We start from the raw sequence: 64,410 nt of genomic DNA on the forward strand, positions 1-64,410 counted from the left end.
GACTCCAGGGTATTACTCTGACATAATAAAATAATTGGCTGTAATGGGAAATGCTGAAGGAGATTATGCCAAAAGGACTGTCAAGATCACATAATAAATACTCCAGGAAAAAAAAGGAAAATACTCCTTTAATGCCTTCACATGATCAGAACTGTAGGTATTTCTGTTTAAAGATGTAAACATACATTTTCCAAAAGAAGCTTTCATTGTGTTCCTTTAAAAAAAAATCCTTTCCTTTAAACCAATAAAAATATTGGAAGGTGTACTAGGTCATAGAAGTAAAATAAAACAATCTGTCCTGCTCTTGTTTGACTTGATATAAAATGCAAGAAGAAATCTTAACTTTTAAATGCTGTCCCAACATCATGATTTCCAAGCAGTTTACACTGAAGATGTAATATGTTGGTGCTCTGAGCAACAGAAGACCAGGGGTACAGGTACACTAGTGATCCTTTTCTAAGGAAAAATTAGCCCTTAGCTTTTAGTAACAATCTACATTTTCCCATGTTATTTATAGCAATGTTTCTAGTTCTGAGTCACACATGCTGAGAAATGTGAATGAAGTCATCACTGGTTTTTTTGTTGTTTTCTGTAAACAGAAGTGACCTGGGACCTCTCGTACAAATGGTGCTGCGCATGTATCTGAATCCGTGAAACAAATATCATGATGATTAAAAGAAGCTACAAAAATAAGGCTATGACTACAAAATAAAGAGCTGCCCCAACTTATTCTCATGGATTTTAAACTTTCATTTTGGAAAAGCAGCCCTAGCAGGACCTTTGTTGCAATCAAGTGACAGCATAAACCAGAATAAATCTAGAAACAAACAGGGCTTAAATCATAACACTTCTGTGTGCGTAAGTAGCAGAGACGCTCCACCTATACCTACATTTGGCCCCAGTTGCCACAGTATTTGGGTATATTGGGAGATTTAGCCTTTTGGAAGCTGCAACCATTTTCTGCCAATTTATGCTATACTGCTATACTTTTAATGAGGTCATTTACTGGAGGGCTTTGGACCAAAATCCAGAGCATTCCCAGATTGGCATGGATTGCCAAGAACAATTGGAGATAAAAATAGAGCAGATGACTCTTTCACACAGGGAAAACTGAAATCTGTAAACTCATTTTTAATTATAAGGTCCTAGATCTGGGAGATGTGTGATATATTCCAAATCTAATTAATGCTTAGCTTTTTTTTCCCTGATTTATTCATTCTTGAACAGATTTCTAATATTACTCTGTGCTATTAAATATAGTGGGCCTGATTCTCACGAACAATAGGTTTCTGTCCCCTTCTGACAGCTCAAGGAGCCCTGAAAGTGAGCAAAACTGGCAAGAGAAAGTTACACTCCTTTTTCATGCTCCTATACTTTCGGAACAAGGCCTGAGTCCATTATAAGTGAGAATAAAGGTAGCTTTGTTTCTTAAAAGGGAACGGATGTATTCCTTGCACAGGAGCACTTCTATGTCTTTAGCACAGCTTTGGCTTTTGCATTGGTTTAGCTACAGCAAGCTGGGCAGATAAACAGTACCTACAAAGAGAACCACTTGAAGACTATGTTTATCATTCTAGCTTAGCTAGCATCTGCCAGCAGCCAAAGTATCCTAAAAGATTTCTAACTCCTCCAAGAGAGGAGCTGTATCCTTGTTCCATTATTTTATTTCTGTGCTAGTAGCAATGGTCTGAAATATGAAGGTCACTGACTCGCCAAAAATTCACGCTTCAGTGTGACTATTCATGTTATGCTGGTTCAAGTGTATATCCACAACCTCATAAATGAGGGTTACTCTTGAGACAAAATTAGACCCTCCTGACTACTTATACGACTCTCCAGATTCTCATTTAATTTACATGGAGTAAAGTGAGCTTAAGCTCGAGCTTTGAGGTTAATGGTGTATTCCCTAAGTTCGGTTCAGTCACTATCAGCGTCATCACTGTTATAACCACAGACTTTGAGGCTTTGTCTTATTGAGCATCTATTCATATATCCTGAGATTTTCTTGAAGGGGAGCTTGAATTCAGCTAGCAGATTTAAATTGGCATCTAATTTGATGCCAAGATAATACGTGTCTCTACCCAGCATCAAGACAGGGAGCCGAATACTACTGAACTCACTTTTCAGAGGCATGCACAAGTTTGGATGTTAATCAGTTAATTCAGTACCTAAAAATTCCTCTCAAATTGATTGAATTAGCGTGTTTCCAAACTTAAATAATTAATTTGTTTTATGCCTTGCTTATTAACCAGCTCTGCTCCATTGTGGCCTGCTATAATCTTCAGTAAGGGAAACAAAATTGGAGGAAGAAGAAAACTGGGAAGAAAAATAATGATGAGAGCTGTATGCTGTTCTCTGTTAGCACAGAGGGTTGATGGACCATCCATAGCTGTTTAAATAGACAGTGTCAATAGAAGGATTGGCTCTGGTGCCTGTGCATCATTTACTGGTAGAAAGTAAATCTTCGCTGTTGCTTGCAATGCAATGCCTAAGACAAAGTGCTGTATCATAATGGGGAATTAGAGCCAAACTATGAAAAGCCTTGTTGCCCGCAACTAATCTGCACGACGATAGTATTTTAAAAAATGGATAAATGCTACCTGAGCAGGGGGGGGAAATTGCAATATCAGAGAAGGCACAGCATATTTTCCCATCAGCAACAGAGGATATATCTCACAGTATTCAATACATTGGCTGTTGTAATCATATTCAGTACAGCATGTCATTGTTTTATGTGTTTGATTTACTGTTATCTTTAATTAGCAGCAATTCTGTCTTTTTGAACATTAAATGAGTTTGGTTTAAGAATTCTAATTGTAAAAGTCTCTCAAATTAACAGAATGGAAAAAAATACGTTCATAATGAACTAATTTTTTTAGATTACAATAAGCTATTACAGGGAACAGAACAAATGTGTGCAGGAAAATGATTAAAATGTGCGGAGTTCTCCACGCTGTACCACGTTCCCCTGCCTTCCCCATTTTGGATAGACACACTTCTGGGCTCTTTCAAGCCCAGAACTTTCCTTTCCTACAGCCACAGTCAGTTTGTTTCAATGGAGACACTTCCAGAGCCTCAGCCACCCAGTCAGGGGAAGAATACGAGGACATTGACTCAGACTTTAGATCATCATTTTCAAAGGCTAGAGTGACTGGAAGATTTTCCGCCACTTAATATAGCATTGAGTGTAACCTTCCAGAAGAAATTTCACTCTCCCACAGCCTTGTCTTGAATCTCCCGTCAAAGGAAATGGGCTTATATATTGCTAAAATATCTTGAGCAGCTTTTGACACTTCAAAGCATCAGTGTGCTCAGCACAACGTGGACTAGCTAACACTTCCAAAGCGACTGTACACTGAGGATCACACTGCTTTAGAGACAGACAAAATTCTTCCAAAACAGATGTCAAAACTCACACAGCAACCGATCTCTCAGACAGTTCTGCTGTGTACTCTGACTGTCGTCTTTCTTAAACCTGCCACAGGGCAACGATCAGCATACTTGCCATTCAATACATGTATTTGCAGCTCTTTCATGATATATTACAAAACTACCTCTGCGAAGCCAAAAGGACACGTGAATGTAATTTATTTTTCCACAAAGCATTTGCTGTGTTCTTCGAAAGGTTAACCTGCCTTACTAAACTGTACAAACATTATTTCACTTTTATTGACACTCTTTTCAGACCATGAAATGACTTGAGTTTTAATCTATTTTTTTTTATACTGAAAGGAACAGACTAATTTAATAAGCTCCACACACAGAGGTATTATTTCAAAAACACGTTTTCCAAAGCTCTTTCTTGAAGTTGCAAGGAGGGAAAGGAAAATGGTGTGTCACAAAGAAGAGGTTATTGTTAAGATAAATACAGTTATATTTACTGGGCTGATATTAGATTTTTTTTTTTATTCCAAGGTACGCCTAGAGACTGTGGCACAGCTTTCATGCAGGAAATGCTCCATGCTACTTGGGTTGCGAATAGTAGCATTATATTGTTTGGTTACCTTTTCTTAGGGGAAAAAAAAAAAATTACTATTAAAAAAAAAAAAGAAAATTCTGAAAGAATTATTTCGTCTCAGCACAAAATTCTTTTCCCAGCTGTACTGCATTTGCATTGCCCACTTCACTTCTCATGGTGTGAGAAAGCAGCAAGTGGAGTACCTCACAGGGCTGGCTGCTCACTGGGGTGGTAGCAAGCGTTGTAGCCTCCAGTCTGGTGCTGCATAAAAGGAAAGTGTAGGCAGCAATTTGGTCACTTCATTTTGCCATATAATTTCCAGAACGAATTTTCCATACTGTGCTTAGGGGGGAATAAAGAGTCTCAACACACCTGAGCATCTCTACGGGCCCAACTGCAGAAGCTGATAAAACACCGTATCGTGGTGAGCAGCATCCCCAGCCGAACAAGCCGGATGGTGGAGCGGGGCTGGGGGGGCTGGGTGCACAGCAGCCTCCTGCGTTCAGCAGCTGTGGGCCCCATGAGATGGTTCCCCAAAGGCTGTGTCCTCTCAGGAGAACAGGACGTGCACCCAATGCAACCTCGCAGTGGCCATTCTTGTGCCAAACCAGAGCAGTGGGCTGGGACTTCCTCCCATGGGAGACTGTGAATCTGTGGGGCACTGCTCTGGACCAGGATGCTCCGAACTCTGAAACAATAAAAATATTGCAGAAGTGTGGGGCATCATGATCCTGCTGATAGCAACTTGTCTCTACTGATGATTCCACCCTGTATTTTCCTGGTGAGGGGATAACTCAGGGACGACATGCCACAAATGCGGTTTCCAATTTCAGTAACGTATTTGAACATGTGTTTAAGTAACACTGCTTTGCTCTGTGGAAGTGGATTTGACTATGTCTGCAGGCTCTTGAGTTTCATAGTTCATGAAATTTCTTCACTGTATTGGGTTTGTGTGGCAATGTTTTGGTAGCAGAGGGGCTACAGGGGTGGCTTCTGTGAGAAGCTGCTAGAAGCTTCCCCTATGTTCAACAGAGCCAATGCCAGCTGGCTCCAAGACGGACCTGCTGCTGGCCAAGGCTGAGCCCATCAGCAACAGTGGTAGCGCCTCTGGGATAACATATTTAAGAAGGGGAAAAAGTTACTGCACAGCAGCAATTGCAGCTGGAGAGCGGAGTGAGAATATGTGAGAGAAACAGCTCTGCAGACACCAAGGTCCGTGAAGAAGGAGGGGGAGGAGGTGCTCCAGGCGCCGGAGCAGACATTCCCCTGCAGCCCGTGGGGAAGACCATGGTGAGGCAGGCTGTCCCCCTGCAGCCCATGGAGGTCCATGGTGGAGCAGATATCCACCTGCAGCCCGTGGAGGACGCCACGCCACAGCAGGTGGATGCCCGAAGGAGGCTGTGACCCTGTGGGAAGCCCACGCTGGAGCAGGCTCCTGGCAGGACCTGTGGAGAGAGAGGAGCCCACGCTGGAGCAGGTTTGCTGGCAGGACTTGTGACCCCGTGGAGGACCCATGCTGGAGCAGTTCGTGAAGAACTGTAGCCCATGGGAAGGACTTGCATTGGAGAAGTTCATGGAGGACTGTCTCCCGTGGGAGGGACCCCATGCTGGAGCAGAGGAAGAGTGTGAGGAGTCCTCCCCCTGCGGAGGAAGGAGCAGCAGAAATAATGTGTGATGAAATGACCGCAACCTCCATTCCCTGTCCCCCTGTGCTGCTGGGAGGGAGGAGGTAGAGAAAATCAGGAATGAAGTTAAGCCCGGGAAGAAGGGAGGGGTGGGGGGGAAGGTGTTTTTAAGATTTGGTTTTATTTCTCCTTACCCTACTCCGATTTGACTGGTAATAAATTAATTTTTTTCACAAGTTGAGTCTGTTTTGCCCGTGACGGTAATTGGTGAGTGATCTCCCTGTCCTTATCTCGACCCACAAGCCTTTCATCATATTTTCTCTCCCCTGTCCAGCTGAGGAGGTGAGTGATAGAGCAGCTTTGGTGGGCACCTGGCATCCAGCCAGGGTCAACCCACCACATTCACACAGCAATTAAGGAACTCATACAGATTATATAGGCTATATAGATTAGGAAAATAATGGCACACAGCGTTAGCTAGCTGTTGCCTGGTACTTAAAAGGAAAAAAAATCAGCAGTTCAGACTGCTCTACTGTGAGCCTATAGAGAATCCAACTTGTAAAAACGTGTTGGAAAGTCTCTTGAACATCAGACTGGTCAGACTGACCAGAATAATAACTTCAATCTAGATTAAAAAACCTTCTAAGTACAACTAAGGAAACAAGGATTTTGTTCTTGACAGAACAGTCCTGTCAATGCTGAAACCTGCAGCCCCTTTGTTTTTTCCTCCCACCTTTTGGGCTGAGTATTTGGGCATTACTAATCCTCAAATTGACAGCAGCAAACGATCTTTATGATAAGAGGAAAGATTGCCCCGGGGTAGCTGCCTGTCAAAGGTTTCTGCTATGGAGTCTGTGCCAAAGTGATCAGCACTGGTGAGGCCACAGCTGGAGTGCTGGCTCCAGTTCTGGGCTCCCCAGTACAAGAGACATAGTCATACTGGACAGAGTCCAGCAAAGGGCCATGAAGATGATGAAGGGACTGGAGCATCTCTCCTGTCAGGAAAGGCTGAGAGATCTGGGACTGTTCAACCTAGAGAAGAGACGGCTCAGGGGGATCTTATCAATGCCTATAAATACCTGAAAGGAGGGTGCAGAGAGGATGGAGCCAGGCTTTTTTCAGTGGTGCCCAGTGACAGGGCCAGAGGCAATGGGCACAACCTGAAACACAGGAGGTTCCCTCTGAACATCAGGAAACACCTTTTCACTGTGAGGGTGACCAAGCACTGGCACAGGTTACTCAGGGAGGTTGCGGAGTCTCCAGCCTTGGAGATATTCAAAAGCCGTGGTGCTGAGCAGACAGGTCTAGGTGGCCCTGCTTGAGCAGGGAGGTTGGACCAGAAGACCTCCAGAAGTCATACCCAAAGTTTCTAGACTGGTCTTGTTTTTTGGTCCTGTGCAAATTTTTACATGCTGCTTAAATTTTATATTAAAATGCAGCCAGTGACTACTGAGGTATCAGTTGTAAGAACCATACTCCAGATCAGCATTCAGCTTGGGCCTACAAACAGGGAAATTTGTGTCTTTCAGTCAGCATAGCTTTAATTGACTCATATTGTAAAAAAAAGAAAAAAAAGGCACAAAAAAAGGCAAGAGCCCATTTTTTTACATCTAGCTACTCTGTTGATTTATGGTGCTTCATTAACATCCATAGCTTCAAGTGTCATGACAGAAGATCAAGTAAAATATATATTTCATAATGCTATATGTTACCTGAAATAAGCTTCCTTGCTAATGTTTAGTCAAGCCAGTATACACCATCCACAAGATCTGTCTTGACGGATGGTAGGAAACACCACACATCCTAGGAGAAAAATGGAGCCCTATGTATAGTGCATGCATCTAACTGAATGCTGTGTTGAATATGAGGAAAATAGTATTTTCTAACAACTACTTTACTGACTTGTTACATTTTTAGGGCCAGGCTCTTTTAAAAAGAATTGCTATAACTAAAACTATCCTATAAATTTGATATGAGATGTTTCTGGAACTGTAAACAAAGCTAAAACTTTCCCACTGTCATAAAAAGCAAGTTTCTATTTTATTTTTTTAACATCATAACTGAAGGTTTCTTCTGCAGCCTTTGACAGGTATTTTGTATACTGTCTCTTTCTGCAACTAATTAAGAATTCTTTTTAAAACTTGCTGCGCATATTTTCTGATATATTGGCATGCTGTGTTTTCCTTATTTGAAATCTTTCATACTCCCAAGCACAGACATTAGACCACACAGTCGTCTTTTCCTCTTTCATTAGTTTAAACCTGTTGTGGATGGCTCAGGGCTCCATTTTTTCCCAAGAGTATATTCTTCGCACTTTCTGAAAGCCAGACCCATGTGTGAAATGTCAAAACCCCAACGCACTTGGACATCTTGGGCTCTCTCACAAAACTTTAATGCTCCATAGAAGTAGCTTCCTAAACACTAGACAAAATGATATTTCTTCCCAAGTGGGACAGCACTGAAAATACACGGAAGAATATACACAAATATGAGAGCACAATGTACTCAAACATAAAAGCATAATGACAGTTTTAACTCTTCAGCTGATGAGTGTTGATAACATTGGGTTATGAGCACGTAACTCAGGAGATGCATATCAGATGGTTGCGGTAATTCCTGTTACCTTTCCAATTAGGTTAAGAGTATTTGCAGTAAGCCACTGTAGCTGGAAGAAGCATGAGATGCAGAAGAGGTGAAGAGCTAGCAGCTCCGAGGCCATATCAAGCAAAGAGGAACAGGGGTGGGGAAGAGGAGCTATCATATAAACTGATTTACAGAAGTCCTTTTAAGTTTTGGATAACTGAGTATTTCAAAACATTATTTATATTGGATTCTGTGATACGAATCAAGGTAGACCTGTATGATACTAAAACTGAAAAACTTTTTATATTCTGTTGTTCAGTAGCAAAAAATAATGGAATTGTACTAAGATACCAAATATATTCAATGTAGAGATTGATTTTTTTAAAGTAATGACTAGGACATTTCGCTAAACCTGAATTTTGAAACTATTATTTTTTTAAAATTAAGGGAGAAATAAACATTTATAATCTCTGTAAAACATACCTTTTATGATGCACTGCCTCACTTTTCTACAAAGTCAAAAATTATAATGTTGTACAAGCTCTGCAGGTCATATTAGTTCTACTTTTTCAGAATCTGCAAATTTTCTTCTAAGGCTTCTTTCATTAGTTCCTGACACCCAAAGACTAAGCAAAGACTTTCTTAAGTAGCAAATAAAACAATTTAGAGATTTAATGGACTGTCACTTGGAAGGAAAGTTATCTAAATACAGGCAGCAATTGGGTTTCACGGTAACCATTCTGCTTTCAGCGCTTCCCATTACCCTAACCTTTTGCACTGCAGTTAAAATACATTAACAAGAATGTGAACATGGCTAAAGTGATAATTTAACCTGGCAAGATTCAGGGCCATGTAAAGTAAATTTTATTAAAATGTCCTGTTAAGACAGACAGAAGTAATTTGGTCCCTTCCTCCCCTGTTGTATTCAGCTGGGTCTGAACAGCAGCCATTCAATTCTCATAGGAGCTTACATTACCAATAAAGAGAAAAAGAATGGCACAAACTGCAGTCAGGAATTTGACTTCCTTGCCTGTAAAGGGAATGGCCATTTGTTCTCTACTTAAAATACATGGTAGTAATATGAGAAATATTCCTCTTTTACTGTTGCAAGCAGTTCATGAGAACTAGTGAAGGAAATTTCTGTTTACCTTTTCTCTTCAGAAATCAAATGAGATGTGTGAAATTTAGCAAGAGAATGTTAAAGCTTCATTGTAAATTCAGTATATTTTTAGAGATGTGCTATCTGCTTTAAATACTTTCTAATTTGGATCTGAGCAAACAAAATCTGCTAGCTGAGATAAATACCTATGTAGGATGGAGAAGATTTTGGCTGGGATATATGCAATCATCCATATAAAAAAAAACTTTAATAAAGCACTGAAAATCTTTGTGGTGCTTTATCAACACATAAGAAAATATAATCTTTAGGACTCAAATTTTCACTTAGGTTTCACAGATCAGAATAAAAATATTCCTCCCTTGGAAAGTTGTGGATTTGGACACGGATCCTCCCCACTGTGACCGTCTTCCCCTGCAAAACGCAGTGTGGTACGGAAGTCCCCAGCGAGGGCAGAGGCAGGCTACTCAGTGCAACATTCAGATAGAGCCAGCGTGGGCATCTCTGCACCTGCAGCAAACACTGCCCCCAAAAACCTAGAAAGGGGTTCAGGTGCCTCGCCATGAATGCCCAAAGCCATCGTATTGCCCGTAGGCTGTCCTCCTCAGCTGCCTCTCCAGCAGAGTACAGGATTCCTGCAGGTACCACGTCATGCCTACCTGCCCTGCACAGATGATTTGGGAACCATTGGGCACCTGAAAAGGCTCTGGCCATCTGTGCTTAGGCAGCTGAATCTCATCCCAAGCCTTCACTGCATTCATAGGAGCGAGTATCTAAATGTCTTCAAATATCTAGGCCTCAGTGTCTAAAATTTGGCGGTGGCACCAAAATCATTATGCAACACCATCCTGCGAATGGTAAGGGTATTCTGACAGCTATTTTGAAATCCATTGTAAAAAACATCTCATCAAATTTGCATGTTCTTAAGCTGGTTCTGTTAAAACTCTAAAGGTCCCTTCTTGGCTTTACTGTAACCATTTTAGCTCATGTTAAATGCTGTATATTTGGCTACAGAAAAAGATTTTAAAGATTCATTAGAACACATTAAACACTACACTCTAACAGTGCTTCCTTTCTCTTGGGCTAGGCAAGCACTAAGCATTTTTGGGAGTCCTACCACGCCACTGCAGGAAGACAGCTTCTCTAGGGCTTCCAGACTTGTGTTACAGGTCGGGGAGAGAAAAAGAGCCAGCAATATGTGCTCCCATCCATTCAGCCAACTCAATCTGCTGTGCAAAGGGGTGAGCGATGAGCCTCCTTTTCCCTTCTCCTCCCAACAGAGCCTGCCCTCCCCAGGCAGCACCCCACTTTCTAAATCACAGCCCTGGTGGGGTGGGGATCCCCACGTCCCGGTCTCTGAACTCAGGGTCATTCCCACTCTTCTGTGATTGCCCAGGGGAAAACAGCCCTCCAAAATCAGAACTTGCCTGCTCTCAGCTGCATACCACAGCTGAGAAAAGTGGAGTCAGCTTCCTTAAGACCTCCCCTTCTGGTTCAATGAATCTTGCCCTGCTGTGAGTCACCTCATATGCCTCCCTCAGGTACCTAGCCTCTAAAGAAGTCAGAGTCCAGCCTTTGCTCCTGTACTAATCCTTTCTTTGGGCTGGCTGGAAGCAGCTTTTTGCTCAGCGAATGGCTTTAAATCATCTCCCTCAGTCCTTGGATTTCATTGTGGTCAGCATGTGTCTAGAATGAAGAATTGCAGCATACCAGTTATAAGCACCCAAGGCTTTTATTAGTTATGGTCCTAAGAGCCTAATTCCATGGTTTAATCATTAGATAGGTCTTCCTGCTAGAGATCAAACTTCAAAGTCAGTCTTAGGTCTAGTTAACATTGTTTGTTTAATAAACGTTCCCCCATACCAAACCATGTACTGTCAAAAGGTTAGTGATCATCCACCACACCGCTTGCCTTTTGCACCTCTGGAGTCAATTGGCTTTAGATAAAATCATAGTCGAGAAATGTTTTTTCCATTAGTTAGGAAAAAACCTCACCTACTGGAAGTTACAAGTCTTCAGTAGGATGTAACAAATAACTGAATGAAACTTGTCTCAGTTGTGAATGAAACTAATCTCATTCATCTCAGAAAGCTCTGTGGCAGCAACACTGAGACTATGAGTCTTGTAAAAAGTGCCTTTTCCTTAACTGATTTTACATAATTATAATAGCCTTCCCCTACATTTTTGGGAGGAATACCAGAGCTCGATGGTGGTAATATTTAATGCAGACCCTTTCTTCTATGTGAGTTTGGGACACGTGGAGCTTCTATGTTTTGGGTACAAGAGCCACATAGAAGCTGAGCATTTCTCTCATTTTCTGAAATGTCTAAGTTAAGGATAAAGGAATGCTGCTGTGGGACAATACAAACAGGAAAGCTTCAGCCACCTGATATACAAAGACCAGATTTTCAAGAGATATTTGAAGTGACCAGGCAGTGTTGGAAAAACTCTGTCCTTACAGAGTTCAGTCTCAGACTCTTGGCAGCCAATATTCCTCACAATAGGAGGGAGATCTGCCAAGGAATTTTGGATCAGGTCTCTACACTTATTCTAGGCTTTGAAACATGTTTTGCAACCCATGGAGGAAAAAATAGGGAGAAATTAAAACCGTGAGTCAGAACCATCCCTAGAAGGTGTAAATTAAAGGGTTAGAAGACATCTCACTTTTAAATATTATTCACATTCAATAGAGAAAAGCAGCCCCTTGATGTTGCACTGACTTTCTGATTTAGAGCTCAGTAATTAAAAGCAGCTATTTTTAAAATGGATGTTTGTTAATCCAAGATGCTGTTACTTTGCATTTCATTCCAGGCAGCACTTTTATAAGTTTGCTCATAAAAAGCACCCCAAAAGGACCAGTTTTAAACCGAAAATCCTGTGAATATTTGTCTACTGGATTTAAGACATGATGAATTTAAGAAGCTTAGGAAAATGCCAGCAAAAGTCCACCAACTTTGTAGCACCGCAACTGATGCGATATAAATTGGAAATAATTTCTTTCAGAAGAGAGGGCTTGCATTGGAAATTGTGCACTTTCATTGGGGCTCCAAAGGGAGCACGAAAAAAGTTGTGACTCTGCCTTGTTCGATCCCTCCATGGCTGATCATCCCAGGGGAGGGAACTGGGCGCTCTGCATTGACTGGAGGAGGAAAATCCCTAGGCCCTAAATTTTTGTCTGATTAGATAAATATAAATGGTTATTAAGGTTAGATTTCAAACTCGATGGTGTTTCTTTCTCACTGAAAGGCAGCAGTGACAGCTAGGTAGTTCAGATCAGCTGTGAGGAAAAGCAGCCTGAATAGCATTAGGGTAGATTAGCTGCCATTAGCTGCCCATTAGCTGGGCAGAAAAGATCCTGGAGTTAAAAGTTAAAGTTGGGTATGTGAGATTTTGAGTGTCTGATTATGAGATTTTAAAAGAAGACTTGATCCCTGTCTGCTGATAATGTTTTTAACTTTAGTCTTAATTTCATTTTTTCCTGCTTTACTCCACTTCTTTGTAAGTTCCACTTTCTTCTATTCTTCTTCCTGTAGAACTGAGCTCTAATATTTTTAAACCTTCCTCTACTAGAAAGAAGGTTGAAAATGAGAGTATGAATAGTGATATTCAAGTCACCAGGTACCTAGTTAATGGGTCTTGCTCAAATGTTCATTCTTACACCTATCTCTAGACCTGGAGTCTGAAGAAAATATCCACCTCCTCTGAATACATCAACAAAGGGGTGTTGGAGATCTCTTTTCACTGAGTGTGGAGCACAGCCCAGTTTCTAACCAAAGCTGTTAGGACAATAACAAGTTTCCTTCCATGGAATGGGTCTAGGAGACATACTTGACCCTAGACTTTTCTTGGCAGCATAGCCTTATTTGCAGGTTTTTATTCCCGAGTTTGTTATAGACTGCTGAGAAGTTCTGGAGTGTGAGACATCAAGGGCTGCATCGCCCTCCCTGTGTGAACCTAGAGACTGTGCCTAAGATGGCATGGGACAGCCCCCAGGAGCAGGTCCCTCAGCCCCATTTAATTTGCCAATGCAGAATCCAAACTTGCATGTCTTGTAAATCCAGAGTTTCCCAGGGAGAAACCTCTGAGACCAGAGGATGCCAGGCTGGAACTTAAGTGACATTACTCTGCAAGTGTATTTGCCAAATGAAACATGAATGTAGGAGCATCATTACATTTGGTCTGAGAACTTCAGTAGGCAAGCAGGACTTCATCCAGATAAATTATTATAGTTTGAATATTTCCATTCTTGTGAGTTTGTATTTGTCAATCTTTGACAAATATCTTAGCTCATTTGTCAATAAAAATGAGAGAAGTGTAAGTTCAGAAGCATGTCAACACCTTCTGTTTTGTCATCAACTGTGATAAGGTTAACCTGGAATATTTTTGAATTTATTTGGTAAAGAAGAAAAATGACATCTGTTTTGTAACCTCACATCTTCCTACACTTTCTGACAGCATGCAGCATTTTCACTGAACTGTAAGATTTGCTCGTGAAAGCTGAGCTAATCAGAGGTGGCTACCCAAAGTTCAGTCAATAAATAGCTTGGCTTTCTAGCTTGCAACAATATAAAGGGAGATCAATAGGAACTATGAAGATTATTTCTCCGTTTCCTTCTGCTTCACGTTAAGCTGGCCATGAAGGACAGGCTGCTTCCCTTCTATCAGTTTCTTGTCCTTAGCTATTATGCTGCACCTGTTCAGTGGATAGAGAGAAGTGTATGTGAATACTAGCCTCTGAATATTTGCATTTAAGTAATACATTCCTAAACAATACCTGTTTGTAGCCTTTGTATATTTACTATCAAATCAGAACATTTAATAAAAAAATTATGTAACTTCAGTCCATGACATCCATGGATTTTTTCTTACTGTTTTTACAGAACTGGCTCAGTTATGAATATGTAGACCAAATCCCTGTCCTGAAAAATTCCCATCAATACTAAAAGCACACTTTTGTTCTGAAAACAAGTGCATAGTTTCTACCTTAACAAGATAAAGCACAGCTTCAGTAATGTCAGCCTACATGGAGCTTGTGAAACATCCATTATGTCAGATTACTTTCTGGAGAAGGGTTTAGTAAATGGCTGTATCGAAATAGTGAGGAAGTGTCCAGTTTGAATTGAATATCAATGTGAAGATTAAGCATTGACCAATGTGAAGTGAAGGATATTTCTGAGACAAAATGGAAGAAGCAAAAGCCAGTAAAAAGAAATGCATTTACATACTTAATATAGGCTGTATAGAGAAAAGGCAAGGAGAAGGATCCAAGCGAACCAAGTCAGTTTTAAGTGTTTACATAAAGGCCAATTATCAGCAAAACCAGTGTCTATTGATGTTGGGATTTTTTTCAGCATTGATTTAAGTGAGTGTATACTTTAGATCTGTATCTCATCTGCAATCAGAGTTATTTGTGACCAGACATTTAATGCAATTTTAAACAGAGGACTAAGATACAGACCAGAATCTGGAAGAAAATATTTAATATCCATAAAGAATTAAAGATATTTTGTCAGGTTGGCTGAAATTCCAGGAAAGAATCTAGGGAAATAAGCCAAAATACTCTTGGAACAATTCTCTTTGAATATTCATTGAGGACAGAGAAGGTCTGAGAACAGGCAAAGTTCAGAAAGTATATCTGAAAAAGAAATTTGAGGAACAAACCAGAAAGCTTGACTTCAATACCCAGGAAGAATAAGTTGAAAGTGTCATGAAATGGTGGGGTCTTTTTGTCTTGGTTATCTGCCCTCAGTGCTGAAGAAGTCTGTCATTGCAGCTAAACTTGATGTTAGCTAATAATTTGGGGTAGTGGGTAATGCCACAATCCAACATTTCTGTTAATAAATTCCATCTCAGAGTAGCAACAAATGCCAACTTGGTGCACTCTGAAAAGAGCATCACAAACTCTGCACCTTTGAAAACCGGGGGTACTGACTGAAATCTGTAAAATGAATTTCAGTGCATGAAACTGCAGAGGAGCGAGATAGGAAATGAAAAACAAACACATGGCAGGAACCATGCAGCTGAATAGCACTACTGCAGAAGCTGAACTAGCTCGTATAGTTGATCATGAACTGCATACATGCCGATGTTTTGATGCTATTTCAACAAAAGCAAACTGAATTTTTGTATGTTGTAACCTGAGCATCATACCTAAGACATAGGAAGCAAGTTTGGTTTTTTTTTTCACCTCATGTGGTGTCTAGGGTCAGCAGCCAGGGCCCAATGTCCAGTTCTGGATACCACAAGGTGCAGACAGAATTACAAGGAGGAAAAAAAAAAAACCCAGGGAGAATCAGTTTAAAACACCTGAAGTGGAAAGGATGAAGGAACTAGACCTAGCTGAGAAGGACGAGAGAGAAGAGAATATCCAAGCATGTAAAAGTTTTGCTGTAAAGATGATAGTCAGCAAACGTTCTGCATGCTCTTTAGGACTCTGACGAGAAATAATCAGCCCTGGTGTTCAGCAAAGATTTAAAGCAGATATCAAGAAACAGTCTGGGTTTGGTCAGTGGAGGTTTGACATTTTCCAAGGATGGAGGCTGCTCAGCCCCTCTGGGCAGCTTATTCCAGAGCTTAACCACTGGGATTTACCTGGGCTGCAGCACGGCCTCTTGCCCTGTCATTATGTACTGCTAAGTCTATCCTCATCCCCTCTGTAATCACCCCCATAGGTGTAGACAGCAATTTAATCTCCTTTGCCCTTTGCTTTTTAAGGCTGAACAAGCCAGTTCCTTCTCTCCTGTGTCTTGTGCTCTAGCCCCTAGATGTCTTTGTGACATGCTCCAGCATGTCCATGTATTTCTTGTACTGGGGAGCCCCAAACTGGACATAGCTCTCCAGATGTGGTCTCACAAGTGCCAAGAGGAAAGGAAGAAGCACTTTGCCTCTTCTCTGTCCTGTAATACATGTATGCGGATGGTTCCCATTGCCATAAAAGTATGTTGCTGACTCATGTTAAACTTGCCTGTCAGGATTCCCAGGTCCCATCCTGCAGATCTGCTCCACAGCCAGTCAGCCCCAAAGCATGTGTGGGGTTATCCCATCCCAGATGCAGGACTGCATGGTTGTCTTTGTTGAGCATCATGAGGTTGCTGTCAGCCCACTGCTTCAGCTTGCTGAAGGTGTCCTCAGCTTAATAGTCCTGCCCTTCAGTCTTTCAGCTGCTTCCCCCCAAATTTCATATCACTCACCAGTTTGCTAAGAGCGTACTCCATCCCCTCATCCAGATGACCAATAAAGACATTAAACAGTAGGACCCCTGAGGAATACTACTTCTGTATGGCTGCCAGGACTTCCAACTACTGACCACTACTGTGTTAGTCCAAAAACTCAGCCAGTTTATCCACCTTGCAGTAAATCCTCACAGTCTGTATTTCACCAGTTTGCCTACAAGTTTACTATGGAAGATCCTGTCAAGATGACAGGAATAGCCTGTCATTTTTCTTGCACAATGCAATCAGGTTGGTCAGTCTCCATTTGCTTATGGTAAATCTGTACTAGCTGTTCCCAAAGATTTTATGTCCTTCATGTACCTGGAAAGGGCTTCTGTGAGGACTTGCTCCATAATGTTCCTACTTACTGATGTGAAGCTGACCAGGCTATAGTTGTCCCTTCATTACTTTTTTTAAAGTGGGCATAAGATTCCTCTTTTTTCCAGTCATGGGAAACCTCTCCTGAACACCAAGAGCAGTTTTGCATGAATTGGCCAGCTCCTTCAGCTCCATCCCTGAATTCAATTCTCCTCTGTCATGGAAGGGATATGTACTTTGGCATCCTCCACCTCACTTTTCTAAATGCTGCTACTAAGAACAGAGACTGGGAGGTCTGAGATCAAACCTTGCCAATGAAGACTGACACAAAGAAGGCCTTGAGAATCAAAGCCTCTTCAATGTCCTTTGCCACTAGGTTGCCTACTCCTAGGCAGCAGTAAGCCAACATATTCCTTGGTATTGCTTTTACTGCCAGAGTACCTATAGAAGTCTTCTTGCCCTTCACATCTATCCAGTGTCAAATGCAGCTGCGCTTGGCTTTCCAAACTTTCTCCCTGGAATAACTCTGGATGGTAATTGTGCATTGCCTCTGGGTAGCCTGTCCCTGCCTCCACCTTTTTTCTTTGTGCTTGAGCTCACTTGGGAGTTACACAGTCAGCCCAGCTGGCATCCTGACACGTGTTCATTTTCTCGAGCACTGAAACAGTCCTTTCTTACCCTTTGAGAAGGCCGCCTAGGAAGATCAACCAGGTCTTCTGAGTTCCTCTGCCTTTCAGGACAGTATCCCTGTGGTCATGAGGTTTCTTCCAGATACTCAGCTTTGCTCAATTGCTGTTCTTGATCATGATCTGTAGCAGACATCCACCACAATGTCCCCTCTGTCCCCTACCCATAAGCTCTGGACAAACCTGTTACCTATTTCATAGCAGTCCTCTGTGCATTTGATGAATTCTTCTGCGTCGTGTGCAACATCTCCCCCTTGTCCGCCCAGGCTGTCCTTCCTAAAGAGCTTACAGTCATCTGTTATAGTGCTCCAGCCATACAAACCAATCCATCCCTGCAATGACACCATAGCTCTGGGGCTGCTCATGGGCTCCCAGCACCTCCTTCCCCATGCTGTGTATGTTTGTGTTCCCTTTTTTCCTCCCTCTGTCGTCACTTCAATGTCAATATACAAAAGGAAAGTTACTCCATAAACCCCGAGTGTAGATTTGAAGCTAAAATTCTTCACAAGAGGCTATCTCGGAGCAGGCAAATGTAGAGGTACAAGCTTCTACATGCCCATCCCAAGCCAGATCAGGCCCAGTATGTGTTCATCAAACTCTAAGCTAGTAAGCCCATGTCAACATGGGTGCAGTGCTGTACCAACATGGCTATGTCACCTCTATGCCCTGCACACCAAGCAGTTCAGGGTGCTGTTTGTCACGTACAGGGTTCCCAAACCTTCTGAGACCACTAGTTAATCTAAATAGTTAGTCTAAATGTACAGTTAAACTGTGCAGATTCGTGGGCAACAGTTCCAGCAGCAATGGGCAAGTCCACACCCAGTTTGGGTGACTGGAACCTGGCTGGATGGAAAACACTGTTGACACTTGCTTGGAAGTTTCTTTACAATGAATCATTATGTCACACAGGCCTGTCTTTGGCCAGTCTGAGGCAGGAAAAGCAATTCAAGCTTTAGCAAGAAACATGAAAAATGACACTCCAGAAACTCCATAACGTCTATCTTCAGTGACGCCAGGAAAACATTTTCTAAGATTCTCCCTGCTGGTCTTCATCTTGACACAAAATCCCCAAACCAACCCTTCCCAAACATCCATCCCCACTAGTTGAACGTCTACTTGCCATTAATGAGTTTGACTTGCTACTGTCTGCAGCAGGAAGACTTGCAATCTGCACAGTATGGTACACAGCTTGATGAGCAGTATTAAGTGCACCCTTTTGTACGGTATAGCCAACCTGTTAAAAATAGAAACAGACGAAAGCCTTCCTAAGGAGGGATTTCTCTTTCTCCCACCATGAGATGAAGCTCTTCAGACCCATAATTTAACTGTTTGTCTCATTGTAGAGGTGCTAAAAAATTTGTCAAAAGACTTCAGCTAGTTAGTCTGCAATTTAGCTTGAAAAGTTTGTTTCTTCCCATTCTTTCTAGTTTTTGAATAAAGAGATAAGGGATAACGCCTGCTTGCCATGGTAGGTACATGAGCTATAATTTGCAATGAAATATCGTGAACTGTGCCATAGTACAGAAGCTTTAATTAGAGTAATTTAAACACATTGTAACTTACCAGTGATTTTGCATTCAGTATATTTTAAACAGCTGAGCCCTGAAAAAAATGCCGTGATTTGCTCACCACCACTTATCAATGGGCTTCTGCAGCTGTGGAATCACACTCAAATCGAGCTTGCACAGGCAGCCAAATTATTCTTCAGGAACTGGAGAAAATCAGAGAATGGTATCCCTAGAGACAGACCGTTAAAGAAAAATTAACTGTTAGGGCTCCTATGTGATTTTTGGCTATTCATACCTGGATGTCAGACTTCAAGGGTCTTTTAAGAAAAAAAAATTTATATAGTAGTTCCTAGATATTACACCTGTTTGTCTCTTTAGCCTCACACATTCGCTGTTCTCCATTGGGGCAGGAGGCGGCTGGCCAGTCTGCACACAGGGCCATGAAGGTGTCCCTCTAGTTAGCCAAAGCAGAGAAATATGCTCCAAGAGAATATGCTATTAAGAGTACTGTGAGCATGGACTCACAGCAGAAAGGAAAAGATACCAGGTACTGCTGGCTGGCAGTTTCAAACCAGCTGTTTGTTAAAGGATAATCTCACAAGACTGTAATTAAGAAACGAATATGCTTTTGAGTGAAGGAATGAGAGCTAGAAAAAATTTTTTCCTAACTCTTTCTTGGCAATTACATTAGCATTGTATATATCCCCAGTGTATTTTATTATGTAGGCCCTTGCCACTTCCACAAGCTAGAAAATATAAAAGATTCTTTCATTCCTTGCACAGCTGCTTAAATCAAGACCAGCTACAGGTAGGAGACATCTAAATTGATTGCACTTTTACACATGCTGCACAAGCACTTAGTGGGAAAATACGTAGGAGATTCAGCATCAACATCACCATTCCTCCACCATGTCTCCATAAGGCCCCTTGCAAAGGCTAGTTCTTGTTGTCCATCTGGTGCAGGTCTAAGTCCAAGCTCATGCCCAAACATGCATTCTCTACACACAGAAATCCCTAAGCATAGATCACCAACCATATCCTGCCCTGTGTCTGCTAGCAGAGAAGCAATCAAACCTATCTCTGACACGTAGCAAAAAGAGAGACTGGTGAGTCACAGCTAACTGGCCATCTGCCATTAGTTGTTTCTGCATGCCCCACGTGAGGAACAAGATGAGTAGCTGGGGCTCACCTAAGCAAAAGCACTGCCCTCCTCCTAGCCAGGGCCCATCAGGGGCTGATTTGGACAGAAAAGTGGCAGCTCAGGCACCCATTGTGCAAAAACCTACAGATTTCCTTTAAGGAGAGACTAGCCTGTAAATAGAAGATTTTTACACTTCAAAGTTTAGAAAGGTTAACATCCCTGAGATTAAATGTTCACCACAGCATCTGTAAACGGTAGAGAAAGGTATCAAATCTGTAAAGGGCATGCAATTTCTACACAAAAGCAAGAGATTCCTCTGAAAACACTCTCCAGGCAAGGATCACTCTGGTAATATTTTCAAAAGACAGCACTACAAAACAGCTAATCATTATAGGCTTCTGGAGGACACCTTACATGGTTAATTCAAACCTAAAACACAGAGGAGTAGAAGCACTTTATTCCAACACCATTGCTTACTTTTTTTAAAACTACCTTTCTGAAAATGTAATTGAGTCAGCTGTTCAAGTGACAGCATTCACAAGAGGGAAAGGATGAGTCTTCAGTGAGTGATTAAATTCTGGAGCAACCCATTTAGATAACCATAAAAATATTTTATTGCAGATCTAGTCCAAATTCAGGAATATGTTTGAGTCATAGGACAAACAAAAAAGAAAAAAAGAAAAATAAAAATTAATACAAGCCTTTAAAAGACGTTTTTCCTTTCTTGGGAGCATTTGAAAATTGTAGACTATTTCTGAGACAGAAACTTGTCACAGGACAGCCTCTCACTGCCCACCAGGCTGTCCCTTCACACCTCTTGAAACCATGAGTGCCTTCTGCCCACACAGCAGGCACCAAATTTCATTAGTGTGCTCCAACAGGAGACCTATTAGCAGGGCTGTAACTGCACTAGGGACACAGATGAACACTTGCTTGGTTCAAAAACTCATTTTATCTACAAAATTAATAAAACAATAATAACCAAACTTCACAAAGCAATAATACTAAACAAAACATCTACTTGAATGACTGCTGATAGCACTCACAGCCCACCACACAGATGCATCTCACTTGCACAATGAGCCATTACAGCTACAGCCCATGTATGGCCCCAGGGAGATCAAGGTCCCACCCACGGCCCCAGCAGGGAACCATGGGAGGACACCCCATTTGGCCCAGATCAGTGGTAGGGATAAGGTCATGCCAACCACAGTCCAAATGGCAGTAGCACAGCTAGCTTCATCTCAGGTCCAGCAATGAGGGTCCTGCATTTCCTCCCATGAGGATCTTCTCCCACAACATTTACTTCATGTGGGGTTTAGATCACCAGTCCCTGTGCTGAACACTACATGGGTCATCCAGTTGCTTTTGATGGTTTCATGCAGTTTCATTACCCCTTGTCTCTGGCAAGGAGTAGGGTGCTAAGGGATGGCGGTGCAGACTCCTCCATGAGAGGCATCCTTTGCATCAATATTGCAAGCAGAGGGAAAGATGGCTAAGGAGTCAGGGTAAAGAGAAAACAACCCAGCTCTGGCCTCCATAAATCAGCTGAGCCCACTACTACAGAGTAATTCCTTCAATAACTGTATTTACTTAGGAAAAGAAAATAGCCTTGGTTTCTGGATGTATTATGTAAAAAGATTTCAGGATCTTCCTGTTTTACTGGTCAATCCATCTTTCATTTGACCTGTAACAAAGCTTGAATGAAATGTTTTTCATAAAATACTTGTCAGCACTGTATAAAGAAGGCATTACTTATTGTGACCTAATGCAACACAATCTATTTTTCTATTATTAAAAAGATATGGAGGCCCTAATATACTGGGGAGAGAGTTATCAACAGGGATTATAGTACAAGACTTGGTAGTTCCTGCAACATAATCTGCATTCTTCCTTTGAAGCATGATTAGAGAAAACAACATTTGGTAGTACCAGCAAGTTGTGCAACACCATTATTTACTGCCTTAGCTTCCTTGCCTTCTCAAAGGTCAGTCTACTCTTATAAGAATCATTACTTAAACACTCATTGTTCTGCCTAATCATATTACTTGCTTAGGGGCACGTATTTAATACTAGTCAATTTACTAATTTCAAAATGCTGGAAAAGCCTTAACTCAAATCAATTAACTCCCTCCCTTTAGAAACAACATACTAAAGAACCAACTTTCTCCACGAAGCTGTATCACACACCTTCTTAGCTTGACTTGAATCTCTAAATGCCATCAAGAATATCTTCTCAGCAAATTTCTAAAGCACACACAAGGCACAAGAAACAAAAGAGAGCATGGTGAAGGACAAGCTTTTATACAAGTAGGTCACAACCAGCCCTAGGCATTTATTCATTAACACTTACCTGAGAGTGTCCAGGAGCCTCAGGTGTTCTGCGTAAGAAAACAGGCTGAAGCAGTAAATCTTTTGAGGAAATATTTGGTGTTTCAGCTGTATCAATGTTTGTCCTGCTGCCTTCCCAGTCTATCAGATAAGCAGTAACTTGTAGTAGCTCAACTTCATTTTTTTTCTCCTGAATGACCACTTTATTCACCACAGGTGCAGGTGGGTCACATTCATGAGAAAGGCTCAGTCATGTGAATTGGATTTGGTATAAAACCTCATCCCAGGAACTCAGTTCTGCCTATAGGTAGTGTAAGTTTTAGTCAAAAGTTTTAAGTATGTGTAGCCTAGTAGGTGTTGCTGACCAAAGTGTTTGATTTAAAGGATTCCTATGTAAGTTGTTAGTATTGCTATTAGCAGGTGGGTAAATAAGTAGCTAGTTAAATTTTACTTCATAACTGTTTTCCTGGCTATAGCCTTGTTCTTTAAAGAGCTGTAGTTGGTTATGTAAATGTGCTGTGCACAGAGAAATGGCAAGTTGGGGCTCCTGCTAATGTGCTTGAAAAATGGCTAAGGGTAATAGGACTTTGTGGGTTGGGAGAGAGGAGACAGACAATGGTGTGGTCTGAGCTAATTTGATATTAGTGAGGGTAAAATGCAACTATTATGTGCAGAAAACCTAATTGCTCAGCATGTTTGTATTGTGGCTTTTTATTATGGTTCTGTATTGTACCTTATGACCCTGCTTTTACTTCTAAGGGAATCTCCCTTTGAAATGTGTTCCTTGAGGTATAAAATGTATTGTAGTGCTGTCCATTAGTACTGGCTTATATAGCAGGAGGTAGCAGTCTGCTATGAATCTAGATTATGAATTGTTTATATCTTTCCTATTTTAAATCTCTCTTCTCAATATTTTTGGCTGTGTCTACTTGTGATGCTAAAGTGATTAGAGAACTCAAGAGGAGCAGAACCCAAATCTATTTGAATTGAATCTCTATCCCCTTCCTTAAAGGGAGGGGGGGAGATGATCATAAAAATAATTTTCTTTTTCCTTTTATTTGATTTTTTTTTTTTAATTTAACTAATGTCTGTCCTTGGAGAAAATTGGCCTCGAACACCAAGTTACTGGTTAATGTATGTTTGTAGAAACCTGACCCTCTAAGATATAGCTATTTAGTATGCTGGGCTATCCTGTTGTTGCCTTTAATAGGCCTTCAAAGACATGCAGCTTGAATAATAACCTAAATCTAAGGTTGTTACCAACTGACTATAGGCCTAATAAGCTACTGCCACTGGGAATAGTTAATGACAAAAGTGTCCCACTTATTTGTAACTTGTGTGTGTTATTTTTGTTTATGCTTTAGCATTTGCTGTCATGACACTTTTCAAAAAAACAAGACAGTAAAGTTTATCTCAGCCTTAAGGTTGTCCTTTAGGTTTGGCATGTGATTTTGATAACAAGTTCAAGATGAACTTGGTATTTACTGGAACAATGTCAAGTCAGTAGCTTTGAAGTGTAAATCTCCTGTTTTGTTCGTCCAAGAAGTGCAGATGAGTACTGGTAATGCAGGTCTACCTTGCCCCGAGAGTACTTGGTAGCATGCCTGAGGGAGGGTAGCCTGTAGCTGAGAGCATTTAATCACCTGTGGGGAGATGTCTTGTGGCTTTACAGCATTGCTGAGGGACTGGGGAGTGCTGCTTGAGTAAGATGTAATGAGGACATCCCTTTGCCCTTGTCCCTCACTGACCTCTGGCTGCCTGCTCTCTCTTGCTGCCCCGAGAGCCTGCCTGTGGCTGCTGTTCCTTTTCACCTATGGAATAACTGTCTTCGGTCCAATTTGCCTCTCTTCCACTTGGCTATGCAGTAAGTCTGCTGTGACTTTCCTTAGGCTTTGTAACTGCTTTAATAAGAGCATGGCCTTGGGACACGTCTTAATCTGGGAAGCCAAAGGGGTGATATTGGGAGGGGGGACATGCTTCTTTAAGTTGCTTGCTCTGATCTACAGAGTGGATTGGTTCTCTGCAGACTGCTAGCAGGGATAAGTGCTTGCTGGTCTCTGTTACATAGTCTTTCCTTTCTTTTGAGATCCTTTTATTGCTGAGAGGAACATATGGATATGCAGTGTAAAGGGCTTCTACAATTAAGGAATGAGTGAGCTGATTTATACGCTAATGTTGACACATATCAACAGTCTGTATAAGTAAAATGCATGTTTAGGTTATGTAAATATATGTGTATACATATACATACACACAGTGTGTGTATATATATATACAAGCTGCAACTTAAGACTCTTGTTGTCACATTTTTAATTCTGAAAAACAGCTGTCTCCCAACCCAGAGCATTTTTTTCAGGGCTGCTTTATTAATAGTTAGTTTTGTGGTGTTCTTTATTCCTCATACTGATGTAGCACATAATGGTGTCAGACTGTCTTGAGATGTTGAACAGACTTATCAAAAGATAAATTTTCTGTAAGACTTAATTCAAAGAGATTTATATTCCTGCAGCTCTCTTCCATGTTTCCAAATATGAACTCATGAATTTAAATAGATCAACTACAGTTGATGTCTCTTCTTGATCTATTTGAATTGCTTCTGAAGCTACTGATCATATGCTTTTGTCTCCTTCATGCTGGTGGTGCAGCTGCTTGTTCATTCAAGGCCCAACTTCTGAGGTTCTGGGATTATTCCATGCCTCTAAAGTGGCTCTAAAACTGCTAGTACTTACAAGTAATCAATGCTAGTTCATTCTTGGCAAGGATTTAATCCACACCAGGATTTTGATGGAAAGGTTCAATTACTCTTTCTCTTAAACTTGATTGTCAGAAGCAAAAGGAATAAAGGAGATGGGACAGTTTCCATAACTCTAAATGATATTGTGCCTTACTCTGCAATTAATAGTATTTATAGCTTTATGTAGTCTCTCTTGTGCCTTCTTCTTCATATAGAAAAGTGAATTACTGCTTCCTAAAAATCCATAATAAAGACAAAATAACTCCTGTAAATAACTTTTTTATAGTTCATTTGAGCAGTTAATTAAGGATATAGTATTGTTTCTCTTTTCAGTGACTGAGCAAAACTCAAAGCAGTTTCTAAAGAAAACATGAGTCTATACATGTGCTGAATGTGTATTCTACAAATATATAACAATTGCTTATCTTGTAGCATTAGATAATATTTTCTTTTCCTGTGGACGCTTCTGAGTAATAGCCTTGTTAGAACTTCTACAGAAACAAGCTTGCCATTTCAAAAGTTCCCATTTCTTTGTTCCCTAGGGTATCTCATCTAGCAAGAGCTGTAAATTTCCTTTTCTGCTCCTGCCATCCTCTTGTGTGTTGGAATGCATACATGTAGCGTCACATTTGAGGTAGAGATGGCTGACCCACAAAAAAGCCTCCTCTTCTGTGGGTATCTGACCTGCCTTCAAGTGCACAAGAGAACTTTGGCCATAGAAAATTAAAATATCTCCAAGATGTTTGTGCCATGTTAATTTTGTTTGAATATGAGGGTAGTAAGTACCTACAATAATTCTGACATGCTGCACAAGCCACAGCATGTAAGAATTGTTTGCATAATATATACCCAGAGCTGTTATTCCTCCCCCAGAGGATCCTAGCAAATTAAGATTTCATTCATGGAAAAGTTATCTTATCTTTCAGGGTTGTCTTTTCTTTGAAGACTCAACAACAATCACAAAATATATCAAAGCAGTTAATTTGTTCCTGTTTTACTCAAGTGTTGGCAAGCTAATGGATGCTTAAGAAGTTGTGTCTGTGTCCATAACTGTAGCAAGCAGAAGGCTCTCAACACATTATGGTTGCTAATTACACATGAGTTTAGGTAATAGGGTTAATAGGCTGCAGTGAGAGGTCAGTTTTTAGCTGTCACATTTGGGAATTCATTGTCAAAGATATGTCACCTGGGATGTCCCAATGTGATGCTTATTAAAAAAAAAAAGTTGGGGAAAGGAAAGGAGGAAAGCTCTGCATCTAATGTGATGTGCTGCTTGTGAAGGTCAATAAATTGGATAACTAAATACAGAACTGAGCTTTGTCCAAAATCATGCCTGTAATTTAGCTGTGTCATCCTATAACGTGTAACTCTGGGTATATTGTGTGGTTGAGTAAAATGTTGTGTAGTACCAGACTAAATTTGTGCAGCAAACTTGAATTTCCTTGTGGCAGCTTGCCAGAAGGCAGTCAGAGGTAACCTTCCCCCATGTTCTGCCACAAGCTCCTTTCCTAACTCATCCCAAGAAAGCTGGTGCAGATGCTGTGGGTCGTTGCTTCCTTGTATACACTGAGGGATCATTCCCTCCCAACACATCCTGCTAACAGAGAAACCAGGAAAAAAATCAATACAGAGGTTTTAGTTTTTTTAGACTTGCAGTCTAAATAACAGCTTTCATGGTGGTAACTGGGAGTAGGTTGCTCTTAGCTCTTTTGTTGTCACTGAAGGAAATGGCTTCTTTTTGTCCCCCGGACAAAAGGGCACAAGCACCACAAGGAGAGTTTGAGAGAAGCATTAACTCTGTGGCATAGGAGCAGTAGTTCTTGCCTCTCTCCATTGGTCATATTGCAATAATACAGGTGGAAATACGTCCCAAAGAACACCCCCCACCCCCAAAAAAACCCCCAAACCCAACAAAAAAAAAAACCAACCCCAAACCAAAACAGAAAAAAAGCACAGGGGAAACTTAGAAAACTTAATGGGCATCATCTTGCTAGAGTGAATAGAGAAAGGAGCTTTCAGGGATAACTTTGTTTTCTTTCCACCCAATAACTATTCTTCAATTTGAGAAGAAAATTACTTTCTTGATAACAGTCAAGAATCACAAACACTTTTTGCTCTGTTCAATTCCCCCTGCTATATGTTCCCAGGACACAAAAGCAATGTATAAATTGAAAGGTAGTTGACAGTTCATGCTTGCACAATGGTATAATAATGTATTGTGTGATTTCACTACAGTCCAGTGCGTTGTCACTATTTCTTGCTTTAATGCAAAATGCAGATTAGCAATGCCGGATTATTGTGCTGTACAGGGCTATGTCTATAATAGCATGTGATTCTTTGAAGAATGGAAAAAAAACCTCTCTTCTGGTGCTGGAGTGTTAGATACAGTCTTTGTGTCTAAATGTGGTGAGCATATGAATGTGAAATGTAAGAGGAGATTTGCCAACTGCTGATATCTTTCTTATTTCTCTGCCTCCATATGTCTTTCCACTGGCTGCCTCTTGCGTCAGTTTCCATCCCCCTGCTCAGATGCTTTTATATCATCTTTGAAAGAAGGATCTGTGTTCCTCTACCAGAAGGCATGCATAATGTGAGCTACTTATTGAAATAGAAGCATTTTCTTGGACCATACATACACACTGATTTTGCTGAGCTCTCCTTTGAGCACACAGGTAGGGAGGCTGGGGAAAAAAAAGCATTACCTTTCATATCTGAATAGGTCTGCAGTCCCTCAGTGCAGGGTGAACCGCAACAGGAGCGTGACTCTGCAGAAACGTTTGTTTACACGGCAGAAAAGTCATCCCAGTTGTGACTCAATGATTCATTCTGTTTACATACACCAATACACAAGATCATTTTTATTAAACATGCCTAAAAAATTCCCAAGGAGGTATGTGTAATACAGATTCTTAAACATTATTGAAAAATATTCAGGTTTCAAGTCAGCTATGTATTGTTACATTGCTCCAACTGAAGAATGGAAAATGCTGTTTCAAATGCTTCAATAAAGAAGCAAAAGATAGTTAATAGGAGTTGTTTTGCAAAGAAATATTTAAGCTACTGACTGAAAACTCTTGTTTAAATACCAAAAGTGTAATTTTCTCACATAACTTGAATTCTGCATAACTGAAATACATTTCCAGCTAATATTTGTTTCTGGTTATACAATAGGTGCAAAACAGAACTTAATATATATAATGGATGGTGTCAAAACCAGTGACTCTTACTATGTCTTTTGGGCAATTAGAAGTCTAGCAAATGAGTTCAAGATTAAAATAATTTCTTATTCTTTATTTAAAGAACAGATTTTTTTTTTAAGGATACTTGTAAAATAGGTGCAGTTTTGTTTCCTAAAATAATCTCCGGTCCCCATGCAAGTAAAAAGAAATAAGATGAGGTGCTTTTTTTATGGGCTCGAGAGATGCTTTCTCTGGTTCCTCAGGTATGCTCCTCTGGAAAGGAACATGCTGACCTTCAGCAGCTCCGTGCCTGCCTCCAGCCCAGCTTGCATCCCAGGCTGCTGTGGCTGAAGGGGGCTGGATGCTGCGTGGTGGTCAGATGTTCTCCTGGAGCACTTGCTGCACGGCTGACAGATGCCCTGGCTGTACTGTGTTCTGCCATGTACGCTTCTAGCCTAAAGAATGTGTTAGCCTGAGTCCTTTCACACTTCTTGCTGAATAGTGTTTGTGTAATTGGCTGATTAGCAAGGCTTCAGGCAGGCGTGAACTAAGGACCTGACAGTAAGTGGTTTGGATGCTCATGCAGGGTTTGGAAATATGCATAAATTAAAGCTTGTAGTAAAGGCTTAGCTGTTCAGATATGATATTCACTCTCTCCAAGGTTGGGCACTCAAGTCACTTAAGATGGAGACTTCCAGATATTCTTGTGTACCTGGAGAATAATTTTTTTTTAAAGGAGCAAATAATCTATATTTGCTTTTTCAAGTGGATATGAGATACTTAAGAAGAGCCATTAGTTTACTGAGGAAATTGCAGTTTATTGAGGATTGCAGACAATCACTGTGGCTGGATATTACTGGAGACCATCATAAGTAGAGGCTGAGGTGATGTAATGCACGGTATTTCTGATTAAAGATTATCTCCTTAATTGATAGCTGGAAAGCAGACACTTAAAGTATTCTGACTTGTGAAATATTGCTGAGATAATGGAATCTGTAGAAGTGCAACAAGAAATTGTCTGTGATAGAGTAAGGGGGCAGTATCTGGACTCTGCTGTCTCTATGTGGGCTTTGGTGTAAAGCTGACAGTGTTAAGCCCTGCCTTTGCACACAAAGTGCTTTGAAATACGAAAGCACTTGGGGAAGAGGCATCCAACCTGCGTAGGACTGGCTTGGTTCATGGGTGCTTCAGAAGTTCTGGTGCCAAAAGGTGATGGGAGTGCCAGGTCTGGCTGAGCTGGTGGCAGCTGAGGGTGTCCAGGTGTGGAGGGCCAGACTTGAAGCTTCTGCCTGAGTGAGGAGGAAACCTTGCTTCCTAGAATGGGGGTTCTTCAAATCAGTCTTGGATTTAGCCTTCCCACCTGTCTGTTTAGTGAGGGCCTAGGTGCTGCCTTTGTGAAGGAGTAATGAGGTCAGGACATCCCTGCAAGGCATGCTGGTGAGCAGCTGATTATGTGTAACCTCATCCTTTTAAATTATTACTTCAGTCCTGGTGTTTTAGTTTTTCATGTATCAGAAGTGATTGAATCTTACCTTTTTAAAGAATGATGTTTGCTTGCATAAATGATATGCCTACCAAAAATCAAAGTAATCTGAAATATGTGCTAACTGATTATCTTATGCAAATTATCTTAAGTTTATCTTGGGTAACGCTCTTTTTTCATTCTGGGGATTATAAAGATGTGCTTTGAAATGCAGACTAACATGGCTAAATGAATTACACCTTAACTGAATTTTCCTTCACTCAGGGCAGGGGGCAGCAGGGATTACAATTTAAACCAGCTGAGAAGGTACAGAATATCTGCCTCTGTTATACCTAAAAGATCAGAACAGCATCAAAGATAATTGCTGTTTAATGGCTGCTCAGAGGTCTTCATAAAGAAAAGCAATGACTGGGACACGTTTTATGGGTGTATCAGTTTTTGCTGCAATGGGAATGTGGCACAATCGCTGTTGTATGATTTTAGTCAGTATAAAGAAATTTCTACAAAAACCTCTTTAACACAGTGTATAATCACTATAACTCACAGGGGAGCATGTATTATTCGAGGGAGGACGGTTTATCTTGCATATCTAACATTTTTTCTAATTATAGTGTTTTAAACAATGGCTAATAAAGCAAGCTACACACCGTCGTTTAAAAGCTAATAACTGCATTCCACTTCAGAGGAACGGTGTTGGCTTTCCTTCTCCACCAGATAGTGGTGGTCTTTGTAAGACACCATAGTCACTATTATATGCATACTGCATGCTAAATGCTGAAACTCTACCCACATACAGATATGTTAATGGTGGATCATTAAATACAAGTCAAGCCTTTCTTATCTTTCATCTGTACTCTGGGAGCAATTCATTCAGTGTGGTCTGACAATGTGTTGAATCGTAATGAGCCACTAAGGAAAAAGTATCTTTGTAAAGTACATGTTGCCTCTATGAAGGGTGGGTGTATCTGCCTCTAATGTCTTTCCACCAAACATAAATATTGTTCAGTTCATAGCTCCCATTTCTCTTATTTTCACTCTCCACCCCTTTTCCTTGGCCTCACCTCTGCAGGCGAACAAACCCTGTGAATTTACAGTGTTGGTAAGGAATTAGTGGCCTTCTGTTAAATAGCAGCTTGGAATGCCCTACTCATTTGTTACTTGGGCTACTAGTCAGACAAAAATAGACATCAAATACAGTATCAGTTTTGAGAGGTGTGAGTTGCCTCATTTTGCCACTTTTATACTGGGAAAATAGAGCTAAAAACTGAAAATGTCAAGAACCTCTTGAATCTCATTGCTTCTTGATTAACAGATAATGCTACACACAGATGAATTTTCTTCACTCTGAATGGCTTGGGTTTAGACTGTGAAGAAACCTGTATGTACAGACCTGGGAACATTGATGGTTTTGATCACTCAATCTCTTATTTTGTGTTATTTAACTGTGGCTCTGTATTCCCTTCCTCCTCCCCCTGTATTAAACATCTAGCAAAAGGTAAGATGAGACAGGATAAAATATGCCTCAGTAAAACAAGTTCTTTAGCTAAAGTCATGTTGTACAGATGTCTTGTTTTACTGTATTTAAACTTGGTTCCTCAGTTCTTCCCGCTACCATTTCTTGTCAACGGCAACAAAATTTCACACTTATGAAGGTGCAATAAACTGGTAAGGAGGAGAAACTCAGGCCCAATAAATTCTGTGCTTTCTCCTGATCTAACTTAATTTAGATTTAATTGATAGGGAATAAAATGAACAGATTTTGTGGCATACTGCGATGACTTAGAAGACGATGCAACTTCATACAGAAATATTGTTTCTAAGAGTATTTATGGCAGCTTCCTTGACCTGCTGCTTCCTCTTCCCCTACTTAATAGTGGGGGAGCTGAATATTGAAAACGCACCTTAACAAGAAAATTATACAGGTATCTGTCTGAGATGTCCACTCTGCAAAGCAGGCAGTTATTTGTGGGCGGAAAAAAGGCCTGATGACTACACAAATATATCATAAGATTGAGGAAAGTATCTTGTATAACTACAGTCTTCTGGCATGGCTGGACGAGTTGGATGTTTTAGGCATAGGTTGCCAGAGGGCAATATTGTTTAGAGAAAGACTTCTGCTGCACCCAGGTCTGCTTGTTCCAAATGCCTTTTGCCTCACATACATCAGATTATTTCAGTAAACTGATAGCTTTATTGGGAAGAGGAATGGGGGAGTACTGAGGCCCCAGGCAGCCATTCAGATCTTGGGTAAAACACAAGAGGTGAATTATTACAGTGGGCAGGTGCCTATGCTTGACCAGGACCTTGGCAAATCTTCCCTTTATCCCCAGCAGTCTAAGCAGCCTCTCTGGACTTGGGATGCAAACTCTGCCCCTCAGCTGCTGAGCTGCATCTGCATCCTGCTCTCCTGTGACTGAGTAGCAAGGGAGAGGACTTGGGGCAGAAAGCAAGGCCCATAAATAAACTTTTATTTTGGGTTTCCCAGACCAGTACCAGCAAACTTGCATGTCACTGTCACACAGCTAAGGAGTTTCTGACCTACCTGATGAAGCAGAACTGTGTAAAAGCTGTCATGGCTTATTTTCTGCTCATGGAGACTGTTTTGCACGAAGTAGGGCGGCTGTAGCAGATTTCAACATCATCCTTCAGAGGTACTGAGACAGTGTTACCCAGTCAGCAGTTTCCCATGGCACTTCCCTGGAGTGCAAAAAAACTGTTTCTGGGTAGAAGCAAACATTGCCTGGCTTCCAGGGTTTCTGTATGGCATGGTAGTTTAACACTGGCAATTCAGTCTGTTGGGCAAAGGGGAATTGTTTCACACTAGAAGAATGAAAGCTTAGAGCAGCAGAGTTTAATTATGTATTGTCATCCTCATTGAGTATTTGATTCCTGTAAGACTGAGGAGGCGAGAAGCAGCAGAGGATAGACTGAGGTCTTTGGCTAAATGCTGCCTACATCTGCATGGGACAGGTCAACTTTCCTTCTGGATGTTTCTGGACCCTCTTGATCAAGGGTGATGCTAGTTAGGCACAGTTAGTAGCCGTTTCCAGACTTTGGCATGGGACTGAGGGTGGGGGGAGCTTGCCTTTGGAGCTCGTGCATTTACTGTTTCAGAGTTGCTGGTTGGGATGCAGGTGTCTGCACAAGCTCTGTCAAAAGGCTGAAAATGGAATAAACAACTTATTTGAAGAAAGAGCTGTCCTCATAGTTTAAATGTTTTGGATGCAGGTGGGTAGTCTTCCAGCTTTTCTCAGGAGCTCCTAAAAGCATATTTCAGGGCACTTTAAGTGCTACAGGGGAAGGAACCTTTCTTATTTGTATAGACTGCAGTCTTCAGCACTTGGCTCTTGGCTGCCTGCCTTGCATTGGAGCTTGTTGCAGGTGGACAAGTATTTGGTGTTGTCACCTGGGCTCAATGGGTTGGCAGGGCTCAGAGTAACAGTGGGAGGGGGAGTTTGGGAGAAGCTTGGAGCCCTCTGGGATGCTGCTAGCACTCAGGATCTCCAGCCACTTTTTATTTTACACAGGTGCTGAAGTGTTTGAAGGACCAAGATGCTACCACTTCACCAACCTCTGAGGAGTTCAGGTTGTACTAAGTAAAGGCAGAAAAATCCTAAGCCCTTAATTCTCAACTTGATGACAGCCACACAATGGCTGTAAGGACTCTGTGGACTTGCAAATAGTGTAGGGATGGCTGGGTAACAGTTGCAGCTCTAATTCTTTTTAGGTGGTGGGGAAGTCAACAGCAAATTTTACAGTAGGTGTGCGCATATGAAGCAATACAGGCTTAAGAGCAAAATAGTGTAGGGAAAGAACTCTGTAATATTTACAAGACTACTTTGATGCTATGTATTGAAAACCATAAAAATTGTCCATTACCTTGTAAAGGACCCTGAAGCTTCTTTCTATGCACTCCTATACTCAGCCTGAGCTGTCACGTTTCTGTCTTTGCTACATTGGTGACAGTCTGCAAAATCCCCACTGAAGGCTACTGTACAGGCACAAATGCAAGAGAGATGACATGCTTGTAAGTGTTAGCTCAGGAAAAAAACCAACAACAAACAAAAACAAATGTCCACCACCATGGCAGCTTGTTACCTGTTTTAACAAGCTGTTATATGCTTTAACAATTTTTCTCAGAGCAACTTAGGCTGAGTGCAAGAAAGGGTTTGTTTAAACCTCTGTTGTGTTACGCTTCAGCTGCATGTTGCTAATAAGACAAAGACTTCAGTGGGGCTTATGAAGTTGCAGTGGCATGAATCCTGCTGTCACTCTAAGTGCATTAAACATTATTTCTGATTGATCTACATGCATCTAAATACTTGTTTACAGAGGATTTAGATGCTGCATTCTTTGAATCTGACTGAACTATCACAATATGTACTTACTAAGGTTTTGCACAGCCTTGAGGCTTAACTTATATGACGACTTCTGAAAGAGAAAAAGGGGTTTTCTGTCTCAAGTAGCTTGACTGTGAGGAAGGCAGAGGAATGTAATAGTGTCTCAGCAGCTGCTATACCATTACAAGTACTTTAAAAATGCATGCATGTGTTCTACAGCAGTTACACAGTTGGAAGGGACTCTCTGGGAGACTTCAACATTGTTTTTTTCCTTCCAGTTCCACACTTGGACAGTGAAGACATGACAGCAATGGCAGAGCTTCCTTTTGTCAAAGCTGATGTCAGAGAGATATTTGAAAGTAAGTTCCATGCTGTTTCAGGATGAAGTACTATGTTAGATTCTGCCTTTCATTAAGGAACATCTACTAGCTGATCAGGGACTCGGCATATCCCTGATTAAACACTCTTTCAGAAGGACAAAATCTTCTGCTGGAGCCCAGGCACAAATATCATGGGTAATAGCTGATTTTATGATTAGTTTATGACCACAGTGCTTCATCTCCGGAGGTAGGATCTGTCTATTTCCATAAGCATTTGGTCTCTTGCATTTTAAAAAAAATCCTCATTAGTCTCTTTTTAAGGCATTGGATTTGACATACAGTCAACAAAATTCTTAAAGGGTAATTGAATACAAGAAATGGAGATATCTGGTTGGTGAAATTGCATATGAAATATATGCAAGCATAAAAATCTCCTTTTTAAAACTAGCCCTTTCTATGGAACACCACCCCCACATCTGTATTCTTGAAAGAAAGTGTAATAGTATTCATATGAATTCAGGGTAAGTTTCTTAAGCTTCTCATCTTTAGCCCGCTGCAAAAATAAGTTGGGGGTTTTTTCATATAGGGAGAGAACTGTACTACCTGTGGCTTAGATTGCCTGAGATTAAACTATTTAGGTTGTGTATGAATTTTTTAGGCTTTGTCTATTTAATTTTTACTTTTTCATGGATATGGTTTTGTAGGGGTGGGGAGGGATCTAGTTTTCCTGCAGATTTTGAACAAACATCTTGGTTGTCTTGGAGAGCAGATTTATGAAAAATATATCTGCCTACTTTTTTATAGCTTCAGGGGAAAAACTCAGTGTTGCCATGACTTGGAAGGACTTGAAGTTAAGGCAGGTCATATCTGTTAGATAGTGTCAGATAGCTGTTGGGCTTTTTTCTTTGTTTTCCAGTTCCTTTAAAAAATGACTTCAAGCCCCAAAGAAAGAGGAGGAGGATCTTGGAGAATCCTCGACTTGGGAGAAGAAAGCTTTGCTGTCATAGGATGAAGGTGGTAAAACAGGAGCTGTGCAGGAGTAGGCATCAAGAGATGGTCCACGAGCAGGTTCAGGTGGATGAAAGTCCAGAGGGAGCTCAGCAACTCGGCTCACCAGTACAGCTGGGGCAAGGAGGAGAACATCTCTCAGCGGCGCAGCAGCTGCCCCCTGGTCAGCAGCCCCGGGCAGGGGACAATGTCCGCGTGCAGCTGCAGAGGCAGACAGCACGAGGAGGCATAGCCCCAAACATGGGACCACAACAAACGGACGAGAGGTGGGAGTCCCCGGAGGTGACCGTGCAGGTGCGGCCTCAGAAGCTGAGCCAGGGATGGGAGTCCCCAGAGGTGACCGTGCAGGTGTGGCCTCAGAAGCCAAGCCCAAGATGGGAGGCCCCGTCAGTGACCGTGCAGGTGCAGTTACAGCAGCGGGGCCAAGGGCCAGCTCTCCCGCAAGTAACCGTACAGGTACAGCCGCAGGAGCGGGTACAAGGTATGGCTGGCATCAAGGTCACCGTGCAGCTGCAGTTGGGCCGTGACCCAGAAGAGGTAACCTGCCTCCAGGACCAAGGTGAGGAAGTGTTAGGGAATGGAGAGCAGCTGACCCCAAAACAAAATCAGGGAGAGCCGATGGCAAGAACTGAAGGTGAGAGAGAACTGGCTGCGGTGGAGCTGGTGCCGCAGTGGGCTCCGAGCCAAAAGCAGGATGAAGGAGAGGTGACAAAACCCCAGCAGGACCAGAGCCAAGAAGAGGAAAGAGCGCAAGTGGTGGAGCTACAGGAGATGCAGGTTGGAGATGAAGCAGACCTGGATGAGATAGTGACAGAGGAGCAGCTGCAGGACCAGAGCCAAGAGCAGGAACAGCTAAAAGCAGACCTGCCCCCACAAAAGGAAAGTCGAAGAGCTACAGAGGTGAGGCAGGAGCAAGGTGATGTTCAAGAAGGGCCTAAGGGGATGGTGGAAGACCAGAAGGAAGACCTGGGGCAAGAAGTATCTAAGAAACGTCCACAAGAGACTCCAAATTATTTTGTCGCTATTCCAATAACAGATGATCAGGTATTTTGAAGTAGCTGTTCTATCAAAACAATAAAAACCTTAAATAAGAAGCTTAGCATAAATTAGTTACCTTGGTTTCAAAGCTTGTTAAGAAGCCAAGAGTGATCAAATTCTTCTCTCCTACCTGAAGTAGTCTATTGGGTCTGGCTGGGATGGAGTTAACTTCCCTATGGCAGCCCTCATAGATGCTGTGCTTTGTATTTGTAGCTAGAAAAGTGTTGATAACACACCAATGTTTTAGCTACTGGTAGGAAGAAAAAAATGCTTTGAGGATTGCCATTGCCCTTTCTATAAGGTCTGAGTAGATGTGTCTCTCCTCAATAATTTCTTCTATTCTGTAATCTTTTTCCAAATGAAAGCAGTGGCTTTCACCATCTTGCATTGGCCCATCCTATGTTGTCTTACAGCCACATTTAGTGCAATAGTTTTGATTTGTTTGTTCATCTCCTTCCCCACTGAAGCTCACAATGGAGGATGAGAATTTCCTTCTCTGCTACAGAAGTTTCTATAGAACTGACCTATTCTCTCTTCTCCATCTTTTACCCAACAAACTTACCCTGACATCTTAGGTAGACAGTTAATTCCAAGAAGCCATGTCTGGAGTCTGCATGCTCATACTTCATCCAGGTATGCTGTACTCTGATTCCCGTGTTTGCAGCAGTGTTGAAAAAGCAACAGATTCTTTCACCTCCATACTGTTAAACCAAAACACAGCAAACAGCAGAAATCCAAATAGAAATATTTTCTTCTTGAGGCTTTGTGAGGAACCTAAAGCATTCCAGTTACCGCAGTGAACTTTTCTGAAATATGTCAAGACAGCCTTGCAGGGCTTGGATACTACAGGCACTGTCTTATGATCCATGGAAGTAAATTCCAAAATTGATACAAAAACTGGAGAGACAGATTTCACACTTTGTTCTTTAACTAGTTATGTATGATTGGTTTGAAGCCCCTAACTTCTGCATAACTCTGTCTCTCTGTATTTGTAAAGTAAGAGGGAAGATACTGTCTCACCTTGAACTACTTATTCCCACTCTGCTGGTCCGAATTTTGAAGCCCACACAAAACTTTCTGAAAGAAGGATACAGAGTGTCTCATTCCCAAAGCAGTGCTGTCAGTACCTTTATGAACAGGTTTTTTTACCCTTTAGCCTCCCATAGCCAACTGTGACTTGCTGATGGCAATGTTTTGTTAGCAGCTGCTCAGGGTATGAGGAGCCCTCACTTTGTACCAGCACCCGCTGCACCCCTTTTGGCTGAGACTCTGCTCTTGTTGCTTAACAGTAGCATCGTGAGGTGGGACATGCCTCATGCTGTTGACTGTGAGGTAGGGGCAGCAGGTGACTGCACTCAAATGTATTATGCAGAGAAGAGAAAGAAAAGCTTTGGGGTGCAAAGACAAGAAACAGACTATTCCATCTGACAGAGGCAGGCAGGGGGAAAGTCTTAATTTGAATCAGTAACTGCTGTGTCCCAGCTAGCATGGGAAGAACTGAGAAACAGCATATAAATTGTATGAATTATTAATAATATATATGCATCTTGGGATCTTTTCTTACAAAGCAAATGTAAAAGACAAACTGAATATTAACTTGTATGAACATAGTGAAAATATAACCCTCGGCTACCAGCTTCTGCTATTAGTTTATGGTGCTTTTTGCAATGAACCAAATGGATATTGTTTGTTGCAATATATAACTTGATTCTTTTTTTTTCTAGCTTGCGTTTCCATGCAGTATCTGGCATGACTGTATGCTGCTGAAAGGCAATAATTAAGTAGGATGGCTGTATCTGTTGTACACCTTTTTTTCCCCCCTTTTTTCCAGTGCGACAAGAAGCTGTGGTACAGTAGCTTGCTTTGGCAGGCTTTTGAGTTTTTGTTTTTACCTTAGTTAAGTGTAGAAACTCTTATGTATGTGTTAGAGGGAGACGTCAAAGGTGCCTTCCTCTTGGTAGGCAATTATTTGCTCTGGCTTTGTCTTGAGTGGAATAATCACTGAAGGTTATCTGGAGGATGGCCTCATATAACTTTCAGTGATTCCTACATATGACTGGCTTTTGAGAGGTGAACAAAAGTGCAGAGCACATCAGGAAGATAAATGCCAGGAAGGGAAAATAACTGTGTAAGCTGGAAGACAATGTTGGCAGAGGAACAAATGGGTATGAAGTGGGCAAAGAATAAATCTAGGCTGGAAACTAGAAAGTTTCCTGCCATCTGAGGAATGAGATCATGGAACAGCTTGAAGGGACATGAATGCCTAACTTATTCTGCTATTTTAATGAGATTTGAGTGTCCTAATGTATGGCCTGTGACCACATCCTATACAGCTCTATGAATGTCCTTCCCCTCTTTCTCCTTTTCTTCTCTCTCAATTCTGCTCTTCCAGATTTCCCTGCTCTCACCAGCTCTGGTAATCTGGCAGCTCTGATGTCCCTGGCTGGATGCTCTGCCCAAGATATTCCCAGTTCATGATCCTCTTAAGTGCTACCTTTAAGGGTGGCAGTGACCTGAGACAGCCCTGGGTGAGGCTCTATGAAAGAAACACTAAAGGGTACAGAACTGTAGGCCTGGTATGTGTATATATGAAAGGTGAGTAAATAAATATGTGGGTGTATACATATATACACATATACATGCACATATATTGTATTTTGTCAACAATTTCAGATGCTTTACCTCTAAAGCAGAGGTTCCTGACCTCACTGAACATACAACATGGTTGCCTGTTACACTGTAGGCCTTGTAGTCTGTTACAGAAGGGTTTTAAGGAAGCTGTTAGTTTTTTGGGTAGAATTTATTTTCCTTAATTATATTTTTGAGAGGTCTCCAGATGATGGAGCCTAGGGCTGTCTCTGTTTTCCTCCCTTTCAACAGGACAAAGGAAAAACCCCATTGCAGTCCTGGTGGGTGCAGCAGCCCTTTTCCCTTTGTGTCTAGTGGGGTTCCAGGAGGCTGGACACCAGCCTCCAGCAATGGGCTTGGGCTGGGGTGGATCTAGGAATGTTGTGGTCTCAGGCTTTCAATACTACAAGTGCTTCCTTCCTGTCCCTCACCCAAAAAACCAGCCATCCCATCAAAAACATAGCATTTATAGAAAAGTGCTACAGACTGATCCACCAAAAAAAAAAAGAGGGGTAGCGATAAGGTAGACTGTTCCCATGGGAGAAGAAGCAGAAAGTTCTGAAGACACAATTGTGAAGCTGACAAAGGGTAAGAAAATTGCTCTGCAATAGTTAGATATCTGCATGAAGGAATTGCACTCAAACTTGTCTTCCCAGCTGCCTGAGACTCCAGTTGAGGAGGCAAAAGGATCTTCTTTCTTATTTCAAGAGTATTCTTAGAAAGATTGGGCAAGGGAGAAGAAAACAAGGCTGTTTTGTGGAATTGCTGTCAATACTTAACTTAGTCTGTTAAAGCAAAGATTTTAGTTTGTGTGGTCAGACAACTTGATGGCTTGATTCCTGCTCCATGTTTTCATGATCTAAGCAAATGTGCTGTGAATAGCAGGCCATAATAAATTTGCCTCAGTTGCAGTAGGAATTACCTTAATGTAAGAGTCATTTCAGTGATGTGTTTTTCATAGTGACAAATGTACTGTAAGAGTCTGAATTCAAGGAGTTTGCTGTTTGTATCTTCAAATGGATTCTCTTAATTGTGTGTGGCTTTATCCTGACATTTATCAGAAACTCATTATACTAATCTCTTCTGCTGTGCAGCTTGTAGGACTATTTACTGGACTGCACAATGACTGACAAGGCTTTATGTAGAAAGATTGCAAAACAAAAGCATATTGACCCAGCTGTTTCAACCTATGTAAGAATAAAGTGGAGCTCTAACATATGTGAGCACCTAGGCATGTAGGCCAGAATTTGCTCAGTGAAATAATCTGAAAATCTATAAACGACTTGGCTGTAACAAAGGCTTCCACCAGGTGCCTAGTCCCTGTGTGACTGAATTTTTCTCCCTCCTACCTTGTTCCCATGACTGGCTTATAAACCTTAACAGATCATTTTGAGAAATCTTTCTTTGGAGTTGTTCTGTAAAGGCACAGATAGACCCAGAAGAGCCAGAAACTGGCCATGCAGTTCTAGAAAATACCAACTCAGAACAGCATGTTTACCCAGTTGATCTACTTTGTTTGCTGTTACAGTTTCCTTTTGGGAAGAGACATCAGTTTAATCTGTGATCAAACTTGTAATCAGAAAATGGCATAAGATTAATTATGGAAATGCTACTCAATTTCCACAGTCTATTAACAACTGACAACTGCATGAAGATCCCATTAATATTTACACAGTGCTGTGAGCTTTATGTTAACATGTTTAGGGTCAGATTCAGACCTACTTTAAGATCTAGGGGTGCTGGCTCACATGAGCTATGAGTTTAGCCTGTAGGCTTTAAAAAGGAAAACAGACCAATCAATTCCTGAAAAATTAGCTTTGAAATTGAAACTGAAAGTTGTTATATGATAGATCTGGGGGATTTTTTGTGGATTCCTGGCTTAAACTTGAGTTGTGTTTTTGAGTGTAAAAGGCTTCAGCATTCTGAATTCTTCCAGTAATATCTGGGCACTGTAAAATGAAAATTTATTTCCCTGTTGCCTGTTTACTGCATTGCAGATTTTGGACAGAATTGAAGATGTCCAGGAGCTCATATTCACTAAAGAACCTGACCTGTTGAGAGCTCTTCTTCCTGTTCAAACTATGCACCTTACTATAATAGTAGCTCACCTGGGAACAGAAGAAGAAGTAAAAAAGTAAGAATCCTGCAAGATTCAAGTGCAGCTAATTTTTCTGTAAATGTGGTAGCCTTACTGCTGTTATGAATACCTACATTTCAGTAGAGCCTACACACAATTCCTCTTAGACTTTTTTGATCAGTTTCTGGCTTGTTCTCAATACCTGTGAGGAAAGATCTTTACAAAAGCTAGATGTGATGCTTCAGAGGTTGAAATTTTGTGTATCTGCCATGGGGTGAAGAGGAAAAAGCAGCGTGACTGCAAATAGTATTACTACTGTGTTACTGTATTACTACCATAAATTAATTCAATGGATGTAAAGTTCCCTGAGCTGCTGCCTTTTGAGAAACTACAGCTTTTCAGATCAGCTGTGCTTGTATCAGCTGGAAAACGTTAGCTGATAGGACATGTTACATTAAAAAGAAAACAAAAAAAATCTGCCTAGTTTCTTTCCAAGCTGCTCTCTTGTCTAATTCAAGCTGTGGGCTGTCACTGGGGCCCTGTGAATTAAGATGGGGAAATTGCAAGATGTCTAAGGAAAGCTACCCTGTGGTCAGGAAGGCTAGAGCTGCTAGAAGGGTCCAGTGAATAGAGCCAATATGCTGCAGGTTTTTTCTGTAAGCTTTATCCTACTGTACCACACTGGGAAACTTGAGACTTCGTGGCATGAGGAGGCAGGGAGGGTGTCTGGGACACCTGAGGTGTCTGGGAAGGCATTGTGTGGTAGAGGTGGGAACCTGGTGAGGGCAGCCCTTTCTCCAGGGGCCTTGGTGCACATCAGCAAGGGAATGAAAAACAGTAAGGCCTCAACCCCATACGAGTGTGACACAGGATCTGCTTGGGCTTAAAGCAGAATGCCTAGCTGGAAAGATGTCAAAAGAACCAATATGAGTAGAAAAAAAAACAACCCTTTCTGCCCATACATGCAACAACAATTAAACAGGATTAAGATGCATATGACAGGTTTGTATGTGCCTTATTTTAAAGTTACCTGCTTTATTGCACATTCCAGAGGCTTTTTTGGAGGGCCTGAGGGAAAAAAGATAGGAGGACCATTATATGGGCTAAGGAGCCTGCATGCAGAAGACACCATGTACAGTAATTCAGTAATAAAAACCTGTGCCAGTGCTGCTGACTGGGCAGGCTGTCATCCAAGAGGATAGGAAGCTAGTGGGGAGCAGAAATCAAAATGGGAATCAATCGGTTAGAGAGGTGAGCGGAGCTAAGTAGTGTTAATGAACTTAGGAGTGGATGTGTGCCTGTAATATAAAAATAATGGGCATACCTAATGGAAAGCAGATCTTCCTTGCCAAATGCTTTTCATCCTTTATCTTCTGGCTACCTACAGAGCTCTACTAAACAAGGCTGTAGTTCAGTGGCTACTGCTCTGTGCTGTCAGATGGAAGACTGCCTTAAGGTGTTAGCTTGAGAAGTGAGAAATACTTGGCCTAACAGCACTGCTGCAACAGCCAGCCCAGCCCCTCACAGAGGGAGGGAGGCATCTTCACATCTCATGGCAGAAGTTGTTCTAGCAGCATTTAATAGTAGCTTAGACATTACGGACTTAAATGAAGGGCTGGATTAGCCCTGCTTGTTATTAAGGTGGAAGAAGCAAGATCCTCTGCAAAGAATTCATTCCCTTACCACCTTCAGTCCTGTCCTCACCAAATCTTCATCTGCAGAGTCCCCAGGAGTCTCAGAAAGAAGCAGCTCCTATGTTGTTATAGCTGAAATAACTCTGATGTAGTAGTGAGGATTGCTCATAATGTTGACTGTTGTTGGCTGAAGTGGCCTTTGCATGCATGAAACATGCTTTCCGAAGGGGATTAGTTTGTGCTATGAGGGTTGTAGTGCCTGATTTCTATTTGGATAATGTTACACAATTCTAAGTTTTTTAAACAATGAAATTAATGTAGCCAAAACTTGTTCTATGTGTGATGATAAAGTAAATGTGGCTACAGGAGCCACAGCAACCCATGGGCTGGTGTCCTGCAGTGCTTACTTATGCAGTATTTTGTTAGAAGTATGAAGCATTAGTAGAAGGTTTCTGCTCAAACTTGGTTTGAAGACTGACAGGATCCCCCTTCCTGAGACACCAGGGTAAAGAGGGGGACCTGTAAAACTTCAGTGGGTATTAAGTGGCTGAAAGACTTGGTGTCTACATTTAGAAACCTATTAGTTATACTTTTTCTGTGTCTTTAAGAAAAATGGTTGAATTTGAAGTATTAATGTCTTTGGGTAACTCACTTTTTTTGGAGATATTTCTGTGCACAGCAAGGTGCACATCTAAACTTTGTTGAAATGGGACACAGAGCTCCCAACATAAGCATCAATTTGATATTTTGTTAGCTGTCCTGGAATAGGAGAATATAATGGAGACAAATGCTGAAGGTGCTTCAGGTGGGAGAATGAATTTATTTTGGTTTAAGAATAAAACTAGTGAACCAGTTGAAAATGGCAACGATAAAGTTTTAAACTACATGACACAAATATAAGTTCAGTTTTATCCTTTTTGACTCTTTAGCAGCATATATTCACATAGCTGTTTCTGGTATGTTAATGACTTGAACATTCACTTTGCTAGCAAAACTCACTTCTAATATATAAGCTCAGGTTGAAGTTGTTGAAAGGTATAATGTATTTAAAATGCCTGTGCATCTTCTGTTACAAAAGCATTAGCACTGAAATATAGTGTGCTTGTTACACCTTGCATAGTGCTGCAGAGTGGTCAAAATCAGGCATATTGTCTGGTATTAAAAATACAACAATATTTCCATATGTAATAATCAAATAACCTTCTTTCAGAATACATGTCTATTTTAATTATTTTTTTAAGGGCTGTTCTGGCACTGAAGCAAAGCAAGACTAAAGTGGAAGCCATCTTGCAGGGTAAAGACCTTAATATGACGTTTCATGGGATTGGACAGTTTAACAATCAGGTGATATATGTGAAAATGTCAGAGGAAGACCAGAAAATGCTGAGCAGAATTGCAGGTGAGTACCTATCCTGACTCTTTACCACTTGTGGTTAAACAAGTTTGTAGACTCTGTCAACTCTTGTAAGCACTGGCCTGAGCTGCTGTGCATGGCCATGATGTGCTGCCTTTCCTCTTGTCTCCTCTTTCTAAATTGTTAAATATGAAGCTGGCAACTGGGATCCTGCAGAGCATGAGAGCTAAAATAAGTTCTCTGTACTAATTTGGGACAGGTGAGATGCACAGACATTTGACATGTCAAGTTCACACAGCAAGGCTATCCTAGCCTGCCCTGCAGTCAGGACCTTGCAGGCCTGTGGTGTACATAGGGTCTTCAAAGTGACATCTCAAAACTGGGGCTCTGTTCATTCCTGTGAACTGGAAACCTTTTAAATGTTGGCTTCAGTTGAGTTTACAAGCAATTCCTTTAAATTGGAGCATGTGTGAAATCATGAGTACCTCTGGGACAGGTGACAAATAGCAGTGTTTGTCTGCATGTATGTGTGTAGCACCAGCAAATCAGTCTTTTGCTTCCACTGTAGAAGATGGAACAGAAGTATGAGTAGCTTGTGTCCTTTGCTCTAACTTCCCAAAGCACTGATGGGTTCATGAAGATGTTCTAGATCTTTGACCTGCTTACCTGCATCTGAATACAATTTCAGAAGGGCTTGATACTCTCCTCTTCCCTCCCACCCTGTTCTGTTTTTAGGAGCTGCTTTAGCCTGCAGTGCAGAACCTAATCTGTGTCCTGGGCTTCTGCTTCCAACAGAGCAGAAATAATCAATATACATTTTTCCTTGCTATTTTCATACTAAGCAAAAAGGAAGCATAGTTCAACTAATGCTTCTCGAAAAGGCATGCAGTACAAAGACACTATGTAGTCTTCAAAGGATATAACTTTTCAGAATAGTACGTTTTCTTTTTGTTGAAGCTGCTTCCTACCTCCTCCAGTTCTTAGCTTTGATATGATAGTTCTGCTCTCTTCTCCTCCTGTTTATTTTCCCTCTTAAGTACTCAGTGTTGCAACTAGACAGAAGACGCCTCTTAAGATGAACAGCTTCTTTGCCTCAGCTAAATAAAATTAACGACTTCACTATCTGTTACCTTTTGCTTGACCCTGGCCTTCATTTCTCTTATTGTTTCATCCATGGCAAAGATAGTTCTGACTCAAAACAGCTGTGCTTTTGTTGAAAGTACTCTGATGTTGTCCCTACTTATTAGGATTAGAGCCTCAACAAACTTCTCCATGCCCAAATTGTTTCTTCTAAAGTCTTTAAGTTTAACACAAAATAATCTTGACTGGAAGGTGACAAAGTAGAAGGCATGTGATGCAATTTCCTTTAAGATCATATTTGGTATGTGTCTGTCCACAACATATACTTCAATGCTATTGAAAGACGGGATGGCTTGACTGTTTTGATGCCCCCCCCACTCCCCAGCTCTCTCCTCATTCACTTCTGAAAGATGCAGAAGTGAATACCTCCTTTCTCTTGTCTGACTACTGCTGTTTTTCCATCTACTCATTGTTTTGCTTAACTGAGAATTTTATTCCCAATGAATCATAGCATACAAGATCAACCTTTATTGTGCTATTTTAGCACCAGCAGAAATGTTTAATTTTGGTTCTGCAGAATGTGTGCTATGATGCTCTCTTTTCTTTTTCTCTTTTAATGATATTGGAGCTGCATTAACTCTAAAAGCCATTACAATAGCGGGTGGCAGATCCTTCTCTGCCTGGATAACGTGCATCTTCAGGATTCTGGGAACCTGGTGTCTAGCTTCTGATCTGAACCCCTTTCTTAATGAGATGGAGGATAAGAATTTTCATTGCAAGCCCCAGGAATATTCTCTCAGTACTTGTGTGGTTTTTAATGTAATATGATTGTTCACTGATTGCCTGAAATACTTCCTTGACTGAGACAAGCTGCCAGTTTTCAAGCTGTTAACTCTGTCACCAATGGCTTTGCTATCCAGAGAGATGTAACTTCCAGTGTTGTTCTCCTTTCTGTATAACTTCTGACCATTTCTAGAACTTAATGAGTCTGGGGATTATGCAAATATGTATCAAAATCTATCCTTTTAATGACATCTCTGAAGAAATGGTTTTCTGTTTTTTCTCCTCCCCCTCAGCATAACAACTGAATTAATCATTATACAATGAATAGGGATTTTTTTCTTTTAGTCAATATTTTTGGTTGCTCATGGGATAGGTGTAGATTTTCAAATGCTGCCTTTTCAAGCAGCATGATGGGCGAATGATTTGACTGGCAAAGGTCAAGCTACTCCTGCCAGCTCCCTCTGCCTTGTCACGCCCTTATTGATGATTTGTCAACAACAGTTTAACAGTTCAGCCTGCTCTAATGAAGTTTTTGAACCTCTGAAGTGTTCCTGGCATTATCAAATACAAAAATAGGTGGCTGGCTCTTCATTTGCTTTCATTCCTATGTCATGGACTTTAGTTTCAAAGTGGAGAGTTACCCTGTCTCTTGATAAATTAACTGCAGTTAATTGGTAAATACTGAGCATTATGGGCCTTGTCTTGCTGCTAGTGACCTTGTCTACTTTGAAAAAGAGGTACTGCTTAAGATGTCTTGGAATTTTCTTAGGATATTTATCAAGTGAGCTAAGGAAGATAGTGTCTGGAAAATTGAGTGCCATCCTGACATGGGCAGGACATCAGCTACAAACCTTGTTCCTAAGCCGACTTCTTGAAGGTGATTCGTAGGCTTGATCTTTCTTCCATCATCAGCCTTTCTAATGAAACTCTGCTCATGGCAGTAGGACCTTCACCTTGCAGTGATAACTCCTTTCTGCTGTTTGGTAGAACTGGTGCTGGGTGGTGAACATAAGGAGATGCTACTTTCAGGTTTTTGTTACGTTAAGGTCTAGCTTGCTTCTTTTTGTGCATCTAGAGGATGTTATTTGCCCAGATATGTGGGGAAGGGCTTCTTCCTAGAAGGAGCTTAGATACTTTGCTGCTGCCTGTATTCTTCAGGGCTTGCTGTGCTTTGACCTACTGGTGTGGGAACAAGACTTAATAACATGCAGAAACTCTTCATGTTAATGTGTTTTATTTGACAAAGTACCAGAGGCACTTTAGGGGTTATTTGATACCTAACCATAATCACCTAGTACCATTTTTAGATGCCCTAAAGTATCTGCAATGTCCATGCTGGACCTACAGCCAGACTGTACCCTTCTACAGTGGCAGCTGGAGGCCAGGTGGGCATCCTGTGGGGCATCTAAAAGGCCATTCGATGCTTGTTCGGGCAACTGGGTCCTATTCTTTATGTATTTTCCAGCTGGAAAACATAAAGTAGTTGCCTTGGCAGAGTGACCAGACAGCCCCAGCTGCTGTTCCCTCACAAACACTCTGAGATGAAACATTTTAATGTATTAATTAGCTAAACTCCAAGCCAGAGACTTGGCCGTGATACAAACGCATACGACAAACTAGTAAACATGCATGTAGTTAAACTTCCTGATAGATGGAACATAAAATGGAAGTAGGGTGATTTCAAGCAATGCACTCATCAAATATGTGATATGCTATTTTTAACACAAATTTCAACATTGAACCTGCTTCTCCCAGTGCCTAAGCAATTAAGGAGTAACAAAGATAGGTGGCAAGGTGGGGGAGTCTGGCAGGAAAAGCCACATAAATATTGCAGTTTTCCAGGGCATATGTTGATTTTTCACTTTATCCCCTTCATACAGCCAAGGTATAAAGACCTCTGGCAATAAGAAAAATTGCTGGAGAGAGGTCCTAAATAAATACTCCAGCCCTAGCCAAGGCTTTCAGTGTTATTTTGGACTTATTCTTTACTGTTTAAGCACAACAGTTGAACAACACTTCATCTTCTGCATTTGCCAGACTTGCAGGGGTCTGCCTCACGCAAGCTTTACCTTGTTATTCTTGTGAGACTGCATCCCCTAATTGAAAGTTCATGAAAACCAAGGATAGATCAACTTGGCTTGACTTGTCATTACAATCCTTAGCTGAAAGACCTTGAATATAAATTCTGGAGTTGCTCACAGACACTTCTTTCAATGCAGAATAAAACCTTATTGCTTTATAGTTATGTGGCCAAAGTCTTTGAATTGACACCACCATAAACACTTTGTATGACATAATCTGCAGAAAGAGTACTAAGTTTGTGTGACTTTTCCTTCTGAATTGCTCCAAGTGCTGCGGAGTTGCACTAGTTTTGGGAATCTTGCCACTTTTTGCTGGAAGCACTTTGCTTTTCGCATTGCTTTTTGCAATAATTGGGGAGAATCTGTCCCATCACACTCCCCAGCTGTGGCCACTGGTGGCTGCATCTTGTTGCTGGCAGGGCTGCCATGGGCATGTGCTTTCCTGAACTCACCATTGTAATAAGAGGTCTGTGAATTCAGAAGGAATTGCATTGCAAACATAAAAGTTTGGATCTAGTTTAAGGTTTGCAACATATGGCTGCGCATCCGGCACAACTTTGTTTTTGCTTATTTTTCATTTGTCTGTGTTGCCTATGATGATATGACAACTAGTTATCTGCTGTGTGTTTTAACTGTGTGTCTTGCTCAAGAAAGGCATAGTGGCTTTTTGTCTAATCTTCCTGTAAATATTTTTCCCTACTTCCCAACTGTTTTGTTTTTTTCTCATTTTATCTTTTTACCAGAAGCTGTGGAAGAATGCTTTATTGAAATGAATCTCGATATTTCAGGGAGCAAGGATTTCAAACCACATCTTACTTTCCTAAAGCTCTCCAAAGCACCAAGGTTGAAAAGAAGGGTAAGTAACCAGGTTTAAAATGTTTTTTTACTGGGATCTGTTCTAGTGATTACTTTCCTTCTAATGAAATTCTTGGGGACTATATACCTAAGCAATAATCATTGCAACTAGAGAAAAATATAATTTCTTTTAACAAGCTTGTATATAGGCTGGCCAACACAGTTTTGTTTGCTCATATCCAATTGGAAGAGATGAGGTCTCTTGCTTATATTGTGCATGGCTCTATTGTAGAGTACAGAGTGTGTTCCTTCTGCTGTGGCCAGTCAAATCTGCATGAAAACACAATGTCAAGCTGTTTCCATAGGGCAGGATGGCTTCTGAGCAATATTTATCTGAGAACAAGATTAATGTCATGTTGGAAGCCAGGCTGGTGCCTTGATTTATGCTAGAAATGTGTGATGTGCTTTTCTAACCTTTACTGCAGCATTGTATGGGATTTTATCACATACAATTAAAGTAAAAAACAACTCTGATTAGATTGCTCATTTCCCAGTGGAATATTGTCCTGCTTGTTTCCAGGAATAGTACTTGTATTTATGAGGTCAATATATTGCAAACCTGAAACACTAAAGGAGCATGCACAAAGAAAACAGAAAATGTTATAATAGCTGAAGAAAATGACCTTGTATTCGTGCACTTCAAGTACTTCATATTGACTTGATATTTGCCTTCTGTATACATGGTACAATCAAAGTTGGATAGTACTGATAGTTCTGTGCTGGAGGCTTTTTCTTTTATACTGCCTATGGGGGATTTCATGAGTACAGGCATCAGCAATGTCTAATGCAAAAGAAAATATACAATAGACATGCAGGAATTACTGTTGACTTTTGTCCAGAGTATTTTCACACTTGCTTTTACTATCAAGTTTAAAGTAAAAAAATAAATTGCAATTTTTTTGCATGTTCTCCTCCTTCTCTGATCTCTAGCACTAAATATGGCATATATTCCTGCATAGTATGATTCATGTATGCAATCTCCTTGCTTATAAATACGTAAGTGTATAGAGCTTTGAATCTTTGAATATCAAGTAAGCAGGGAGCCCAGAACTGGACGCAGTGCTCCAGATGAGTCCAACCAGTGCTGAGCAGAGGGGAAGGATCACCTCCCTTGACCTGCTGGCAACACTCCTCCTAATGCAGCCCAGGATACCACTGGCCGCCTTTGCTGCAAGGGCACATTGCTGGCTCATGGTCAACTTGGTGTCCACCAGGACCTCCAGGGCCTTTTCTGCAAAGCTGCTTTACAGTCAGCCCTCAGCCTGTAGCGGTGCATGGAGTTATTCATCACCAATGGCAGGACTTTGCACTTCCCCTTGTTGAACTTCATGAGGTTCCTGTCAGCCCATTTCTCCAGCCTGTTGAGGCCCCTCTGGATAGGAGAGTGACCCTCTGGTGAATTAGCCACTCCTCCCAGTTTTGTCATCAGCGAAGTTGCTGAGGGTGCACTCTGCCCCATTATCCAGACAATTAATGAAGATGCTGAACAGTACTGGACCTGGTATTGACTCCTGGGGTACACCTCTAGTTAGCAGCCTCCGACTAGACTTTGTGCCACCAATCACTACCCTCTGGCCCTGGCTGTTCAGCCAGTTTTCAGTTCACCTCACTGTGTTCATCCAGCCCATACTTCATCAGCTTTTCTATGAGGATCTTATGGGAAAACAGCGTCAAAAGCCTTCCTGAAGTCCAGGTAGACAATATTCACTGCTCTTCCCTTGTCTACCTGGCGTTGCTCATTCCTGTCCAAATTTGTTTGCTCCTTAAAGCTGTTGCTCCTGAAATACTATTCTACACATCAAGGCTGTGAAACCAAAGTGGAGCAGGGCTGTATGTTAAGTTATTACTGTATGTACAAATCTCCCTGAGGTTAGTAAGGCTCAACCCTAGACATAGGATTTAACCTCAAAGATCAAACTGGAAGATTAATGTGTATGTGTTTTGAGATCTGACATGTCAACTGAAAATGCTGACAACTTACTGCATCTCTTTCAAAATTAAAATGTAATGGGAAAAGAAAGGACAAAACCCGACTACTTGTATGGTATCTCATTCCTAAAGACTGCAGGAGAGAAATCAACTTTCCTAAACACTAGAAGATGCCAAAGTATGAATAAGACAAAATATTACTTCAGTTATTATGATGCCATCTACTGGCTGTAATTACTTTCTTTATACCATAAATGTTTCCTTGTAGTAAGGATGCAGTTTAAGTACTTCAGGCAACTTAAGTGCTTCTTATATAAAGCTTGAGAAATAATTACTAACACTCACTGTTTATATTTTACATCTCAAGAATACTTTGTTAACAAGACAGGTATGTGATGATACTGGTGGAGTAGCTGCAGACCTTGTTCTTATTTGTGGGGAAGGAGGAGCTGGTTCTCTTTAAAACAACTACTACAACAGCAAACTTTAATCTCAAGAAATTGTGCATCTTTGACTTTAGTTCTGTGTCTAAAGATCCCAAGAGGTTGGGGAGAGCTTGGTTTGTGTGCTATTTAGCTTGAATAGCTACCAAAGGAGCAGTATGTCCTGTTTGATTGGGTTCAAAATGTGTAGCGTGCCCCTGGCGTAAATATAAAATATGGGTTCTTCAGGTTTTCTGACTTCTCTTTTTCCAATGAGCCAAAAGGGAACAGTTCACCTCTTAAGAGAATCCACTTCAGTATCTGTCTGTAGCAAGAGCCTTCTCCAGCACGCAGACTAAGTGCTTTTGTCAGTGCGGGTTGTTAGCCTCCAGTGCTGGGCGCTGCCTGTGCTTGCCTATGCCGGAGTGAAGCTGTGGATCAAGTGCCTCCACACTACAGTGGAAAATGTTTGTTCTTGCTTTTTATGCTGCTTTAAGTAGATTCACTTCATGCAGGTCTGCAAATAGCTGTGTTCTACCCAGGGTGGTGAGAGAGCAGCAATCTTGCAGAGTCACATACTTGTATTAAAATATTCGGAGTTTTTTAATGAAAGGGCAGCCCTAATCCGGCTCTCTTCTGGCTACTTGATAAGTTATCTTCAATGACATGACCTTACTCAAGTTTCCATCATCCTGCTGAATTACCCAGAAAACAGCCCGTGCACAGTTGTACCTCTGCATTTCAGCCGAACTTGAAGCTGGTGGCATTAAGGCGATGTGTAGCTCTTGGCTACTGAACAGCCTGGCTCTGACTGACACATGGATATATCTGGGGCACAGGAAAAGATGTGCAGTTTGTTTAATTAAACTTTGAAGTGTTTTGGTCATCAGGGGCAGCAGTACCTAATAGTTTGATGTGTTTGGTTGTGAAGCTATTTAGATCTATTTTTGTCCAGGTGACACTGGCTGTTCTGGCCATCCTCCCGCAATCCCCACGCCATGAACAATGCATGTCTGCCTGCTAAAAAGGCTGTTATTACAAGGAAGAAAGCTTGTAAAGAGACTTTTTTTGTTTGTTTTTAATTGTGCACTCCTGTGCATTTGAGAGCAGGGCTGAACAAACTGATTGAGACTTCTTTGAGGCAATGTGCTACAAGGGGCTCCTTGGAGCCTTGTTAGCTCGCTTGCTCATTAGGTTAAGGGAAGGCGGAGACTATTCCCTGTTGCTTAATGATTCATCTGTCCTTCACTTCATCTCCATGTGTGCCTCTGGCATATGTGGTTTGTTATAAGCTAAATGCTTTGTGGGAGCCCCTTATTTAAATTGGCAGCCTGTTGCTGACCAAGTTAAAGCTGCGGGGACTGTGGAATTGTTGGATTGCTCGCCCATTCCTGGTGACACCCATACAGGGGAGCCAGCGCTGCTGCACCCAAACTTGTTGCGGGGAGAACTGCAAAGAAATTACTCAGGAAGACTGATTTTAAATCTTGACAGTCCTAAATTACAATAGTTTCTGAACATGTGCCTTGATTATGGCAGTGGAAGTTACTTTTTCTTAGTCTGAAAAGAGCACGTCAACATCTGAAAACACATCTATAGGAGCAAACACTTCCATTTATGCCATGACTGCTGTAGCATGTGGCCATTGGAATACGACCAGTGCTTGGTAGCAATTGAAGAGCTGCTGTGGTTTCCTTTTTCTTTTCTGGCTTGCTGAAATGAGCTTGCTTTCACAATAAGTCACTGAGTTAAATTTCTTTTGAATACTTCTTTGCTCACAGGGAAGAAGGTGCATGAGTTCTATTTCTAACCTGTCTCCAGCACACAATTTAATTACTGTTGTGGAATGTGTACACCAAGGAGAAGGATTAATTTTTCAGTCTGTAATGGTAGCAATGGGATGAAACTGAGCAAAGTAAACTTTAGGTGGAAATAAAGAAATCTCTCCTAAAGGCAATTCAGGAGACTAGGGAATAGCTTCCCAATGGATGTGGTGACTGTGAACTTGCCTGAAATATCTAAAATTATGGTATGTTTTTGCTTGCGGAGGGTATGGTAGGTGGAGGGTTCAGCAAAAGCCAAACTTGCTGTAACTTTCATTAGTAATGGTTGATTTTTCTCAGTATCAACTTAAATACTACCAAATAAAGTTGATATTACTATCCTAACGGGGGGAGGGGGGTATTTTCTTTGCTAAGTTTTGCTAAGATAATACTTGATACATCTTCTACCTTTCTAAAGTGCATGTATTTTTGTGTGTGTATATATATAATATACATATAATGTCACATTGCTCTCAATATTTAGGGCTTCAGAAAAATTTGTTCGGATCTGTATAAAGAATATGAAGACAGTTACTTTGGCACAGAGGTCTTCAGTCAAATTGATCTCTGCGCTATGCGTAAGAAGAAGCAAGGAATCTGGTTACTATTATTGCGAGTGTTCAATTAATGTGGGCTCCAGCAGTACGAAAGAGAGTAAAGAGCAAGAAATGCAGACAGAAGATGTGGGAGAAACAACCAGTGAAGACCTTCCAAATAGTGCTGCAAAGGCTGAAATAGGAGCAACTGCTGCAAGCTGTAAGCTTGCCTCGTGTTTAGTGGTAGCTGATGATAAACCATCTGAAAATATTGCTGAGGCTTCAATTGCAAGTAAAGAAAAAGAAATCAATGAGGTGAAGGGACAGCCTGAAGCTACAGATGGGACTTTTCTTGCAGCTGGAGAGATCTGCTCAAAGTCAGTACTTGGTCTGTTGCCAGCATGTTCAGATGTATTGAAAAGCGTAGAAAAGGAACAAGAAAAAGCAAAGATAACAGATGGTAGCTTGCAGAAAACTGAAGCAAGGGAATATGCACCTGATCAGCCAACAAGTTCAGGATAAAGCTGTTGCAGTCCTTGGTGAACTGAACCCGTGCTTGGTGATGGTGAAGGCAGGCAACCACAGTGGTGCTGAGATGGGGGCTGGGGATGGTGAATTCATTTTTGGCAGAGAACAGTCTTTTTAGGAGACTGACAAAGCAAAGTAGAACAAAATCTATGAGGGAAACATCACTGAATATTGTAATGGTGAAATGCCTAGGTCTAAACAAGAACCTACACTACAGGTGCGTGTGAGCATGTGTAGTATAAAGACAAATGAGCTCTGGTTTACAGGATCAGGCCCTTCAGAAGTCATGCATTGATACCAAAGTTGTTGCCAGATGCCTCTGGTGCCCAAATGTACACTTCTACCTTCGTTGCATTTCTTCCTACCCTGCTTCCCCCCCTGCTCTGGGCCTGCAGCCCTGACTTTGCTCCTTCCTTTGCCTTCCTGCCTTCTCCTCTCTGAGTACTGCCTAAAGACACTTCTTGCCTAATGCCTACAGCTGCTCTGACTTAAGACTCCAAACCATGATTGCAACACAATCATTCACTGCATGTCTGTAAATGGTAGATGATTTTAGTTGTCAACACAGTTCTGTGAAATATGTGCTTTCCTTTGACTAGTAGCTACTTAATGAGAAAATTATTTTTCCTGACTTATGGAAGTAGTATTTTTGGAATAAAATGAGGTATAACACTAAATAATTTTCTTTAGAGAAAGAGAAGAGAGGAAGAAGAATCCATAATGAATGTTTTTGTAAAATGCCTTGAGGAGGAAAACGAGGCACACCAGCCTTTTTCTAAACCAATGTTATGTTGTAGTCTCACATGTATGCATGAGTTAGTAAAGAACAGGATAAACCAGAACCGTGTTTATTTCTGGTAAGAAGAGACTACAGCTTTTGAACCATCGCTGGGGCTGAAGTTTCCTTGCTTCGCACGCTGCTCGCTGAAGCCAGGGAGAGGAGCTGTGCCTCCCAGCCAAGCCTGCCCTACCTGCGGGATGGGGAAAGGATTTTCTCCGCGGAGCCTCACGGCAGAGTGAAACCAGTAGATGGCACTACTGGAAAAACAGCTGCGACTGGAAAGGGAACCGGCTGCCTCCAGGTCTTCCAACACTCGCAGCAGGCTTAGGCATCTATAAAAGGGGCAAAAAAGGCGGAGGAAAGCAATCGGGCGCTTGGAAAATGTCTTACTTCCCTTTTCTGCTCTAATTGCTCCTTGAAAAGCGATATTTAGTTTTTTAGAAGCTCCATCTTTCCTTGAAAAAAATGTGTGCATTTCAAAAAAGCATGTCATCAGGTAGCTTTTTCCCCCCCAAAAGTAGTAGCATTAAGCATATGGTGGTTTGCTTCCCTACATGGTGTGTGGGAATACACCTTTGGGCAGAGAGGCTAGGATGCATTCTGCTAAATTAACATCAGGCTGTTTTAAACCTGTTCAGCTTGTTACCAGACTTAAAAAAAAAAAAAAACAAACCCCAACCAACCTGTATTTGTGCCCTTTTCACAGGGAGGGCGGAAAACAAAACCCACCAGACGGCCACTGTGCAGGAGGAAAGGGAAGGCTCTGCATTTAATGAGCCTGCTTTGTACTCGGCACCGGGGTCCGTGTCAGGTCCCTTGTGCTGCAGTGCTTGGCAGAGCATTTATTTTTGTGTCGCTCCACTGAAGGTTGTGGACTTTCAAAAGGCTGTCCCCAAATGGTCTTCTAAATGCAAATTTGAGAGTAGTTATTCCCAGCTTCTCTGGGGTCTTCAAAATGCAGCTAAATAGCTCAATGCTAGAGGAAGACTTCAAGGTTAATCTGGCAGAGTATTAAGAGTGAGACTTCCATAGAGCATCTCTGTATCAGCACATTCTGGATGAATTTGTTTTCCAGAAAAGTTTGCTTTAAATGTACACTGAGGAAACAGTGTTTCTTAATGATTTCTTAATTCAGAAAAGGATCAGCAGTGTCATTTATCCTAGGAATTTAAGTGGATTCAATGGCCTAGGACCAAGTACACTTTACAACAAGCTGTATGTCGTCTTATTGAAAATGTTAATTATCTTTTTATAGACAGATGGCACTGGAGTGTAGCAAATGTGTAGTGAACCTGCGCTCATAAACATTTGGGTTTTTAATGTGTACAGGTTCCAATTTAAGTTTAATTCTGTTTTAGGATTATTGTGATGATTGTAGGGTAATTAATTTCACTTATCTTGAGAGTATAGTACACTTGTTTTGGTACATTAAGTTAAAATAAATACTTAAGTTGTATCATTGTGATTAATCCTGACAATTTAGAATAGTGCTTAAAACCAAATATCTACCAAATACAGTGTTCAGCTCTTCAGTCTCTAATGATAACCAAGTCAAAATAAGCTTCTATAATGCTGTTCAAATTGTAACAGTGTATTTTCAGCCTTATGATGGAGAATATAAAATAAGCCTTGAACTTTGTTGGTGCTCTGATTTAGCAATGGGGATCCATGTTTTTGTTCCCTGGTGTTTTTTATTCAAATTAAATGAAATATATTTGATGATTAGACACTTCTGATTTGAGTAGGGCAGGTGGGAGACAGTTTCTGAAATGAAAATAACTTCATACTGCTGAAGCAGATTAATTGTCCTTCTTTGACTACTATAGGGAAATTACACTGTGAAATCTAGGTCCAGAAGTGAGTTTGATTCATTCTTTACGATCCTTGCATTTACTATTCTTTTTCTATGATTTTTTTTTTCCCTTTGTGGTCTCTAACTTGCCTATTTTTTTCCCCTTTGAGGAATTTGCTTCATAAGCACTAGTAGTTTATGTAGAAGATAAATGTAATCTGCTAACTTCTTCTAATTGAGTTTAGTTTAATGTAACTTGAGTTATTGAAGCAATGGTACAACATTGGGGTGGGAGAGAACTTGCATTAAATATTACCCACTGGCTGTGATTTTTTTTTTTCTCTTTTGGAAAGAACTAAATGCTGAACTGCACTGTAATGATGATTGTTTTCCAAGTAAGTTGAGAGGAGGCTTTGACAACAGTATCTCCCTGCTTCTTGGCTGGTTTTAATTGGATGTTTGTTAAACTAGCTATTCTAATAAACAGGATGCAAAAGCCAAAGGAAGGAGTGTTCTGTAAATACCTTATTCTGAATCCTCTGTTACTGGTTGCTGTTAGGCACTAAACATCAGATGGGCCTTTGCCATCTGAACAGCTGGGGCAGTTCTTCCTTCTGGATGTTATATCTTTGGGGGATTAGATGCAACTGAGCAAGAGTCCTACATCTGTGGGTTACGTTAAAATAAATAAAGACTATATTGGTTAGTGCAGCTGCCTTTCCCTTCCCATAGTCCTGTACTTTCTACATATGCAGGAGACAGCAGATACACCTCCTCGTTTACCTGTGCTTCATGTCAGGAAGATGCCAGCCTTTTCTGTTGGCACAGCAGAGCCACCAGAAAGGTGGTAGCTTCAGGTTCGAGCCCTATGATCACCTGGCTGCAGGCTTCTTAAATGCTTGATCCTTCAACTAGGAGCAGGCAGTTTTAGGGGTGAGTAGCAATTTGACCTTCTTGGGGCATTTCATTTCCATGTGTGTATTCTGCTGTTATTAGCTATGGCTTCTGCCTTGGTAGTATACCATATGATAAAAGCTCTATACTGTTTCTCTAGGTGCAGGTAGAAGGGAATAATCCCTCCATTCAAAACATTTACCAAAACTTGTTCTTGTTCCTCATAACCTCTGATTAAAAAAAAAAAAAAAGAAAAAAAAATTCCCATGAGACAAATCCCCTACTTGGCCTTAAAGCAGTTTCTTGTGCAGTCCCACACTCTTGCATTGTCACCCTGACCCCCCAGCTGAAGGGCTGCAGTTGCTTAGCCGAGAGCAGGGCTTGCGTATGGCACTCTGGAGTGTTGATGGGGTGGATCAGACCAAAACTATGGATTTTTCTCTGTTAGGAAATCTATTTCTTTCTCATATTGTCACGAAACTAAAAGCAGATGCAGGACTGAAAGACACTGTTTGACAAGTACCCTCATTCAAAAAGCCATCTCTTTGGGAATATTTAAACTCTGGTAAATATTCTCTTTGTGGTAGTGGCTATTCAGAGTTGGAGCCAGAAGGACGCGTCTGGGGGCCCGTAAATCCTAAGCAACTTCATGTAATTGTGTTGTACAGTTTCCTTCTCAAAACCACTCCCAGATGGGCTTAAATCCAGGCACCATGTAGGCTTAAGACCTCTGAAGCTGGCTTCCTACCATGGGTTTTGGTCACTGACCTGTGCAGCAGAAACATGGAGCAAGTCTCATAAAGAGACTCTAAAAAGCCTATATATTTAGGTCAGAGCATACTTTTCACACTCACAGGAGAGAAATTAAGTACTTTCTAAAAAATAGGATATTTTAGGTATTGAATGTCCACCCAGGGCTTTTTCTTTTCCATTCTGGAGATTGACTTTCAATCTTATAATTAGAAAACTTCTTTTCAAATCCGCTGAAAACATTCTGACAACTGCTTTCAGAAATGTTATTTAAAATTATTTTTTTTACAAGTTTCAAGATGTGGTAACTTAAGGTTTCTCATCTTAAATTTCAGCACTTGGATCAGAGGTGGGGAAAAAAAAAAAATCTTGTTTTTAAACTGGACATACCACTTAAGTAATTCTGTCTTCAAAATGAAAACCCCAGCAAATTGCTGTCTGGCTGTTTGCTAGCCTTTCAGCCTTCAGTTTCCTAATGTAAAGAAGAGAGACAATCACCTGTATGCGAAAGTAGTTTATATACCTCTTTGCCAGAAATCCAGCATTTATCATTTGCTGGTAGGTGCCCGGTTCAACTTTTATGCTGTTGAATAAGAATAAAATAATGTTGAATAAGCATAAAATAGCAATACGTTTACCAAGTAAATGGGTCAGGGAGATGTGATTACACTGGGTTTCTAATACACATCTAAAGTTTATGGGAAGTTTGACTTGTCTCTTTTTTAGCCAAAGAAGCTGCTCAACTCTACTTGTGAGTAGTGAACTGGAGTCAAAGACCTGTTGAGGTTTCTGTGACAAATTCTCTTCAGATAGAGGGCTAAGCTTTAAATGCTGGTTGGTTCATAAGTATTCTTCAGACTTAAGTTGATTTGAGGTTAAATCCTGCTCAGACTCCAGCTAAGGCAGTGCTATCAGTGACACCAAGGGCTTAGCTGATGCTGTTGAGACCAAACCAAAACCCCAACTTTCTGCATGATAAAGGCTGTTATTGATAATTGGCTGGAATTCTGTTTGGTGAAATAAATTTAACTGATAAATGCAGAGATTCTTTTACACTTAAAAAAAAGCAGATCTTTTTTAATACTTTGCATCTAAATACAGTATCTTGATCTGAGCATGCTGCTTCCAGAATAATTAGTTCTTTTACCTATATAAAGTCTATGGACTTGATTCTTGAGTCTTATCCCAGGGGGTGCTACCTCCTTACATTTGCTGACCTGCGGGAAACGCAGCCTGAGCGGGGACCTTGGCCGGCCAAGAGGGAGGATGAGGTGGCTCCAGGAGACTCCGCAGCTCTGCCGGCAACAGGGTTTTCTTCTCTCAGGTTTAACTTGGTGGAAGAGATCTTTTTGCTCTTGACTGGCTTTACTGAAACCCCCCAAACAGCCTCTGAGGTTGATACTTGAAATGACTACTAATTCTACACATAAAGTGACTGGAAATTATTATTTGAAGGCAAATGATAAAATTTCAGCCTGAATAACTGAAAGCCTTTAGGTACTGTTATGAAACCCTTTACAAAGTAGATGGGATTTATCAATAAATTTATTTCTTTTTCAGGGTTGATAACATTGTTGGTCAAAACCCAATCAAATCTTGAGCTTGGCTTAAAAAAAAAGATGTTTTTAAGATATGTTTCAGGGCATTTTAACTTCCCTTCCATACTGAGTCTTTGTCACTCATGGGTTTTTTTTTAAGCCTTCTTTTGCTGGCACAAGAAGACCTTAAAATGTGTAAGAAGTGATGTAAACCTATTCATAATTCCAGGAGCTTAAGCTTTGAGGAAAACCATTCATCTGATAAGAGCTGGACACACTCATGGCAGTGTTTGTTTTGTTTTATTTTTTTCCTCCCCTGTCCATGTCGTCTTATTCACTGAGGGCAAAAGCCAAGCATCTAGTCCTCAGTATGCCTGCACACCTTATCTCTTGGCTTGTCCTACACACCACACCCACCCCCATCTTGTTGGCTGCAGGACTTGCAGTGACACCATGCTGTTTTTTAAGAGCAGGAAGTGAGAGCCATTGCTTAACTGACCAAAATTTTTGTGCATAGAAAGCAGGTGGTAGTGCATGTGAAGGTGGTGCTTAAAATCAGCTCTCCCTAGCTCCTTTACACCCAGGAGATACACTTACGTAGTTAAATCTGCCTCTCAAAAACTGAAAGTATGTTTTCTTTTCCCATTGTCGAGAGCACGTCTTCGTAGAATCTGTGATGTTGCTTCATTACCCCACCACTAGACCTTCCTTTAACACTGCCTTTTCCTGTTGCTGTTTATTTTCCATGCTACTCCTGTTTTATTCTCCCTCCACCCCATTGATCTAGTTTGGCATGGGGTCCCACACTTCTACCTCTTCCATGATGCTTCTGCATCTGACTACCTTTCCCAGCTGGAACCCTTTGCTGCCTTTTTCTGGGTAGTGAACACCCTGCAGCAAGGACAGTGCTTGCTGCACCATCTTCTCTTTACCCCTAGGATGCTTTCGTGACTCAGCCTGTTGCTGCAGGGCAGGATGCCCAGCATCACCCCTTCGAGCTGGTAAAGGCTCTGGGCTAGCTCACTTTGGCAGCTGTTAGTCTGCTGCTCGTAAGCCCATTTTGCACTGGTTTGCAGAGGCCCTGTTGCAATAGGGGTACTGAGCCATCACGAAGTCTCTGAGCTGCTGTAATCCTACTCAGATATAACTGAGCAAGTGTACTGCTGACTTACTGCAAATGGAAAGCAGAGCCAGCACAAAATGGGATTGCAGCAAGTGTACCAGTAAGCATGCATCAGGGCCTCGCAGAGCAGCACTTAAACAACCAGCATCTACAAAGGAAGGTGTAAGATCAGACAGAAAGGGCACAAGTTCTCCCTGTCGTCTTCCGTTTATGCAGATGACACAGAGAAGCAGCAGCAAAATGCAGGATTTGGTGTCATGGGCTGTACTGTCTCAGGCTGGCTCCAACCTTGGACATGTAAACGTAATGGCCGGTACTAATGTGGTGTGTGTAACAGGGGTGGAGAAGGAGGAAATGGTGGAGGGGAGGAAATAGTTCTGTCACGTTCCCGTTCCTGAGGGTGCTGGGCTCCTCTGCAGGGTGAGCTGAGCGACGCTGAGGCTGCTGCCGCCGCCACTATCGCAGCTCCTCACGGAAGGACAGTCTCTGTGCTGCAGCCTGCAGTTGTAGGAAATGCTCCACCAGTCTCTGGAGGGGCAACGTCCACTCAGGACACAAGGACACACCAGCCACAGTGGCACAGGGCCCGAAAGCAGCAACTTAGCACTAAGGATCTCCCCACCATGGGAATCGCTCCTGCTTTAACTTGTGCCCTTTCCCACGTGCCTGACGTATGACATGGCGCTGGTGGGGAGAGCTCCTCTCTCCTTTTGAGGTGCCACTGCTTTCATGGGCTGCGGGTGGGCTCCTTGGCATTGCCTTCAGTTACTGCTTGGGTTTTGTCTTCTTTTTTTTCTTTTTTTTTGGTAACTTGTGGCAGGTTCTGTCTAACTTCCCATTTCAAACAGCTCTGATTACCATGCTTATGCCTTTAAATCACTGCTGTGATGAGATCAGCTATTTCCTCATTACCTTCTCCATCTAGGACACCTGTTTTACCCTGAGTGCATATGTTCCTCCATGTGTTGCACCAGAATTTCGATTTTCAGCATTTGGCTCAGTTCTTTGGGCTATGTAGAAGTAATGTATTTTAGTTGTGCATAAACATGATGATTTATATATGTTGTGTTGCTGCAGTATGCAGATTCGAGTACATATAACGTAATTGCTTACACTCTGTACTGTAACAGAATTATTCATTTAAACAAAAGCTGATTAAGTTGTAGCCCTTGACAGAGGAGAAACAGAGAAATTCTCAGGACTCTTCTTGATAGAACAAGACCTGCTAACGCTTCTATATTTTAAGATGGTAAAACTAGTGCATTAATCACTATTTCAGAGTCATGAAGAGTAAATACTCCCTATGTTCATCAAACACAGACTTTTTAAGAGAAGGTTGCATACTGGATATTGCTCCCATTTACTATGTGTAACACAAATAATCTATCATCTCATGTGGTAGGAAAGAAAGCAAAAAATGTTAGGCAATCCAGATTCGTAGTATGGAACATTTATCAGCATGTGTTTGAAAAGGATATATTACTTATCGATGTCACCCAGGCCACTTGAAGCTCCTGCTGGCGAAACCAAAAGATATTTAGGGGTAATCTTTATTTTCCCTGCAGCTTATAAGCATTCCAACTGCTCAGAGGAATCCACAAGTCATTTTAAAATAATTTGAATAACTTATGCCTTAATTTCCTAACATTCTGACATCTCGAATCTACTAAAGTATCTGGGAATTTCTGAACACCAGTGGGGTGAAAATTCCATTTCTAGCAAGAGACTGAATTGTAAAATGGCAAGTCTGAGTAAAGGAACTATTGTTGATCCAAATCCAATTCTTGTCTCCCACCCAACCATTTCTCTAGGCTGGGATTAAACACAATACTTGTGTTCACTTTCTTTATCAGTTTTGCTGAAAAACATAGTTCTATCCTTTTTATGGCAGCAGAGTTACCTAAAGCATATTTGCCTAAATTGCCAGCAAGATTTATCTACAACTGTAAACTAAAACAAGATATTCTACAGAACATTTTGGATACATACCTAATAGGGCTTGCCGGAAAACATTGCTGTCAAGAAATCTGTTGCCTATATGAGAATTAATTCAACCTGCTGGTGAATCATTAGGCAGCATAAAATGTTTATTTGAGCAGAGGACTGGGCCAATTTGCCGGTGAAATGAAAGATGTAGTAAACATTATCTTAATATTGCTTTAAAAATGTAATTCCTTTGAATGTGTCAGCTTCCTTTGACTTCAGGCCCCTCGGCTCCCCTGGATTCATCAGGTGGAGGCGGCTACACAGGACAGACGCGTGTGCCAAGCCAGGAGGAAATGCTCGCTGCAGCCCTGGTGCCCTGGGGTGGTCCAGCTTCTCAGGGAGAGGACAGATACGTGGGAAGGGAGCGGGGGAGCGAGGTGGTGGCTTATTTTAGCCATTGCACTAGGTTCTCCCGTTCAAGGGAAAGAAAGCCTTTTATTTCCCTGCCTCTATTTGGCTAGGATGATGCTAGCAGATCTGCACAGAGCTCTTACGGAGGCTGTGATGAGTTACAGTGAAGTCACTGCCAGCTATAAATGGGAACAGCTGAGTGCTACTAACCGCTGCCGCTGCAACTGCAATATTTTGTGGTTCCTCTTTGTCCACATTTGACAACCTAAAACTGCAAGGACAAGCACAACAGAAACTTCAGTGATTTGTTGCTTTCCTTTGCTTGCCATCTTCAATAGTGCCTTCTTGGTGACACCAGTGATGACGCAACCTGCAATCTTGTTGGCTTCCTTTGCTCTTTGGGTAACTCCTGGGGCTTGTTAGGTGCCATGCTGGCAGCTGGCACAAACTGGTGATGGCTAGAAGCTGCTGACCTTCCATAGCTCATCATGTGCCGCTTTTCCTCTCCTCCCAGATTGTCAGTGACAAGCATGGACCAGCCAGAGGGCTACCGAGGCATAGCACTGCTGCAGCACCGGGAGCTCATTGATCCCAGAACTGTGCTACAGCTTTTATTCAAGTTTTCCACCCTGTATGCCGGAGGAGAGGCAGTAGACTGTTGCAAAGAACATTGCTAGGAAGGCTTCTTCACCTTTCGTGCATGTTAGTCCCAAACACTTCCTTAAAAAGCGCAACTGCTTCATTAAAGTGACAATGCACCAAAACCCTAGCTTAAGGGTCTAAAAGAAACAACTTCCACAGCTTGCTTGTATTAGTGTCTGATCAGATGGTGAGAGAGGCAGCCTTAGCACCCGTCCTTGTTTCAGTGCTGCTGCTCCAGACACT

At 41.4% G+C, this 64,410-nt stretch overlaps 1 protein-coding gene across 2 annotated transcripts; it reads left to right on the plus strand.

Moving 5' to 3' along the window:
• The first annotated feature begins 22,836 nt into the window (after positions 1-22,836).
• On the plus strand, positions 22,837-55,874 carry LOC127013147 (bromodomain-containing protein DDB_G0280777-like). 2 transcript variants are annotated; one of them, XM_050891826.1, is made up of 8 exons: positions 22,840-22,898; positions 33,402-33,460; positions 34,493-34,573; positions 35,451-36,586; positions 41,206-41,342; positions 44,161-44,318; positions 48,961-49,073; positions 53,731-55,874. In XM_050891826.1, the coding sequence occupies exons 2-8, from the start codon at positions 33,427-33,429 to the stop codon at positions 53,872-53,874; spliced, it is 1,803 nt and encodes a 600-aa protein (XP_050747783.1). In that variant the 5' UTR covers positions 22,840-22,898; positions 33,402-33,426; the 3' UTR covers positions 53,875-55,874. The 2 variants fall into 2 exon arrangements, with proteins under 2 accessions (XP_050747784.1, XP_050747783.1); XM_050891827.1 differs by lacking the exon at positions 33,402-33,460 and having other exon boundaries at positions 22,837-22,898.
• Positions 55,875-64,410: the final 8,536 nt, after the last annotated feature.

This window comes from Gymnogyps californianus, chromosome 2, assembly GCF_018139145.2.
Source record: "Gymnogyps californianus isolate 813 chromosome 2, ASM1813914v2, whole genome shotgun sequence".
In the NCBI taxonomy this organism is placed as follows: Eukaryota; Metazoa; Chordata; class Aves; order Accipitriformes; family Cathartidae; genus Gymnogyps; species Gymnogyps californianus.

Bases quoted from the DNA above. Each gene is read 5' to 3' on its own strand.
- LOC127013147 (XM_050891826.1), top strand. From the start codon at position 33,427: ATGCTACCACTTCACCAACCTCTGAGGAGTTCAG. The intron at 34,574-35,450 runs GTAAGTTCCATG...TTTGTTTTCCAG, and splicing joins TGTCAGAGAGATATTTGAAA to TTCCTTTAAAAAATGACTTC. The intron at 44,319-48,960 runs GTGAGTACCTAT...TCTTTTTACCAG, and splicing joins AATGCTGAGCAGAATTGCAG to AAGCTGTGGAAGAATGCTTT.